We start from the raw sequence: 72,089 nt of genomic DNA, 5'->3' as shown, positions 1-72,089 counted from the left end.
TCCACAGGACCACAAAACGTTACCTTCTGCAGCAAGATCTAAACAAACAAAGCAGTGTGACCAGCTGAACAAATTACTGGTAAGTTACTGGTTGGTCACTGGTTGTTTGATGTCTCTGAATGGTCATTTTGGTCACAAAGACCAGTTTGCTGGTCACAGGGGCACAGCAGGAGTGGAGAACAGCTCATCAGGAAGGCCAGCAGGGCAGACTCTATAGCTTAGCTGGCCTGGCTGGTGGACTTGGGTCTTCAGAAAGCCCAGTCCCACTGCCCTGTGCCCTCCTCCAAATCACTCACCACGAGACATCACACACACACAACCACAGAGACATGATCCCCCCGACGGTGAAGACAACCAGGGACAACTACAGGTACGTTGAGCAGGGCTAGACCAGGGCAGCAGCCCACCGTCGGAGGCATGCCTACGTGGCCCTCCCCCCAGGCAACAGGACCAGACTGCAGGTCTGACCCATACAGAGGAAGAAGTGAGAATTCTATTTCTGATTTCTACCTTTTCCTTCCTGGTCTAGCTCAAGCCATAGGCATCAGATATTGATCTATAAGAAAAGAAGATTCGACTTTAGATCTTGGTGGCCCTTTTCCCACTCTGACATGCTAATCTTTTCTGGGATCAGTTTCTTCCAAAGTTCATGGGCCATTTTAACTATACCAAAGAGAGAGATTTTTTGTTTCCTAGTTCATAAGTAATCATTTAAACTATGTCCTCATGTGTATACCATCGGATTGTGGCACAGATGTCTCTGTCTCTGTCTCTGTCTCTCTCTTTCTCCCTCTGTCTCTCTCTCTCTCTCTCTCTCTCTCTCTCACACACACACACACACACACACACACACACAGGCTGTGAGAGCCACACCACAACCCCAATTCTACTCACACAGTTCAATCCCTGGGGAGACCCTCCAATCGACCAGTCTCTTCCATGTTGCTCTTGCTTTCCTTTAAGTGGATGATATATTTTTAAACTTACATTTTTCTGTTTATAAAGTTATCACAAGGTGATTACAGAAAATTGGGAAAATACAAAAAAGTATAAATAAAGAAATAAAATCACTCTTACCCACACCATTTATCAATAGCCACTGCCAACATTCTGTTGTATTTCCTTCCAGTCTTTTAATAGTCTACTTAGATTTTTATATAGTTAATATCATAATGTATATCCAGTTTTATATCAATTTTATACTTAATATCATAATCATGAACCATTTCTCATATCATTACAATTTTTATAAATATTATTTATTCTTTTATCTTCTATGTTTTTCTGAGCTGATTAACGAATCCATAGTTTGTTTTTTTTTTTTTGCGGTATGCAGGCCTCTCACTGTTGTGGCCTCTCCCGTTGTGGAGCATAGGCCCGGGACGCGCAGGCTCAGAGGCCATGGCTCACGGGCCCAGCCACTCCGCGGCATGTGGGATCTTCCCAGACCGGGGCACGAACCCATGTCCCCTGCATCGGCAGGCAGACTCTCAACCACTGCGCCACCAGGGAAGCCCCGAATCCATAGTTATTAACTGAGCTTCCACTTTGTACAAGGCAGGTATGGTGGAGCATTCAAAGGCATGTGACTACAGCAATGTCTCTGTCCATGAGGGGATGAAGGACATAGATGTGCAAAGCTTTCAGACAGGGCTAGGGAGGAGTGAAAGAGACCACTGTGAGGATGGGTGATTGTGAGGACCATTATCTTCTGAGCTAAAAACTGGTCCACAGGATCTGACCAAGGTGACCTTGGACAAGTCATTTAATTTCTCTGTGCTTCAGTTTCCTCACCTGTAAATTGGGGATGATAATAGTACCTGTCTCAAAACTGTCCTGGAAAATAGCACTATGCAAGTGTTTCTGTTTTTATTATTTTGGGACACAGAAGTATTTCAGAAGCTGTTGCTTGGTTGTGAAAACATTTGTATTCGTAGCACATTCTAACGTAGGGATTGTGGGGCAAAATATTTGAAATCTGAACTGTCCTGGGGGGTACAGAGTAAAGACTACCCTTGGAGGAAGGGGGTGGGGAAGGGAGAGAGATAGAGAGACAGAGAAACATAAAAAGAGACAGAAACAGAGAAAAAGAAAGAGAGAGAGAGACATTCTAGCTAACGTTTAGTGAAGAATACACAGAGGAGGAAAGTTTTGAAATGGGCTTCAGAATCTTCCTTAAAAGTCATAATCCTTTGATTTAAAAGTTCAAATACCGAGGCAGAGGAACCACACCTGACACACAGCCTCACCAGACTTGAACTCATTCACAGAGCCTGCCTACCGCGCAGCGCACGGCTGGGCAGAGAAGGCACTCAGTTCAGCTCTGCAGAGCTGGAAGGGACAAAAGAGAAAGAGAAGACAAATACAACTTCTAAATCAATTATTTCCCTCTTTATTTTTACCCAGGAACCAAACGCTGAGCTGGGACTTTTGCTCTAGTGCAAACATTCTCTCCATCAATTTTTCAGCACAACGTAATCTGACACGGAAATATCAGTAGAGGTCCAAATAGAACATACTTTAAACAGCATTTGATTTTTGGCTCACAATAACAGATCATCTCTCCCAGAAACTATTCTCTTCATCCTTCACGTGAATTGACAGTGAGCAGCCTTCTCATTAAAAAACAAAATTTTTTTTTTTAACTTGAGCAGTATTTTTTAAAGAAAAGGCTGATGGAGGCCAGCCCCGGACTCTGTGCCTGTTGTTGAGATAGCACTGTTGGTGGGATGAGCCCTGACTGGAGTCACACCACCTGGCTTTAATGCTGGACACCTTAATGAGGAGCCGGGACCCTCTCTAAGGTGAAGGTGGTGGAAGCAAGGAAGCCCAGGGAAATCTGCAGATTAAGAAGGGTTTATGGAAAGACCAGGATTCATACCTACAAAATGATTTACAGGTTACAAAACACTTTTGCATGTATTTTATCATTTGGTCCTCACAACATCTGGTGAAGTAGCTCTTTTTATGATTTACACAGAAGGAACTGAACCCAAGGAGGTTAAGTCACTGGTCCAGTGTAATGACAAACCCAGGGCTTTTATGCCAAGTTATTCCCTGCTGAAGTGTAAATTCCTTAAGGACAAGAACTTTGCCATATTCATTTTCAGATCCCCATCAGTGTCAACACAGGATCCAGCTCAGAGCAGATACTCAATAAATGTTTGCTTAGTGAAAGAATGTGTATGACCTCGGACAATCCCTTCACCTCTCCACACCTAAGAGTGCTATGAAGATGGCCTTAACAGTCCTTCCCCACTTGGAAAAATCAATGGCAACACCTCTCTGAATTCTCCTCACATCCGTGTGTACTGCATGTCAATGGGACAATAGTCAGAGCATCCATTGCATTATGTGCCACTTATTTCACTCAACACTAGTGTATTCACTTCCTATTGCTGCTGTACCAAATTACAACAAATTTAGTGGCTTAAAGCAACATACATTTATTCTCTTACAGCTTTGTAAGTCAGAAATCAGCTTCCCCTGGCTAAAATTAAGATATCATCAGGACTGGTTCCTTCTGGAGGCTCTGAAGGGAGCCTTTTCCTTGCCTTTCTTAGCTTCTAGAAGCCACCTGCATTCCTTGGTTTGTGGCCCCTTCCTTCATCTTCAGATTACATCACTCCAGGTTCTGCTTCCATTATTACATCACCACCTTTTCCTCTGGGGTCAAATCTCCCTCTGCCTCTCTCTTCTAAGGACACCTCTGATTACATTTAGGGTCCACCTGGATAAGCAATACTCACAGGGATTAGGATTCGGATATCTTTAGGAGGCATTATTCAGCCTACTGACTATCATTACACTTACAATTTACCTTTTCATTGTATATTTGCCTGTCTCTCTAGTAGACTGTGAGCAACTTGAGAGCAAGGATTCTACCTTATTTACCTCTGTTCCTAATATGGTGCTTCACAGACAGTAGGTGCTTAATAAATAATTATACAAATAAATAACCCCGTATCTATGGATTGCTTCCACCTTAAGGACCATCACAGAACAACATTTCAATGAAATCTAAATCTAACTTCAAAGAAGCCTTAAAAGATGAATCAGTCTTTAGTAAAATTCTCTTGGAGACATAGAGGAGGAGGACGTTACACAGCAAAGCTTCCTAAAAATGCCCTGGAGACATTGCTCCGTCTCCTCCAGGCCCCTTCACTCAGTCTCTCCACTTGCCTGCCCATCCACTGCCCCAGGCTGCCAAACTTGTAATTGTTCCCAGGGAAAACACATGAGCATCAGGATTTAATTTTGACAGTACTTGCTCTCAACCAATGGTTAGGCTATCAAGGGGGGGAAAAAAAAAAGCACTATCCACTTCCTAAATTCTTGGGCGTGTTCCTAGATCTGTCTGCCACACAGTGAGGTCTGAGTCCCCAGTGGTCCCATTTGGACATATTTAGGACCAGCCCTCTGTCACAAGAAGAAATTCTAGGGGAACTGCTCTCCAGCCAGGGCCCCGAGGCTGACTCCAAGGAGGAGAAACCTGCCTGACAGCCCATCTGGCCCAAACCCTCGGGGACGTCCCACCTCCCCAAGCCAGCACAGCATCTCCAATGTGGGCACCTTGAAGGTCTTCCTTCTTCCTCCTCCCAAACTAATGTCATCAACAAAAAAAAATGAGTCTGGGTAAAATCTCACGTGGTTCGGTAACTCCCAGCTATAAATTCCTTATGCTCTGACATGATCCAGCCCTTTCTGATTCTCCAAGCTGTACTCACAGTCACTTTGTTGTTTAAGCAAGTCACCCCAAGTGCATAAAAATGGACAAGAGTTCCAGCATAGGAGCTTTACCTGTTTTGTTGCATCTAATCCTCATGGCGACTCTATGAGGTAGGTATTATTGTTATCCCACATTTTCCCCAGAGGGAAACCGAGCCACAGAGAACTTAAGTGACTTGCTCAGGGTCACTCAATAAGTGGTGGAGTCAGAATTCAAATCCAGGCAGTCCGGCACCATTAGGCAAACACCTCATCTTCCTGATTACCTGGATTGTGAGTTGGACAAATAAACATCAGCTGTTCTCCACCTTGCCATGTCTTCTGTCTAGGGCTTTCAGGGATCCTGCCTCATATACAGAGGGCTCCGGGTCCACACGGAATTCCTTAATGTTGGACCCTTCCTCTGGCATTTTCCCACCCTCAGACCTGCCACCCCTGGAGCTTCTGAGGGCAGCTCCCAGGCCCAGGGCTCCCTGTGAGGTCCTCTAGTTTCCAGGAGCCTCTGAGATGGTTTACTTCTTCCTCCTCAGTGGGTGCTCAGCCTCTGAACAGTACGGTCCTGCCTATTTGGCCATTCCTCCTCCCTTCCACTTACTGCAGGGCAGGTGTGTCCCTGAGACCGAGTTAATAGCACCCAAGAGGCTAAGTTAAATCCTGACTTCCAGCCTCAAGCCTCACCAAGGAGTTCCTTAGACTTTTCATTCTGAAGAGTTAGCATAATGCTGTGTAAGGTAGTCCTTCATTTGATACGATCGTTCTTGGATGCATTGCCCCAAAGATTAGAATTCTGATCCCAAAGGTGACCTCTACTTGATTACAGAAAGATCACACCTTAAGTTCAACGTTTAGGATGGTAATTATGCTGTGTTGACATTCACATTCCCAAGTGTTTAAAAAAAGTCCCCACAGGGCTTCCTTGATGGCGCAGTGGTTGAGAATCTGCCTGCCGATGCAGGGGACACGGGTTCGTGCCCCGGTCTGGGAAGATCCCACATGCCGCGGAGCGGCTGGGCCCGTGAGCCATGGCCGCTGAGCCTGCGCGTCCGGAGCCTATGCTCCGCAATGGGAGAGGCCACAACAGTGAGAGGCCCGCGTACCGCAAAAAAAAAAAAAAAAAAAGTCCCCACATTGTCAGTTGTAATGGTCCAACGTGTTATTATAAGAAAGTTTGCTTAGAAATTCCTTTACTCTTTGGCACTTGGGCCATTTCCAATTTTTCGCTTTTCTACACAGTATAAAAACAGATTACTTTTTTTTTTTGTTTGCTTAATTTGTGGTTTATTTACTTCCTTGTAGCTAAGTTTCCTAAAATGGAATAGTCTGGAAGATATGAATATTTTTATAGCTTTTGATACATATCATTTGATTGTTTGTTTAAGGAATTACACAAACTCATGTTGTCACCAGCAACAAATCAGTACCTATTTCCCCACAGTTCTGTTAACAAGCAGTTTATCATTTTTATTTGCTTTAATAGTTTAATAGGGGCTTCCCTGGTGGCTCAGTGGTTAAGAATCTGCCTGCCAATGCAGGCGGAAAAGGGTTCGATCCCTGGTCTGGGAAGATCCCACATGCCGCGGAGCAACTAAGCCCTTGTGCCACAACTACTGAGCCTGTGCTCTAGATCCCACGAGCCACAACTACTGAGCCTGCGTGCCACAACTACTGAAGCCCGCACACCTAGAGACCCTGCTCCGCAACAAGAGAAGCCACCGCAGTGAGAAGCCCATGCTCACCGCAACTAGAGAAAGCCCATGTGCAGTAACAAAGACCCAACGCAGCCAAAAATAAAATTAATTAATTAATTAATTTTTTAAAAAAGTAGTTTAATAGTTCTAGAATGATATCTTTTTTTTTTTTGGAATGATATCTTTAAGTTGTTTAGATATATATTTTTTTTACCACTTTCAAGGCTGTATATTTTTCTATGTGATATTTGTTCTTCCTTTTTATTTGGGAATAAACTCTTCATCTTCTTTGGCTACTTACAGAGTGGAATCTAGACATGAACTATATATTTGTATCAGTTCTTTCCTTTTTTGGAATAAGCTGCTAGTAACTATATTTTTCACATATCTTTTCTTTCTATAGCCTTGTTTTATATGTATCTACCATAAAATTTAGAATAATCTTTACATATTCATATTTCTGAATCTTGTGCTTAATAACATTTTTCATTTCTTCAACAGTCAGACATTTATCACTTCTTCAAACATGAGATAGCCATGTAATTTTTTCCCATTCTTAAAAATACTAGTGTATGTTTTACTCTAATGCATCTGAAATTTATTATTTATGATGTGATGTATTACTCTAAAGTAAATAACTTCCTTATTATTCCACTACCCAAACAATTAGTAAGCAATGAAGCAATGAAGTCTTTCTGCATTGTTGTATTGTCTCTCCTTTGTTGTAAATTAAGTTTCTAAAGTAGGACATCTGTGCTACAAGAATTTCTGTTTTGTTTCATTCACTCAGCAAATATTTATTGAGCACCTACTATGTTCCAGGCACTGTTCTAGGTGCTAAGGATACAGGTATGAACAAAACAAACATCCCAGCCCTCATGGAGCTAACATTCTGGTGGAGGAATGGGGGGAAAGAGACAAACTTTTAAAAGAGTTGATAGATGGATAAATAACAAGTTAGGTAGGAAAGAATAATAGGGAGGCTGGCACGGGGGGTGAAAAGTTGAATTTTTCAATGGGGAACTTAAAGACGTCACTGAGAAGATGACCTCTGAGCAAAGACCTGAAGAAAGGGAGGGAATAGGCATGCAAATAGCTGGGAGAAAGAAGGTTCCAGTCGAGAGAACAGAGTTGTAAAAGAACGTCAAGTTCCTTGAGGAGAAATATACCTGGTATGCTCTGGCTGCAGTGCTGAGACAGACCGTAGGAGAGCAGCAGAGATGGCAGATGTGTTAGGAGGTCCCTGACAGTGGTACAGGAAAGAGGCCATGATGGTTTCAGTCAGGTTGATGGAGGTGAGGCAGTGAATAGTGGTCAATTCTGGACCTGTTTTTGACCTCTTAGATGTGGTGGGTGGTAAAAAGGAAGGTCAAGGATGACTCCACATATTTCGGCCAGAACATTGGAAGGGTGGTTTTGCCATTTACTGAGATGAAGCAGACTCAGTTTGGGATTTGGAGGAATATTTTGGACTTCGGAGTTGGTCCTGTTTTAAGCTTAAGATGCTATACCAAGTAGAGATGTTCCACTGATTTATTTTTTCTCTTTGGGGACCTATAGTTTTGATAAATATTTTTTATAACGCATTTTAAATCTTGTGAGAGAGTCCTTATTTTTTTCCCATTATTCTCTAAGGTTCATATCAATTACTCAGCTACTATAAGTATTTTATAAGGCCTTTAACTACTATTGCATTAAATCTATTAACACTGTCACATTTACTAGATTTTGTTTTTTCATTAACTATCTGGTGTATCTCTCCATTTGTTCACATCCTCCTTTTCTTTTCCTGTTATGGTTCAAGTATTTTCTTGGAATAAATCTGGTGGCTCGAAGAAAATCCTCAAATTCATTTTTGGTTTGTGGTTATAAATGGAATCTTTCTCCCTTTTCTAGTTTATGTTTTAATTAATATGCAGCTGTATTTCACTGACAGATGGAAATGCAATTGTTCTATGTGGGTTTCTTTTGGCTATATCTTTGCTGCATTCATTTATTATTTCTAGTAATTTAGGGTTTGCTTTTCTTGGAACTTTCAGGTATATAATCATGTCAAATATAAAAAGCAGTATTCTTTTATCCCTAAATTTTTATATCCTTCCCAAATAGCTATTATCAGCATTTCCAATACCGTGCTGAAAAGAATGGCACTGGGTGAACCTTCTGTTCCTGCTTTCAAGGAGAGGAACTCTTATATCTCCAGTGAAGTGTGACATTGGCTTTTCAAATTAAGTACATGATTTTTCTCATCAAAGAATAAAAATCTCCACACCTTATTTCAAAGCTTTAAAAAGGAATAAATGTTAAACTTTATTGACAGTCTTTCCAACAACTATTAAAAATATGATTATATGCTTAAAAATTGCTTTTCTTTTTCATACATGATTTAATTTTCTCCATTTTCTCTCTTTTAAAGTGAAAATTAACTAGTTAATGAAGTGCCACGGAATCCAAATGCAATTGTTTTTTATTTTTCTCTTTAATTTTTACCAGCTTTTTACATGTCTTTATTATTACATTATTTAAGACCAAACACGTGAGAATTGTTAGGCACTCCTTGCTCAGTTTGGGTTATCACCCTTAATATTTGTGATTAAAATCTAATTTATTTGACATCATGTTTTTTACACATTCTTAAGAGAACTTAGAATACTCCCATCATTTTAGTCCTTTTAAAATAAGTCTTGGACTTCCTGATGGTGCAGTGGTTAAGAATCCACCTGCCAATGCAGGGGACATGGGTTCGATCCCTGGTCCAGGAAGATCCCACATGCCATGGAGCAACTAAGCCCATGCTCCACAACTACCGAAGCCTGTGCACCCTAGGGCCTGCGAGCTGCAACCACTGAGCCCACGTGCTGCAACTACTGAAGCCTGCACACCTAGAGCTTGTGCTCTGCAACAAGAGAAGCCACCACAATGAGAAGCCCGTGCACTGCAACGAAGAGCAGCCCCCACTCACCGCAACTAGAGAAAGCCCATGCGCAGCAACAAAGACCTAACGCAGCCCAAAATAAAAATAAATAAATAAATAAAGTCTTTTGGCTTTAATTATTTTTCTTATAGGTAATGAATAGTTATATTTATTTTATAACCCAGTCTTCAAACTTATTTTCTCCTCATAGGGAAGTCTATCTCATTGACATGTAATATAAATGATATACTTGTATGATCTTTTATTGTCACTTATATTTATTTTTATTGCACCATTTTTTACTTTCCTGTTTTCTTTTTTTATATAAATTTATTTATTTATTTATGGGCTGTGTTGGGTCTTCGTTGCTGCGGGCAAACTTTCTCCAGTTGCAGCAAGCAGGGGCTACTCTTCGTTGTGATGCACGGGCTTCTCATTGGGGTGTCTTCTCTTGCTGCGGAGCACGGGCTCTAGATACGCGGGCTTCAATAGTTGTGGCACACGGGCTCAGTAGTTGTGGCTCGCGGGCTTAAGAAGTTGTGGCTCGCGGGCTCTAGAGCACAGGCTCAGTAGTTGTGGTGCATGGGCTTAGTTGCTCCGCGGCATGTGGGCTCTTCCCAGACCAGGGATCAAACCCGTGTCCCCTGCATTGGCAGGCGGATTCTTAACCACTGTGCCACCAGAGAAGTCCCTTTCCTGTTTTCTTTCACTTGTCTCTGTGGAGAAACAGAAGCACCAACCTCTGTGGTAATATTTTGACAGTCTTGGATCCTTTTTGAAATTCTAGTGTTTTAGGTAGGACTTGGCAGATGTTTGAATGTGGGCATTTTTTTTGTTTTGTTTTGGCCGACAGTGTCTCATTGACATGTGGTAACAAATCTGGGAAGTAGATATTATCCTCATTTTGCAGGCTTTGAGGCTCAGGGAGGTTAAGTGACAATGTTTTACATCTAGAAGTTGTAGAACCATAATTTAAATTGTATTAAACATTACATTACCAGTTGGTTTTACTTTGATTCATTAGCCTTGCCTTTCAGCAATGTCCTAGTGGATTACTTTGTCCTAAGAGTTTTTCTGCTTTGTAGAATTTTTTGTCCCTGGCTGTGGTCTTTGCCTCTGTGGGGCTCTGCTGATAAGTATCCAGACTCTCCTTTGGTCTTCAAGAAGAGAAGTTGGAATCAATCAGTCTCACTTGCTTATTGGCAAAGGGGAGGCTCAGATCCAAGTGTGTCCCTCTCCAAAGTCATAAAGTAACCTCCATGACAGTGTTTCTGTAGATATGGCCTGGGGACCCTGCCTTAGACACATCTGAAAAATTAACTGCCAACCAGCAAAACAAATTCCTAGGCCCCATCCCAGTCTTACTGAGTCAGAAACTCTGAGGATGGGTCCCAGGAATCCTAACTTAATCTCAATAGCCCCCCCTCCAGGTGATTCTTGTGCACACGCAAACCTGAGAGCTGTGCCAAGTTTGGCACAGTATGTTTCCTGTGATGAACACATGTACCGTGTCCCCCAGTGACTCATGTCCTTGTTTAACCTTCTCCCTTAAGTACAGGCAGAGTACGTGACCTGCACCTAACCAGTAGAAAATGGCATAGGTGATGGGATAGATACTCCTGTGATTCTATTACGTTATATAAAACCATCTCAGAGGAAAGAGATTCTCCTACTTGAAGAGGTAAGCTGCAATGCTGAGAGAGGAAATGTGGGTGACCTCTAGATGCTAAAGAACGGGCCTCAGATGACAGCCGGCAAGAAAACAGGGACCTCAGTGCTACAATCACAGGAGCTGAATTCTGCCAACAGCTATGTGAGCTGAAAGAGAACTCCAAGCTCCACCAAAGAAGGAAGCCTGGGCTCAAACCTTGATTGCAGCCATGTGAGACCCTGAGCAAAAGACCCAACAAAGCCACACCCAGACTCCTGACCCACAGAAACTACGAGATAATAAATGCAGATTGTGTTTTGCTGCATAGCAATAGAAAACTAACACCCCTCCTAAAAATTTCAACAACTAACTTTCTTATTATCATATTATTTACAGACTTGGGGGGGAAATGCTATAAGTAAATACCAACTTATTTATTTTTACTCTTAAGTGTATCTTTTAAATTAGGTAATACACCATTATATACTCATTACAAAATTTAAAAGACCAACACCAAGTATTAGCAGGATGTAGAGCAACTGGAATTCTCACACACTGCTGGTGGGAATGGAAAATGGTCCAATCATTTTGCAAAACTGGCATTTCTTCAGATGTTAACATACATATACCATACAATCCAGGCTTTCCACTTCTAGGTATTTACTCAAAAGAAATGAAAACATAGTTCCATTCAAAGACTTGTACACAAAGGCTCACAGCAGCATTATTCACATAGCCCAAATCTGTAAACAGCCCAAATGTTCACCAACAGTTGGCTGGATAAACAAAATGTGGTATAACCATATGATAGAATACTATTCAGTAATGAGCTATCAATACACATAACAATATCAATGAATCTTGAAATCATTATGCAGTGTGCAAAAGCCAGATACAAGAGTGCATACTATACGATTCCATTTATATGGAATGCAAACTAACTACTAATGACAGAGGGCAGTTCAGTGGTTGTGAGGGACCAGGGAAGAGAGAGAGATGAAGAGCAAAGGGGCATGGGGAGTCTTTGGGGATGATATAAATGTTCTGTATCTTGATGGTCGTGGTGGTTTCACAAGTGTATACAATTTTCAAAACTCATTGCATTGTGCTTTTTAAATGGATATAGTTTAACTGTACATAAATTATTCCTCAATAAACCTGATAAGGAAAAAATAGATACATGTGGTACAAAATTCAGAAGGTACAAAAGGTGCAAAGTAAGACTGCCCACCCCAGAGGCACTATTACCAGTTTCCTGTGTATCTTTCTAGAGATATTTTTACTTAGTATAAACTGAAGATCTTTACATATCAGTACTTTTTTTTTTAAACCTCTTCTTTTTTTTTAATAGCTGCATAGTTGTCCCTTTACGGTTGTACCATAATTTACTGAACCAGTTTCTAATTATTTCCAATCCTTTTACAAAGAAAACAACAATGAGCTTAAATTGCTGGGCTAAAGAGTATGCAAATTTTTTATTTTAAAGATATTGCTAAATTACCCTCCTTAGAGGTTATATAGATACATACTTCCACCAGCAATGAGAGTGCCTATTTTCCCTATACCTTGCTCACACAGTATGTTATCAGACTGTTCAATTTGACAGCTGAAAAATACACATCATTATAACTTTACTTTGTCTTTCTCTTATGAGTGAGATTAATCATCTTTTCATATTTTTAAAGTTATTTATAGTTGCTTTTAGAGTAACTTTTTTGTGAACTATTTTTTCATACCTGCCTACCTTTCTGTAGGGCTGTTGGTCTTTTTCATACTGTCTTCTAGCAGTTCTTTATACATGGTCTTGACTCAGATTCCCTAGGAAACAGGCTGAGAGGAAGTTCACATGCTCATGCTTTACTGGGGGAGTGCAATCCCAGGATAGCAAGAGTGAAGGGGGAAATGGAAGTGAGGCCAAAAAGGAGGGGCAGCAAATACAAGGTGGTACAGTATGGAGCTGGCCACAGCTTCATGAGGAAACACAATTGCTCAGTTACATAAATGTCGAGGTGGAGGGATGGCGGAAATGGGGAGGAGAATTTTATCGTCAGTTCCCCACCCCCACCCCCATCTGTAGTCTCTCATAGGTCAACATTTGCCCCACAGGGCATCAACTGCCCTGCACTTCTGGGTTACATCACCCAGCGCAGCTGGTGGGGAAGCCAGGTCCCATGTCCTATGGCATGATGTTTAATCTGAGTTCAAATGAGGGGAGAATTATATCTTCCAGATCTGGGCATCAATGCAACTGTGGTTCTAGCCCAGGCTTCAGCCTGGTGGAGGACAAGCTAGGCAGTGTGTTGGGGACAAGGCAACAAGGGCAGTGGCCAAACACTTCACTGAGCAAACAACTGAGGTCCTGGGGGGGCAGGTAGATCTGAACAATTCTGGAGGGAACTTGAGGAAAAAAAAAAAAATATATATATATATATATATATATGTATAATAATTTTGTGTATATATGTAATTCCCTCCAGAATTGCTTAGATCTATCTGCAGTATCCAAAAATAATAATTTGTATATAATCATACCTGCATTATATATTAATAACATAATTATATGTTACTATATTAAAAGGATAATATATATTGTCCTTTTTTGCAGTTATTAAGTTTCAGATATTCCCCCCAACCCCACTTTGTTATTTCACTTTGACTATTTATGGTGATTATTTTTCTTTTTTTTGCCATGCAGAAATGTTTGATTTTCATGTGACTGAATTTATCAACACTTTCTGTTATAGATTTAGCCCTTTCGTACTCAAGGATTATGAAAAGGAAAACAAAAACTCACTCATGTTTTCTTCTGGTGCTTCTGAAATTTCATTTTTCAAAGATTAAATATCTTTGATTCATCTTGATTTTATTTTGGTGTAAAGGCATAGAGTATGGAAAAATTAGAGTATATCAAATTAAATTTTTCCAAATGGCCAACAGTTGTCCTTGATACAAAGGACACTTTTATCATATATTAAATTTCCTTATTTTTGAATACTTATTATTAAATCTTTTACCTACAGGGTCTGAGGTTCAGTAGGTCTAAAAAATGATTCATGAAAGGAGAATCATGCAATTGGACAGCTAGACTTTGTCCTGCACTGTAATGCACTCTAGAAATGACAACAGTAGACAAATAACAGGCAGTTAAAACATAATTAAAGCTGCATTTTGTAATACAGTGGTCAAAGGTTCGTCTCCTTCATTTTACCAAGATGTTGCTGGTTATGGAGACATTGTCCCATCTTGACATATTGTGGTTTGAATTGTAGCTTCTTCCCCTAGAGAGTATCGTAAAATATAAATGTAGTTTGGGATGGCTATTTTTACTTGGCATGGTCTGTGGAATATCCTCAAAGGTGTTTAAAGTGCCAGAAGACTGGGATAAATAGGAAAGAGAAAAAAACACGTTTAAAAGAAACTGGACCTCTGAAACAACCCTTGGCCTACAGCATCAACCATTCCTTGTGCATCCCAACACAATTTTAATGATGTTGAGTTATTTACAATCCATCTTTCCTGGCTAGACTGTAAGTTTCTTTGGGGCATATACTGGATGGAGACTGCCTGTGTTTAATCCCAGGGCTTAGCCTAAAGCCTGAAACACAGTAGTTGCTTAAAATATGTTTCAGGAATGAATGAAATAAAGAGCAGGATAATGAATCAACTCAAATCACCTCCTTTGAAAGCTTTATCTGACACCATCACTGCTCCCTTCAACCTTACCTGGATTCTGGGGTCCCACTGTGCCCTTTTATTTAATCATTGATTTCCCATCCATTTGTCTGTCTTCTCCATGAGAGGGTGAAGTCTTTATTTTTTTTTAATTGAAGTATAGGTGATTTATTTACAATATTGTGTTAGTTTCAGGTGTACAGCAAAGTGATTCAGTTATATGTATATATATATATATATATATATATATATATATATATACTTCTTTAGATTCATTTATAGGTTATTACAAGGTATTGAATATAGTTCCCTATGCTATACAGTCAGTCCTTGTCATTTATCTAGTTTATATATAGTAGTGTGTATCTGTTAAACCCAAACTCCGAGTTTATCCCTCCTCCCTCTTCCCCTTTGGTAACCGTGTGTTTTCTGTCTTGAGTCTGCTGCTGTTTTGTAAGTAAGTTCATTTGTATCATTTTTTTACGTTCCACATATAAGTGATATCATATAATATTTGTCTTTGTCTGACTTACTTCACTTAGCATGATAATCTCTGGGTCCATCCATGTTTCTGGAGAGTGTGAACTCTTTAAAGACATGGACTGTCTTATTCAATTTTATATCCCTAGCACCTAGTGAACACTCCCTAAACATTTGTGAAATGAATGAATGAATGAACTGCAGTTACAGAGGCAAATTATTAGAAAAGATCTGAAAGTTATTAAGGCGTAGCTAGTGTCTCTGATCCTCATGTCCAGAAAAGGGATGTCGTCCCAGTAGAGAAAATATGGTTGATTAGAAAGAGCATATGCTTCAGAGAAAGAAGACTTGAGTTCTGATTCCAACTCTGCCACTTTGGACAAGGCACTTCTTTGCCCTGAGCTTCAGTTTCCTGCACTGTAAACTGGAAATAATTAGGATTGAAGATAAAATTTAGAAAGTCCCACCACAGGGCATGGCATGCAGTAGGCCCACTATTATAGCTGGGCTGTTGCTATTGTTATTAATATCTACTATTATTGTTACTAGGAGGTGTAAAGGAAATACAGAGGAAGCTGTTAAATTTAGAGTTCAGGTAGCTTTGGAGGAGAGAGTTTGGGCATAGAATGGAGTATGGTAGAGGGGCCTCCAGTAACCATCAAAGATTGAGCACCTACTCTTTCAGGCACTCCACACATGTCATTCCATTAAATCCTTACAACAAACCTTAACATCAGTGGTATCATCCCAATGGGCAAAATGAGGAAACTGAATCATAGAGCATTTCTCTGAGTTTCAAAGTCACAGAGCTAGTAAGTGATTGAACTTAACTCTTATCCTATTCTGAATAATCCAGGAGCTGAGAATGTTCTGGGAATAAAACCTAGATTAGAGACCTCGAGAACCTAGATATTGAGTTAAGCTGGGCTAAGGTCTTGAGTAAAATTACAAGGCTACACATGCTCATTTTTTTCATTAACCTGAAGCTTATCACTCCTAGTGTGATTAAAGATACCTTAGCATTTTAAATAACTGAGCTTGTGCTGAACCAAATGGACTGCATTTGGTGTGGGAAGCTGGTCCTCGGAAAAAATCTCCACCTGTATCCATGCCTTTAGCAGCAGAAAGTTACCAGTGGTTTTAGGAAAGCTGCCTTTTAAGGAACTGCCCTGAGCCTGGCTTATCACATGAAGAGAGAAGTTCATCGGTTTGCATTTCCCCAGCACACTTCAGATGTTTGCTTTAGCATACCATACATTCTCAAAGCATGCAGGATGTGGAAACTCACCCCAGGCATGGCTGTCGCAAAGCATCATCTGGCTGCAGCCTCTTTGACCCCTTCTCTAGTGTAAAGGCTCATCCTGGTCAGATACTTCTCTTTGGCATCACAGAATTTAGATCCTGATTCTCAGCTCCCATGCACTGTCTGCCATTGTTGCATAAGCCTTCTCTCCACCAACCAGATGGTCTTAAATGTGCTCTGACCCCCACAGTTCCCAATATGTTGCAGAGCACTTGGTAGGTATTCCAAAAATATGCTCTGAACTGAGAGGTTCACTGAACAAGAGGACATGAGCAATATCTCCTCTTGGCATCAGTTTTATGTGGCATTAATATTCAGGAGGGGTGGAGAGGGCTGTGGAGCAGGGGTGACTTCTTTAAAACCTCTCTATTTGTATATATGTCTTCCCTACAGAGAGTCCTGCTGAAAATAAACATAAGCTCCCTTGTGTGTCTCCAGCACAGGAGGGTCATAAGGCATGGATAAGAACTGGCTTCTCGGGAGGAGCTTTTCCAAAGGATAGCATCTATTTACTCAGTAAATATTTGCTGAGCAAAATGGGAGGAGGAAGGGCATTCCAGGGAGAGGGAACAGTTTGAACAAAACTAAAGAGGAGGGAAAACCAGGAGTATGTACGGGGTCCAGTGAGTAGAGAAATTCAGACCATAAAATCTGAAAGGCAGGAGGGAACCAATCAAGGAGGGCTTTGAATGCTTGGCAAAGGAGTTTGGGCTTATTTTAACAGGCAAGAAGGAGTCAAAGAAAGATTCTGAGCAAGAGATGGACAGAATCAAAGCTGCTCATTAGGAAAATCAATTTGACAGTAGTGGCTAAGATGGATATATAAAGCAGTCAGCAATGATAGAGTACTTACTATACACCCAGTACCATGCCAAGCCCTTTGTAAACATTGTCTCATTCAGTAAATGTAATAGACAGTGCATTTAAGATTCAGTGCCTGGCACATGGTGTTTTCCAATCCTCATAATCACCTTGGGAGTTGAATATTACTACCTCAATTTTACAAATGATGCTTGACCTCAAAGCAAGGATGTTAAGAATATTACATTCAAGATCAAAAACAGAGATAGTGGCAAAGCTAGAATTTAAACTCAGGTCAGTCTGAATTCAAAGCTGACTCTTTTTTTTTTTTTTGACTGAGCTGCACGGCATGAGAGGATCTCAGTTTCCTGACCGGGGATCAAACCCGTGCCCCCTGCAGTGGAAGCGTGGAGTCTTAACCACTGGACCGCCAGGGAAGTCCCCCAAAGCTGATTCTTAAGGGAGGGAGATGTTAGGAAACAATTCCAAAAGTCCTAACAAGTGGTGATGAACTGGAGGAGGGGCAGGAGGTAAGGAAAAGAGAAAATGGATGTACAACTGAATTCTGAATACATAATAGACATGACATGGCAACTGATAGACTATTGGAGAGAAAGAGTGGTCAAAGATGGCCCAAGGTTTGGAGCGTGGGTAACCAACAGAAAGGTGGCACTATAATGAAAATCAAAAACATAGGAGGCAAAGTAAGTTACAAGGATTTAAAATATGTTGAATTGATATATTGATGGCATTATCAAGTACAGATATCCTTCAAGGATTTGGAAAAATCACCTTATTCCTTACACTGTTCCTCATTTATAATTTCTTATTCTTTTCTTTTTAAAAAAGTTTATCATTTAAAATATACATAACATAAAAGTTACATTTTAACCATTTTAAGAGTCCTTTCTTTTTAAAATTAACAAAGTTGACTTATGGTTTCTGGTCCAGCATGTAAGGAGCTTGGAAGTCATCACTCTATCCTGACACCAAGTAAAAAGATGGACAAACTGGAAAATCAACAACTCTTCTTAGATCCTTCAGAGAAGCAAGGTCACAGGGCAAATTGCTGCTTCCCAAATGGGAGAGACAGACAGGTAGATACAGAGCATCGCTACCTACCCGAGCAGGAACTTCCGTGAAAACCAGTATTGGGGTAGGACAACCTACACTATAACTAACGAATTGCTAGAGGCTCAGTATAGACAAGCCTGAGAGTTTAAGGCTCCAGGGGGACCAATCAGGGGTGATCCCCACCCTTTTGTGAGTTTTAGCTATAGAAGCTCTACCAGGTTCTCATAGAGAATGTCAGAGAAAAATCCCCTCATGATTCTGTCAGGGGAAGAGGAAAAGTGACCATTTTGAAATATGCCAGCAAATTCTTTCTGTTCTTCTTAACAAGGCCTGATCTCAAGAGAAACTATTTTACCAGAGCCTAACTTATTGGGGTTTTATCAGAGCTTAATCAACCTGGGGGAAGGGAAATACCCAACTCCAGCCCACTCTAGACATTCTATTCTACCTAAAGGGAGAGAAAACTGAGACTCACATATGAAATTCATAGCCCAGGAGCACAGACTCACGAAAAGACCAAGGCCTAATCATAGGACTACAGAATGCTTACCCTCCCCCCACACCTTACACCACAATACTAAAAGCCTATTTACCAGTTTCTTTTATCCGGTACGTCATGTCAGGCTTTCAACCAAAATTTTTTAAAGTTGCAAGGCATACTGAAAGGCAAAAAACACACAGCATGAAGAGACAGAGCAAGCATCAAAACCAGATTCAGATATGGCAGGAAAGCTGGAATTATCAGACTGGAAATTTAAAACAACTATGATTGATATGCTCAATGGGAAAAGTAGACAGCATGCAATAACAGATGGATAATGCAAGCAGAGAGATGGGAAGTCTAAGAAAGAATCAAAAAGAAATGTTAGAGATAAAAAATACAGTAACAGAAATAAAGAATGGCTTTGATGGATTCGTTAGTAGACTGGATATGGCTGAGGAAAACAATCTCCGAGTTTGAGGATATGCCAATAGCAGCTCCCAAACTGAAAAACAAAGAGAAAAAATACCGAAAAAAAAAAATGGAACAGAATATCTAAGAACTGTGAGACAAGTACAAAAGGAGTAACATTTGTACAATGGGAATACTAGAAGAAGAAAAAGAGAAAAGAACAGATGAAATATTTGAAGTAATTATGGCTGAGAATGTCCCCCAAATTAATGACAGACACCAAACCATAGATCCAGGATGCTCAAAGAACACCGAACAGGATAAATACCAATAAAAACTACATCTAAATATATTCAAACTGCATAAAATCAAAAATTAAGGAAAAAATCTTGAAAGAAGCCAGAGGAAAAAACCACCGTACCTATAGTGGAACAAAGATAAAAATTAATTTGACTTTTCAGAAACCAGGCAAGCAAGAAGACAGCAGAGTGAAATATTTAAAGTGTTGAGTGGAAAAAACCATCAACCTAGAATTCTGTACCTTGTGCAATTATCCTTCAAAAATGAAGGAAAAATAAAGCCTTTCTCAGACAAACAAAAATGGAAGAAATTTGTTGCTGGTAGACCTGACTTGCAAGAAATGTTAAGTTCTTCAGAGAGAAGTAAAATTACATAGGTCAGAAACTCAGATATACATAAAGAAAGAAGAAATGAATGGAGGTAAAATTAAAACTTTTATTTTTACTATTCTTAATTGATCTAATAGATAACAGTTTGTTCAGAGGGAGAAATTAGGAATACTTTGTTATTAGAAGATACAGCACTATTCCTGTAGTGGTATAGTGTTATTTGAAAATGGAATTTGATTAGCTGTAAATGTATATTGCAAACCCTAGGGCACACTAAAAAAAAAGGCTAAAAAGAAGTATAATTGGTATGCTAAGAGAGAAAAATGGAATTATAAAAAATACTCAAAACTATGAAAGCCAGAAAAAGAGTAAAAGACAAAAATAGGAACAAAAAACAAAGATAATGAATAGAAAATAGTAACAAATATGATAGATATTAGTCCAACTATATCAATAATCACTTTAAATGTCAATGATCTACATGTTACATGTTGTCTACAAGAAACCCACTTTAAACATAATATAGATTCTATATAAATATGATTAAAACTAAAGGGATGGGGAAAGATATATCATGCTAACAATAATCAAAAGAGAGCAGGAGGGTCTTCTTTCACTCAGCATAATGCCTCAGAGATTCATCAAGATTGTTTCATATATCAATAGTTTCTTCCTTTTTAGTCCATTGTATGGACGAACCACAGTTTTTAAGATCCATTTACTTATTGAAGGACATTTGGATTGTTCCAATTTTTGGCAATTATGAATAGAGATGCTATAAATATTCCTGTACAGGTTTTCATAGGAAAATAAGTTTTCAGTTCTCTAGGGTAACCACATATTAGTGCAATTGCTGGGTCATATGGTCATTTGCCTTTCATTTTATAATTTGTCCAATTGTCTTCCAGTATGGCTACACCATTTTGCATTCCCACCAACAATGTACTGAAACAATGTTCCATTATATGAGAGCACCCTCATCAGCACTTGGTATTGTCAGTATTTTTATTTTAGCCATTCTAACATGTGACGTGTTAACTCACGGAGGTTTTAATATGTACTTTCCCAATGATTAATGATGCTGAACATCATCTCATGTGCTTATTTGCTTTGCCATCTTCTTTAATAAAATGTTTAAGTCTTTTACTCATTTTTATTGGATTATTTGCCTTCTTACTGTCAAGTAAGAAACTTTTGAGAGTTCTTTAGATATTCTATACATCTTTTGTTGGACATATGATTTGCAAATATTTTCTCCCAGTCTGTAACATGTCTCTTCATTTTTCTTAATTGTTTCTTTTACAGCAAAAGTTTTTAACTTTGATGAAGTCCAGTGTATCCATATTTTTCTTTTTGGATCATGCTTTTCTTGTTAAGTCTTAGAGCTCTTTGCCTAACCTCAGGTCATGAAGATTTTCTCCTACTTTTTTTTCTAAAAGTTTTGTAGTTTTATGTTTACATTTAAATTCATGATCCATTCTGAGCTAATTTTTATATAAGGTATGAGGTTTGCTTTTCCTCATATGGATGTCCAACTGCTACAACACAATTTGTTGAAAAAAAACTATCCTTTCTGCAATGAATTGCCTCTGCACCTTTGTAAAATATCAATTGACCATATCTGTGTGTTTACTTCCTAGAGTCTCTATGCTGTTTCACTGATCTATGTGTCTCTCCTGTTGCCAATACCACACTCTTCTGATTACTGTAGCTGTAAAGTAAGTCTTAAAATCAGGCAGTGTGATTCCTCCAAATTTGTTGTTCTTTCAAAACTGTTTTAGCTATTCTGACTCCTTTATCTTTCTGTATAAATTTTAGAATCAGCTTGTGTGTCTATCTACCAAAAATCCACTGAAGTTTTGATTAGAATTGAGTTAAATCTACTTATCAGTTTGGAGAGAATTAAATCTATACTTTATATTGAGTCTTCTAATCCCTGAATATGGTATGTCTCTCCACTATTTAGGTCTTCTTTGATTTCTTTCATCAGCGTTTTATTGTTTTCAGCACATAGATCCTGTATATGTTTTAGGAGATTTATATTTAGATATCTCATTTTTTAGCTATTGTAAATGGTGTTACTTTTAACATTTTTTATTTCCAATTTTTATTGCTAGTGTATAGAAATATGACTGATTTTTATGTATCAATCTTACAATCTTGCTAAACTCACTTATTAGTTCTAGGTGATTTTTTTGTATGTGTATGAGAATTCTTTGGTCTTCTCTGTGAATAGGGACAGTAATATTTCTTCCTTTGTAATCCACATTCCTTTTATATCTTTTCTAAAATCATAAACGGATGTTGAATTCTGTCAAATGCTTTGTATGCATCAATTGCTATAATCATATTGTTTTTTTCTTTAAATGGTAAATATGGAAATTACACTGATTGATTTTCAGATATTAAACAAGCCCTTCATTCTCTGGATAAGCCTCACATGGGCTGGTATATTATTCTTTTTTATTATATTGTTGGATTTTAGTTTCTAATATTCTGTGCAGGATTTTTGCGTCTATGTTCATGAGAGATATTTGTAATTTTTTTCCTTGTGATGTCTTTTTCTGGCTTGAGTATAATGACATCCTATTAATGAGCCATTTCTTTATTTTAAAAAGGATAGCACCTAAGAAATGACAAAGATTTGGTAAACATCCCATAAAAGATACTTCCTGGGTTCTGAGACAGTCGTATTTGCTGGCCTGTGAATTGGATATAATTTCTCCTATGTTTTGCTCCTGAATCCAAAATACAGATGGTAGACGTGCTGGCTGCAGTGATAACTGACTTTTGTAATCTCACTATCTTATTGCCAATTATTAAAACTGGTCTCCCCTGCTGATGTGTTTTCAGTGATTGATGAAAACAAATGTTTAATGTGCAACAAATGTTTACATTTTCCTACAGCTGCACTGTCAACCTGATCTCTGTTTTTCTTCCTCTGTTTTGCAGTCACACCTGGACAAAATCTACAACCAGGTGAGCCAAGGTCGCTGTGCAGTTCACAACTATGTAGATTTCCAGGGGGCTTAGGGAATTTCAGCTTCCTTCTCCTCCAGAAGGGTGTAAATAGTTCCGATAAGCCTAGGCCTCTAGGTAAACATGGCATTTGGCTGAATAGATTGCCCATCTGAGGCCCATGGTCATTCAGGTAAATGCCAGCCCAGGTCATCAATGTGAAAGCAACAAAGGGGGAACTTTCCACCAGGCAGCCCATCTCCAAGTGATGGGAGGAACAGATGAGAAGTCAGCTATTTATTTGTTTCAGTTTTCAAAAAAATAATTTTTAATTTTTCCTAAGTATTAAATTGATATAGTCCTAATATAAAGTGACGTCTATGAAGTGGAATGGGAAATTAAATAATAAATACACTAAAATTCTTAAAATTCATGTAGTGCTTTTTATATGCCAGGTTCTGCTCTAAGCGCTTTACATATATTAACTCAGTTGTGATAAAACCCCCAGTAAGATAGGTAGCATTGTTATCTCAGTTTTACTAGGAAACTGTTGTAGAGGAATATGGATAGTCTGATTTGTGCAATGTTCTTAATGCATGTATGAAAATACAAAAAATAGCACATGGAGTGAGGTTCCTCATTCTAAGCCTGGAGTGTGGAAGTGAACAGGGAAGAGGACTTGCACTTGTGTCGCACATACATCTGTTTCTTTAGGTTTTTTTATGAGTATGCATTACTTTTATCATTTAAAATTAATGTTTTCTTCAAATTACTCACCCAGAAAAGGCAATACACACTCATTGTAGAATTTTTAGAAAATAAAAACAAGCTAAAATGAGAAAATAAAAATGACCTGTAATCTCACAACACAGAGGAAATAAGCATTTTGGTGTTTACCTTTTCAGTTCTTTTTCCTTTGTATAAACACATAATTTTATGTTTATCAAAAAACTGGTTCAAACTGTAATGCTATCTTAAAAGCTGCTTTTTTCTGCTGTCAGTTCTATTGTGAATACCTTTCCATGTTATTAAACAGTCTCCATGTTGTACAGTATGACCTTTACCATATTTTTGGTCACCTGCTGCTGAACTCTTCTTTGCTATTAGTGGTGGGACAGGGTGATTAATTGAACATTTAATGTGGCAGCATAACCTGATTGAGAAATCAGTCGTATCTGATTTTCTTGGCTGCGGACTCTTCCAAAAAGAATGTGAAGTATTTTTCCCACATCCTCCGAGGAGGGCAGCTGGGACTTCCAGTCCTGGAGGTCACAGAAGATTGGGGCTGGTTTTCCAACTGAGGAATGGGAGTGGGCTTACCTGTGGGGCAGTGATTTCCAGTACCTGAGCAGAGGGTGGGGGATCATGAACGTCCACAAGTGGGAGAAGTTGAGAGCCACTTGGAACACACACAGTCTCCCACCTCTCAGGATGGCAAAAACTGGTATGAAGATGGCCGTAAAGAGAAGGCAGGAAGAAAGACCACTAAGTGGCCAGCTGTTGGGAGAGGCCGCTGTGAGTGGGTGGCTTAGCAGCCTGCCTGGAGAAGCAGTGCCCACAGACAGAAAGGACTGGCATTCAACACAGGGCACAAGGAGCAATGACACTGTGGCCATCTCCACTGAACAAGGACCAGCTGCCCCAACTCTACAAGACCAGGCTCTTTGTTTGCTTGTCTGGGGAATTTTGTTTTTTGTTTTTTGTAAAACCCGATGAGCCGAGGGATGAAGCCCTAATAGTGATCCTAAAATTCTCACCAACTGTGATGGGGCTTGGGACCAGATTAAATAAACTAGGAAAAATAAAGAATATTGGCCTTTCTTTCCCATCAAGTGTCGTGGGGCTATTCATTCCACGCTTATATGCAACACCATGAGGGACACACATGTGGCTAAATCTTTGTGTTCATCGTTGATGCGTGGCTGTTCATTTCAAACGTCTTCTTGACCTCCTAAGGGGTCAGTCAGCTCATGGATTAAGCTCCTTGGACTAGGGGACCTGAACTGAGCCAAGACAGAGAAGGGTAGGGGAACCTGGTCCTCACTCTATCACTAATGTGCTGTATAGCTCCAAGCAAGTTTCATCAACCTCTCTGTGCCTCCATTTTCTGGCCTGCACAGTTCTAGGAGCCAATAGGTCTTTGCCCCTTTGGAGCCTTCGGCCTGCAAGGCAGCTAGACAAACTCACTGGTAAATTAAATGACACATGCATGGAAACTGTAAACCGTTCAATATTTCCCCTTGTGCTCCAGTCAAACCAGACTTCGGGCCATGTTCCAGAACATACTGTAAGTTTCACACCTCCATAGGTTTGCTCTTGCTGTTCCTTCCATCCAGAATCAGTGCCCCTCATTTCTGCCAGTTGAAATCGTACTCATTCTTTGAGATTCCACATAAACAACTCTCCTCCACAAGTCTGCTCCCATTCCTTCCACAGAAAGCCATCTTTCTTTCTTCTCCCACAGACGTCTTATGCCTTTGACTACAGTCACAGGGTATGTTTTACAAGCTCCCTGAAGGCAGAGGCTGGGCCTCATTCATCTCTACATCCCCTACAGGACCCAGCCCAGGATTCTGCAAGCTATGGTGCGGCCAAATGTTTGTGGAACTAAAACTGGGACCTAGGCCTAGGCTTGGATGAAGTTTCAGGCTATTTCAGGCCCTGGAACGGGTGGGGTAGTGAGGGGAGTGCTGAGGCTGGGAGATGAAAGTCCTGAGCAGGAATGTAGTCTGGGCCTTACTGACTGGAAGGGCCTCTCTGCACTCCTCCTGTCCCCACTCTACCCACCATGCCTCCTCTCCCAGCCCCTACAGGAGCAGGGAAACACTGTGTACTTGGGACTCTCCTCCATCACACCCTTGGGCCCCTTAGGACCGTCGGTCCACCCACACATTCCCTGGTCCCCGTAAAGAGGGCAAAGGCCCGAGCAGGTCTGTAGGAAATGGCTAGAGTTGCTGTGGAGCAAGGCCAATGTCCAAGCTCCTAGATGCTGTCTTGAGCGCCACTCTTCCTCTTGGTCTAAAACATTGTGTTGACCCTTTGTCCGACGCTGTTTGGAGTGTGGAAGTGGCATGAGCTCATGACAGAGGCTGACGAATCATTCCTCACTGCTGCAGAATGGGACAAATGCTTAGGGTGGGGATGAGGGAGGTTAACTCCTTTCCTGGGGAAGAGGCCAGGCGTGCACTGGGTAAGGTGGAAACTTCAACCCTCAAAAGGCTGCCCTCAAAAGGCAGAACATCCGCGCATCGTGAAGCAGAACAGGGGTTTTTAAGGCCTGGACAGACAGGCATGAGGGGCAGCCTGGGGAATCCAGATCTGCTATAGGAAGGCCTAGGAGGATGAAATGGTTAACGGTTTTTTGAAAAACAGGGAGAGTCCCTCCTCCAGGGGCCCAGCTGGCTGCAAAGCCGGAGCAGAGGCTCCAAGGGTGATGCAATAGGGCCCGCCCTGCACACCAGAAAGGGTGAGGAAGGCGGGTTCCCACCCAGCAGCAGGCCTCCACACAGCCAACAGCTGACCACTCTCTCTCCTCCAGCTCCAACAAACCAGCCACAGGGCAGGGCCTTTGGGGTGAAGGGGGCAAGACCCTGGCCACCTGGGATTTGGGAAGTTGCTGCTTCCGCCTGTCCCACTCCATCCAGTCCCAGTGCCTTTCCAATCAAGGCAAACGCCTCTACTAGCCCCCAACAGGGTATCTAATCGCCTGGCAAGGAGCAAGTGGCAGGCAGGGGTTGGAGAGGCGGTACCTGTGACAGGCACAGATAGGCACTGGAGCGCCTGATCTCGGCAAACCGGCAGCTCCACCTTGCCAGCCCACTCTCCATTGTCTTGGGAAAGGATATCTGCCAGGGAGACAGTATTTCAGAAGCTTCTTAAAGACTCAGGGTGACTCCAAGGGTTGGTAAGTCTATCTGAACTCTGGGGACGGACTGCTGTCCTTCTCCCCACCCTGGGGCCCGGCACCGTCTCAGAGGCAGGGAGAGGATGACTTTTACTTCTAGGAAGGACTCTGCAGGGTAGGGCACATGGAGAGAGTAAGGAGGTGGGCTCCTCTCTGAGAAGGTATTGGGGGACCCAGATTTTGTGACAAAGGCCTGCTATTGGCTCTAAGCCCAATGAAGACAGGAACTGTGCCTGTCTTGTTGACTTTGGGCTCCCTGGCACCTAGCAGAGCCGGTGTTCAGTAAATAACTGACTGGCAGAGACATGGGCAGAGGCTGAAAGCCAAGGCCAGTTTCACAATTTCTGGAGTCCTTTTTTGGTAAGCTCCTCACCACAAACACATACACATGCACACACACACACACGGACACACACACACACACTGTCAAAAGTACACAAAGTTGCACAAAGAATCATCAGAACAGATTCCTTGAACATTGTTTACAATTACTGGATGCCTTCTCAGCCTTGACTTTTATGGGCTGCAGCTTTGGAAACTAAAGAAAGATACATCAGGCTCTCTGGTCCAACCCCCCAAAGAAAGCATCTGAGGAAGTTTTGAGGGGCTGCTAGACACACAGTAGCCATACCCAGGGGCCAGGTTGGGCCAGTGAAGTAACATCTGCTTATGGTTGGGGCAGGTCCAGCCTTCCTTTTCAAGGAAGTACAATCCCAGTGTAAACAAGTACTCAGGACCAGCAATGACAATCCTTTTCTGCGGCAGTCAGGTTTCTGCTTATTCTTGTCATTCTGGGAAGCAAGGCACAAATTCTCGACAATAACTCCTTTCCCCTCCAGATGTTTAGCTTGGATCCACATGTTAATAACTTACATTTGCACAATACTTGCAGGCTGTTCAGAGCTCTTTTATATGTATTATTTTGTTGGACTGGATCATCACAAGCCTCAGATGGAGAGCTATCACCCTGTTTTGCATGAGGAAGCAGAGGCCCAGAAAACTCAGGATCCCAGTGGCCAAGTTAGTAGCAGAGTCAAGACTTGAGGCCACACTTCCATCTGCCCAGCTTCCCTCCATACCATGCAGCCTCCCCATGAATCAGCCATCATGAGGTCCAGGCAATGGACCTCACATGCCCTTATGGCAAAAATGTGCCTTCCCCCAGGCCCTGTTTACAGCTAGGACAATTGACCCCAGTGCTTAACATTTTTGCTCCTTCTCTCTGGAAGGATCTGATGCTGCAACCCTAGCTTGTCCGTTTTGCTTGAAAGCCATTCCCACTCTGACTCCTACCCCGACACACACTCTGTTTATATTTCACTGAGTTGGAAACGACTCAAACAACAATTGGAAAACAATTAGGCAAGCTCCTATGGCAATATGATGGCACCCTTGGGAAGCACTGACAATGATAAGTATGTAAACAATCTCTGTATGTGGTAAAATGTTTTTGAAATACTGTAATTTGACCAAAGCAGAACGCAAAATGACTTGTACCTACCGATCACAGGTACGCAAAAGTGAGCTTCTGCAAACTGAGAAGAACCAGAAGTGAACTTAAGGAGACCTAAAGAGATTTTTATCTTCACAGGTTTTTCTTTCCTCTAAAGATTATGTTCAAAGTAATAATAAATAGTAAAATAAATAATACATATGATCATAACAAGCAGAGGAGGAGACAGAGAAGGAGTCGTCTTTCTCAGCCCTTGGCCCTCTGGAGCCTCTTCCCAACAGGGCTGGGATTGCAGAGGGGAGGGAAGGAGGCTGGAAGTAGGGAACCAGGAGCTGTGGGAAGTAGGAGCCTGGCACCCCTGGGGAGCCAGAGCCCAGAGCCACAGAGGTGCAGCTGGGAATCTTGCCCCTGGGCATCCCCTCAGGGCCAGCAGGGCAGATTAGCAATCTGGAGTCACATTTCGGGGCACCCTTCACATCAATTACTGTGTCTACGGTGCCTCCCAGGGTTGTGCAACGAGGGGGCTCCCGGACAGAAAGAAAATGACTAGACTGGGGCTCAGACCCCAGGAGGTGAATGGGCTCTAGGGAGAGCACGGCCTTGCTCTAGAAGGGTGCCAGGCCAGCAGGGAGCAGCCACCATAGGCTCCCCTGGGCCTCTGGGACAGTGCACTGCACACACATATCAAACTCATCATGTCTCAAGCTCACTCCTGATCTTAGCAGCCCCTCCATCTGACCTGCTTCTCTTCCTCCTTGTGTTCACCAACCCCGGGGGACGTCACCACCAGCCACCCACAGCTCACCAGGCTCCGTGGGATCTGGCTCCGGCTGCAGCTCTCGCTCCACCCTGCTTTGCACCCTATGCCCCACCCACACTGAAATCTTTATAGTTCCTGTAATATGCCAGGCTGTGTCACTGCCCTGCCTTTTCTCAGGCTATTCCCTCAGCCTGGAATCCCTTTCCTGCCTTGTCCAGCTGCTTATATGTCAAGAATCAGCTGGGGCAGCATCTTCTCTGCAAAGCTTTTCCTGCTCACCCTCCCATACCCCATCCCACCAGCACTCCCAGGTAGGGCTCAGCGCTTCACTTGTCTCTGTCGTCCCAACATCTAGCGTTGCTCGCAGCACATCTTCAGCGTTCAGGGTATATCTTATGAATTAAATAGAAATGAATGCACGTGGAGGGTAATGTTGGGGGTAGACAGAAGAGTGAATTTGATTAACCAGCCCCAGCCCACATACTGTACCTCCTGCTACCATATTTCTGGTAACAGCATCTCCCAGTTCACCTCTCTCCTCAGGCTACTCCCTTCTAGAGCAGGGTCCCTCTGGGCTCTAGACCCTTTGGAGACTTCCCCCCACCACACACAACAGGTGTACCTGTCCTTGGGTCCCTGCTCTTCTCAAACCTTGGCTCCTTGTAGCCACATCTGTCATCGGGATGGTGCCGTTCAGGGCAGTGAGCCCTGACTCACCCACCTGACCTAGCACGGAGGCTCAGCTCAGACAGGTGGGTGAGTAGGCTGGTAGCTAGACTTGGGGCCAGGTTGGGTGGGAAGGTCACTTCTTCCATCCATGAGCAGTCATGCCCGTAGCTGGGCCATGTGGGGTCATCTGGTGGGGGGCGGGGAGCATGCGGTTGTTCTCACCGATGTTATGTCGTCACACCCTCCGACTGGGTGAGCTCTTTGATCTCCAGCCCACACATAGCAGTGGGGATGGCAACCATCCGTGTCCTCCACAGCGTGCTTGTTTCCAGGAATGCCCTTGGCTCTAGCCTGACATGAACCACCTAGGCCTGCTGCCTTTCCACCAGGACAGGGAGTGCTGGCCCTCCCGCTTTCAATGTAAGCACCGACTCCTCTAGGTCAGCCTCCCCAGCCTCTACTTGGGCCAGGCACTCATGTAAGTGGAGTCACACCTGCTGATCTCCTTTTGCCTCAGACTGCAAAGGTACTGCTTCCTGTAGACCTGGCCCTGTCGTCACCATCAGCAGCAGCAGCAGGCAATTCTGTGAGCCTAGTGTAAGGGAAAACCTGTTACTTTGGTTCAGGGGGCATAAAAGAGAGGCTGAACTCCAGTCCCTAGCCATCTTGCAGTCTGAATGCCAACATGCACGGCAGAGCTGGGGGACTGACACACAAAGCTCTCAGACAACGGGAGTTTTAAAAATCAAACCCAAAAGACAAAAACACCTATGTTTTTTTTCAAATAAGCTAACCTAAGTCACATGTTTTCCTATTCAAGGGATGTGGAGTTTTCACCTCTGTTCCAGCTGGCCCTGACTCTGTTCTCTAAGCAGGCAGCTCTGATCCCTGGACTCTGACAACAGTTTGGGCAAACCCACAGGATGAAAGTTATTTCTGGCCATATATCCAAAGAGTCCTGGGTAAGCAGGCATAGCTCCTGGCCCCAGCTGGGGAATAAGAAGAAAAGTGCCAGTCTGGCACCCTTATGGAGCAATCTCGCATTCTGCTCCCCCATCTCTTTGTCCCTTCTGCTACAGGAATACTTCTGAGAGGGAAGTCAAGTGGCTTGAAAGAATGGGCAGAAGAGAGAATCCTAACAGTGAAAGATGAAGATCTGCAGAAGTGCATCCTTCCAGGCACTTCCACAGACTACTTCAAACAGACAGCCTCATGGGGCTGGGTGGTTGGAACATGGGATTCTCTAAGAGTTCTGGGACCCCAGAAGCAAGTATTTCACACTCTTCCTAACCTTGAATGTAAACCAGTGGGGAAAACGTTTCTTCAGATCACAACTTCTTTCTTGAAAGAGCTGACCCTGCCAGAGACCTGCTGGGTTTCTGGATATAAGAAGGTGGGATGGGAGGAATTTAAGAAAAGGGCCCTGGGAAGACTGGAACACTCAGCAGAGTAGAGAGGAATCTGGCTTCCCAAAGTCAATCAAGGAGGGGAAGGTGAGGTGGAGGGATGGGAAGGGAGGAGCAGGAGGAAGGGAGATGAAACGACCATGGGCCAGGGAGCTTTGTGGGGCGGTGTGGCTAATGAGAAGTCCCGGGTGACGAGATAGCCAAAATAACTTTTCAGAACATTTCAGAAATGTGACTTCAAGTTGTTTGTGTGTGATGTAACCTCTCCCCTGTGGCCCAAAAACCTTCATTAGAAGTTCTGCTACATGTTATGGCATTATTTTTGTGGTTGTTTCGGAATAGGGGTGCGGGTTGAAAGGAGAAGGGACTGTTTTCCATATTTGAATTGACAGCAGGAACTAAAGAAACAGCCACAAGACCAGGAGAGTGACTAAAACTTCAGATGAGGCAGAAAACTAGAGCGAGAGGTAACCTTGAAAGATCTAAGTCCCCCCAGTAATTCACAGAAATCAGGGGAGAGGGGGAGCATTGGACTTTCCACAGGACGTGGGAATTTCAGCCAATGTCATTTGAATGTCAAAGGACAAGCAACCTTAGCTGACATTGCCTTGCCAGCTGGACTAAGGTTTAACGAAACATAAAATGTATTACACACATCTGTACTATCCAGGGCCTTAGCACAGGGGTAGCACATAGTAGAGCCCAGTAATAGCACGTGAATAGTCCATGAATGCCCTGGTGCGGCCCTGGAAGCTGTCAGAGTATAATGCTTGATCCGGAGCGGGTGGGGGGGACACAACGACTTCTCTCCCCCTCCTTCTCCATCCTCTGACCCATCATTAGCCCTATCCCATCAGCTCTGCGGCACGAAGGTCCTGTAAACAAGCAAGGCCCAGCGGAGACGGTGGTGGAGGAGGTCACAAAGAGTTGTGCAGAAACCACACTGCTCTGGGTCTGTTCTACCCACCCTTATGGTGTCAAAGAGGCAAACGCTGCCTCTTAGGAAGGGGCTTCTGTTTCAAAGGGTCTGGGGAGGGGGCAGTGAGTGAGTGGGCTATCTTGGGCCCCGGAAGCTTCCTAGGACTGGGTGTAGGCTGTGTCGTGTGGGGCTCTGGTCTGCTCACAAGCATCCCTACGCCCTACGCCTTCTGAGACCATTCCTGGAACCCCGCAGTCCAAAGGCCCTCCAGTTCCGCGGCAACCTTGCAGGAACCACGCGCCGCTCACAAGGCTAATGGCGCCACCTGGCGGTACAAAGGGCCCGGCTCACCCCTGGAGCTTCTTCCCGAGCGAGCTAGGAAAAGGGGTGGCTTCGGCGGCCCAGTCCAGAGTGGTGACGTCATGACAGAGCGCCGTTTCTCCCCGCCTCTCCCCTGCCCTCCGGGAGCTGCCAGTACTCGACGTGGCGTCACCGCCCTCTACCCTTACTTTGCGTGCGTGTTTGCGTGCGGCGGAGGTGGTGGCGCGGGCCGGTCGGAGCTCCGTGTTGCTTGCTTCTGGTGCTCCTGTCGCTGCCGTCGCTGTCCGGCTGTCTTGGACGGCCGAGCGGACGAGGCGCCGGCCCCAGCACCTCAGCACCGGACGCGGCTCGGCGCGGGGCCCCGCCTGGAGGGTGGGCGAGCGCGTGTCGGAGGGTGCCGCGCGGGTAGGCGGGCGGGCGCCCGTAAGGGAAAGAGGCGGGGGCGGCGGGTCAGCCGCGGCCCGGGCCGGCCGGGGGATGTCGATGCCTGACGCGATGCCGCTGCCCGGTGTCGGGGAGGAGCTGAAGCAGGCCAAGGAGATTGAGGACGCCGAGAAGTACTCCTTCATGGCCACCGTCACCAAGGCGCCCAAGAAGGTGCGGGGGGCTCTGGGTGGCGGCAGGGGTCCGGGCTGGGGCCTCGCGGAAGGGGCGCGAGCGAGCTCCGGGCCCGGGTCCAGCTAGTTCGGGACTTAAGGGGCAAGGTTTGAGGGACCCGGGACGACGGAGGTTGTGTGAGGGGTGGAGGGTGAGCGGCCCCAGGCCTATCCCGAGCTGGAAAGGCAGACCCTGACCTCACTTTCCTTTGTCCCTCGGCCCAAGTCCTCCGGGATCTTTTCGAAACCCGACAGGGCCGGGCCTTAAATTTGCGACTGACTTTTCCTGGATGAAGGGCCTGGAAGACGGGAGTGGGAGGGGGTGAACGAAGTGACCCCAGTGTCCAGTCTCGGTATGAGGGTGTACGGGAAGTCTCCTCTCAGGTGAGTGTGAAAATCTGATAGTGCTTCTTTGGGAGCAGTGGCCGGCTTATCCAACAACTGCGTGCGATCTTGGAGGCAAGATGAAAAAAATGCGTGGAGCTAGCTCTTTTATGCAGGTGAAAACGATGAGGGCAGCATGAAATTGAAAAGAAAACTGATTTTCACCTTCTGTGGTCGTCTAGTTTAGACATATTTAAGAAATTAACCTTTGGAGGTTGGTGACAGCAGATACTGTCATGGATACAGGTTGATCGTAGAGTCATGTGAATAGATCAGTTAGGCATCCCTTGAGAAAGGAGCTTGGGTGGGTTGGAGGGGTGGGTGGGAAGGAACGATTGCTCATTCTTTACTGCACTTAGTGAGGCAGAACAAGTTTAGTCTGTTGTGCTGTGGGTTGAACTCAAAGGACATCCTTCTAATTCTCTTATTGTGGAAGATTAAATGACAGCCTTTGGAGGTTTTAATCTAACCAGCTCTCTGAGTGGTGGAATTGGGATCCCTAGTGCTTTCTGAGCATTTTCTGCCAAACACATCTTGATTTTCCACATAACTGGTACCCAGTTAACAGTAGACCAGAGAACCTTTGCAGAGAGGTGACCTTTCTGAAACCAGTTAAGAACCTGGATAAATATTTCCCTCCTATATAAAGACAGAGAGTTTCAAGGCTATCTCTTCCTGCAGTGTTTGATGGGATGCACTGCTTGTATAAGCTGCACAAAGCAAGGTTTGCAGGAATAGTTACAGTCGTTCAGGCTGAACTAGGTAAGCTGTCATAAGTGGGAGAGATGATTTTTTTTTTTCTTTTAAGGAAATTAACCTACCAGTCCAGAAATCAAATGCAGGGTTGAAAAGACAGGTCACCATTGTGTGCTTTAGCTCTGTCTTCCCACAAAATTTAGATCTTACCAATAGAATGCCTAAAAACACTTTGTAGATGATCCCTTGATTCTAAGAAGTCTGACTGACCTTATTTTTAGTGCTCTCAGTTCAGCTGACTGCTTTGTTGGAGCAGTAAACCTTTGTAATCTGCACTATGTGGAGACAAAGTCACAGTCTTTATAAGCTAATGGAATATGGATAGTACCTGTGATGAGTTAGGGGAAAGAATGGGAAATCCCTGGTAACCTAATTCCCTGAACTCTTCCTCTCCCCATTAGCCTATTGTTTGTCTAGTTCTTCAGGGATTAGGTATCTTTTTTTTACTTGCCTTCATTTTAGTAAGGCTTTGTTTCTGCAGGTGCCACTATTAATAAGACAAAGTTTGTATTGTAGATTGTAGACTCCATAAAGGCAGAGACTTGTGTTCACCATTGTATCTGTCGTGCCTAGCTCTGTACCTAGCATATAGTAGGTACTCAAATAGTAATTGTCCATCTGGCTAACTAGTAATTGAGATGTCTTTATGGCTGCCTACCAGGAATAAATTTTCTTCTTTTCTTACAAGGAGAAATGTTGCTAATGTGAACTATTGTCAGGCCAAGTGCTAATGATCTTAGAGACTCATATTCCATTAGCTGAAAGGAGTGGTCCCTGCCAGGAATGTGGGAAGACCCTGTTGTAAGTTCCATTTGCTGGTAAATGTACCCCTGTGTTTCTTATTAATTTTGCTCTTTCTGAGCTTTGTTGTTTAGTATTTACACAGCACTTTGTATTAAAGTGCTTTATGATGACTAATACCCTTCCCCTAGTGATGATGAAAGGCATTTATCTAGTTAATGAGTTGATCGAGGACTAGTCAAGGTCACATTGCAAGTCCTAAGTAATCTGTTTTTTCATAACTTCAGCTGAATCAGACATAACGACTTAAGTCACTTTTGTACCTCTGCCATGTGTTGATAATGTGAGAAAGCATGAGCAAAGTAAGAGGAAAAAATTTTATCTTGGCATGTATTGAATGGTGTGAGAAAAGGCCTCTTCAAATAGTGCTGTCCTTTGCCTGTGAGGATTCCAGCGTGGCTCTAGACCAAGTAATCCTTGGATCATTCTAAGCCCTGAGGCCCCTCAGGAAATGAGGACATTTCTGGTGCCAGTCGGAGGCTATAGGTTACTTCAGGGTGACCTTGATGGTCTTCAGTCAGAACAGATTCCATTGTAACTAGTGAAGTTTTATTCACTTTAGGATAGACTAGATGTCGTTTAACTAAAAGCATAGATAGCAAGATTCTTCAGCTATAATCACAACTTACTCATTTTTGTATGCCCCGGGATCTACCACAGTAGTGTGTAGATAATGGGACTTGTTTTGGTTTGATTCAGAGCTTGATCTGAGTGTCAAAAAGCCAACTAAATGGGTACCACCTTGAGCAAGTGAGCTTCTGTGCCTCAGTTTCCTCATCTGCCAAATAAGTGCTTTTTGTTTGGAACAAGTGCAGATAGGTGTGTGTTGGGAGCTAAGATAGCAAAAGTGGTTTTTAAAAAGAAGTCCATTAGCATACTTACACTCCCTGTCTTTAATGAGCATTTGAGGTGGCTTATAACACAGGACACACACAATACAGATGGGAAGTCCAAACTATAGAAAAAAGGAAAAAAACATTGTTAACCCTGAGGGCTAAGACAGTGGACGAGGCTGATCATCACATGCAACTCTAAGCTTCCTAGGAGCCAGAGGATAAAAGGAATCAGAATTATAGTCTCATTAGCAGACATGGGAAATGATACACACCACTTCCTCAGGGAGACAACTTCTGCTGGTAGTAAGTTCTAAAGGAAATTTTCACAGGACAGTATTAATAGTTATAGTATTGATTCCCGTGTTAAGGCTTGTTCATGACTGTCACTGGTGCTTTCAGATGGAATTACCAGGAAAATTTGGGAGAGAAAAGGAGTCCTTGAGTTGTAAGGGCGGTGTACATTGTACCACAGCTGAAGAGAATCCTTATTTAATGTTGGCAGTTATCAGTCAAACCAAACAAGTCAGCTAGTTCCCCATCATAACTGGGTATTTATCCCTCTTTTTCTGCTACTTCGTGTTACAGCTGTGATATTTGTCCTTGGGCCTTTGGAAATTGACATTGTGTCAAGGTTTTTTTTTTTTTCCATAGAATAAACCCAAGCTTGTTGATGAAAACCTTGTAAGATAGACACGTTTCTCTGGAAGGTCTATCAGAGCATCTGTACGAACATTTGGGGTGACTTTCTAGAGTGATACCTTAGGCATTTGACCTAGGATCTATACAGTCAGACCTTTACCACCAGCACAATAGGGGAAAGGAGAAAAAGAACACCACAGAACAATCTTGCTTGTAGGATATATTTGAATAAAGCATATATAGCACTAATTCGTCAGAAGGGTCAGCTGGGACTTAGGAAGCATACCAGGTAGAGACCCAGTGGTAATGCTTAGATGTTTAGGATGATCCACTTCTTATCAGGATTATGTTATGGCTAATTCTTGGTGCGGTTTTGGGTTTTTTTTGTTTTTTTTTTTTTTTTTTGCAGTACGTGGGCCTCTCACTGTTGTGGCCTCTCCCTCTCACTGTTGTGGCCTCTCCCGTTGCGGAGCACAGGCTCCGGACGTGCAAGTTCAGTGGCCATGGCTCACGGGCCCAGCTGCTCCGCGGCATGTGGGATCTTCCCGGACCGGGACACGAACCCGTGTCCCCCGCAAAAGCAGGCGGACTCTCAACCACTGCGCCACCAGGGAAGCCCTTGATGGAGTTTTATAGAATTTACACCTGTACTTCTTAGATTCACTGAGAAGTGATTTGATAGGTTGACATTTCCTATCTTCTCCACATCATTAGTATCTCTTACTTCTCTTTAGAATGACTACTGTTTTAGTGCCAGTCTTTGAACAGGAGTCAGAGGTGTAAGAAGATCCTATCTCTTTTAGATTTCTCCCCCAGATATTGATTACCTCTCTTTTTCTTGTTTGATTCTGTTTAGTTCGTTAGGCACAGTTTCCATATTACTTTGTTGTAAATTCCTTTAGATTTTTAACTTGTAACAGAAATCTGTTCATTGTCTAGATACTTTGCTGGCAGGATTATAAATGTGTACCTTTTTTTTCATCAGGAAGGTATCATTTGGATCCAGTGTGTGTTACCCAATGTAATATTCTTGTAAAGTTGTTTATAAAAGATATTTTGATACATAGAATCATGTAGATCTTTAGTTGCCTGTGACTCCTAAAAGTTTACTCTGTCACCTCAAGTAGTTACAATCTGTAAATAAGCACCTTAATGCTCTCTTGGGGCTGTTATTTAAAGGAACTGGCCAATAAAGGAGAATCATTTATACCTATCTGTTTCTCAAGTTTGGAAATTTGAATATTAAATTTTATAAAGAAGGGCCAGCCTTATACTGGGTATAATAATTCAGAATACATCACATTGAGGTGGCTCAGAGGCACCCCCCTCACGTTTGAAGAACAGTACATTTGCATAGACCAGAGTTTTTTTCCTGAAATCCGAGAATCCAAGGTTAAAGACAGATTCTTACCACAGATTTTCCTTCCAGCTCTTGTCAGCACTATCAGTGCCTTGCATATGGTAAGTAGTTAAAAATTCACATTGAGTTGTGAATTCTATCCTGATTCCGCATTTCCCTTTGACTCATTCAGGTAGTTCTCTTGCTATCCCACTGTTGTTTGGCTGTTACCTGAGACCTCTAACTTCCCCCTTTTTATTCTTAAAACTGTGAGGAGGAGGAGGAGGAGTATGATGTAAGTTAAGCACTTGATTTTTGGAGTGAGGTTTACCTTCAGCCTCTACCATCTCAAAGTTGTGTGACCTTTGGACAAGCTGGGTGACTTAACCTGTTTGAGCCTCCATTTTTTTTACCTGTGGAATGAGGAATAATGATAGTCCTACAAGATTGTTGAAGAGACTAGCATTTAGTAAATACTAATTAGTGTACCTATTCCTTTATAACTAGAGTGACCATATGTCCTGGTTTACCTGGTACAATTCAGGTTTATGCCTGTTATCCCAGCATGCTAGTCAGTGAGTGCCTTCTTACACTCTGAAAAGTACCCTGCTTTATATGGAATTTCAAAATATTCTCAAAGAGCCAAAACAAAGATGTTTCTATTGGAATATCTTTTCAACAGGAAATTTCCCTGACAAAAATGTTCTTTTATGTAGAGCTTACTCTGGTTGAACACTAGACTATTTGTTGAGTTCCAGGAAGTACATAGACAGTGGGAGAGTTTAGAGCTTGTGATGGAAATGAGATAGGTTCTACCTGACCACTCCCCCACCTCATTCCCCATAATGACAGTGTACCCATAGAATGAGGGCGTTTGTCAGACATTGGCCTGAGTCCAGGAGTTTATTTCCTCAACCTGTAATAGTTTGGGAGTCTTTCCAAACTAGAATCTTTGAATCACATGAAACAATTCCACAGGCTCATCTGAGCTGTGACCTTATGTTTGTATATGGTCACCTTCAGATCCCAGGCCTGTGTACTCCAACTCCCTCACACCCACTCAGGTACTATTTCTCTCTGCTCTAAACAGCCTGCTCTTAATTACATGTAACTGATTTTCTCTTGCAGAAATGTGTGGCCTTTGCTCCATAGCAGTTACAGATCTAGGGTGGAGCACCCTTTGCCTTTGTTAACACTCATACTGGTTTCATTTTTGTTCCTATCTCTGTTCAGTTTTTCTAAAGGCTTCAGTCAGGTGCCTTAATCTCAGAATGTATATAATGATTGGTACTGCTTAGCAATATACAGTGGGGCTTAATCATTTACTACCCAAACAGGACACAGAATAAAACAGTGTAATGAACTACTGATGAAAGGTATTATTTGGAATGCAGGGGAGAGATTGGGAAAGTACTTTGACAGAACCGCCAGTCTAGGACGGCAAAGCATGTTCCTGCTTTCTTGTCTTGAAAGCCCCAATGCCTCAGCTAATGTGCCTCTGTACTTAACTTCTAGGGCTTAATGGGCTTAAAGTGTTTTCCTTTACCAGCCCAAACCAGTTCAGTTCTTTTAAAATGGACACTCTGTACTTAGTTGTGTGCTAGCAGTGAGGCTTTAACGGGAGGGGTTTGGGACTGCTCACTGTTCCATGCTGTTCATCTTGGACCTGCCTCAGGTTTAGTTCTTTACAATCTGAAGAACTGCTCAGCTAGAGCAAGCCCTGTTGTTTATGTATTTTTCTCTCCTTTCCTGAGCCTGTGTGTGTACAATGGCATCAGTGGAATCCCGCTGCGCCTATGTGCTCAAGGTGCCAAGGAAAATGCTAATGTGCTGATCTGCGGTGTGCGCAGCTCTCTGAGCTGGATGGTGAACTGGTGAGTAGCAGAATGAAGGGGCTGAAGGCCTGGAGCAGATGAGTATAACCATGTTCCATTCATTTTGGCCTCCTGAATGAAGCTGTTCATACCACTGTGTTTTGAGCAGTGTCAGGAGTTTGGAAGTTCTGTTTTTAATAAATGGCTCCTACTCTTCTAGTACTTATTAATTGTATTAAGGTGAACCTTTGAAGGACAGATTTCCATGGGTATTATAATGGGAATTACTTTTTCCCTTTACCCCAGGACTGGCTTGACTGCAAGTCAAAGTTTCTGGGCTATGACCTATTCCAGTTATGGTTTTAGGATCCTGAAATCAAAAAGGAGACCTGTCAGGAAAGTCAATAGGATAGATTCTGCTCTGCCCTCTTTGACCACCCCCACATTGTATCCTTACTCAAAGGCTTTAAGGGAAACCTTTTTGGGCTCTCATGACAGTTAGCTTTATTTTGGAGATGTAGAAAAGAGCTACTCGCTTTGAATTCTCAAACTGCACACCCTCCCCCCCCCCGTTGTTAACTTCAGAAGGGAGGTCAATAAGTAGACAAATACGTGTGAAAGGTAGATAAATAGGTTTCTCTTTTGCCCGTTTGAGGGAATGCTCCTGAGATATTCACTGGATTAGAGACTCCAGAACAGTGGTTCCTAATCTTTTGAGTCACAGATCCCTTTTTAAAAGTCTTATAAAAATCACTGTTCTTTCCTTGGCAAAATTCAGGAGCACAGAAACTTATACTTTCAGAGGATTTAAGGGACTCCCTGAAGCTCATCTCTGGATCCTGGCTTTAAAAGCCCTGATTTAGAAGGCCAGGCCTCTAAGCCATAGTATCTCTCTCCCTTACAGATCAAGAAACAGCTGAGATTAACTTTCCAGCTTGCAGCTTGTCCTTGGAACAAAGCTGAGGTTGTTGGTGTTCTTTTCACCCCCCTCTTTGGGATGCTCCTCAGCTTCCCAAGAGACTCATTATCAATGCCTTGAGGGTTCAACTGAGGAACTTATGCACACTGAAACCAGCGTTTCAGCAACTTTTGGGAGTTTTTGTACTATCTCAGCCCCATTGCTCTCATAGGAACTGTTGGTACCCCTAAGTCTCCAGAGTTGATTCCATAGCAGTGTTTAGAATAGGGGACTCACTAGACTGCGTATCAAAACTAAACAAAATAATTTGCTCCTCTGTGTCTCTCAAAAATAGGTTTGATTTCAATGTAGTACTTCTCAGACTGTTTTCAAGACTGACGGTGATATCTGAATCTTACTTTTCATTTGATTTCTCTAGACCAACAGTATTAAGGACAAGGACCGTATCGCATACATATGTATAGTATGTAGGGCCTGGTACATAATACTGACCATAATTGTTTACTGAGTAAAGTATTTTGAGATGCTTGTCCCTAGGAGGAAGTGAGTTGGACTCACATGGTGGCTTTGCCTCACTTTCCCCTTCAGCTGGCCAGTGTTGTTTTTCTAACTTAGACCCCCTCCCACGTGAGTGATAACGGAGTACCAAGAACTGCAGGTGAGAAATTGATGAGAATTTCTAACAGCTTAGTAGATCCCTTTATAATGCCAGAAATAGGTAAGAGACTCTTCGGGCTAAGATTTGAGAATCTTAGTCCAGTAGCATGAGAACCACAAGGCAGTAGGCCAGAAGCTTAGAGGTGTCCTTATGACATAATGGGAAAGGTAATTTGAATTTCCCACCAAGTTTGAAACCCTTAGCATAGGGACACTGCCCACAGTTGAAAGCGGTATTCCGGTTTACTCTTGGTTTAAGCTTACTCTTAGGGTGTTTGAGATCTGGGGGCCAGTGGTGAGTTGAACAGTTTCATTTTGGAATCTGTGTTGGAATCATAAAAGTAATAAACAGCAGCTCTGCCTGTCAGTGCTGAGCAAACTTCTGATTCTTCTCGTTCTGCAACCCTGGCTGCCTCTTCTGCACCAAAGGCTGAGCTCAGCGCTCAGAAGCTATATGTGCCCTTGTCTTTGAAACACACCTTCAGAGTCACAGTTTTCAGGGAACTGGGCCAATGCTTGCCCTAATCAGGAGCTTGGGCTCTGGTTGGCACCGAGAATTCTGTGTAGGTTGTTTCCCCACAGCATGTAACCTAGGCAGGATTCAGGGGAATGGGGGACCTCCAGAATTTTGCTGTTTTGGAAGTAGAAGTCTGTGCTTTGTAGAAATGGCAAGTGTGTTCAGTTGTTCCGGTAACTAATTCAGTTTCCTGTGGGTGGCCAGGTGGCATCCAGCCTCTAATTCAGTACTTGAGTTTTTAGTGTCCAGAGCACCAGACTTCTTTGCAAGCAAGACATGAAGATTCCCAGTGTTCAGCTCTTACAGAGAATAGCCCAGCTGGCTTGTCATGCCGGACTAGATGAATTGTGAATGTTAATTGTACTGATCAATACAGTGGCCTTGGTAACAGGCTTGTAGCTGCTGTAGAATCTGTTTACTTCAGGTTTGTGACGGAGAAGAGGCCAGGCTGGTTGGGAACATGGTGTTCTAAGTGTAAGTCCAAGGAAAATGCACTGGACAGACCGACCCTGTGGCACCCCTTCCCCGGGACTGCCCAGAGGGAGCATTACTCTGGCGGTGGTGTCTGTTCTTATTTGCCAGCTGAGAATTAACTGAGCTTGGAAAAGCCTTGGTTTTTAATTTGGTGGAGTAAAGAATGTTTACAAATCAGAAAGGTTAAGAAGGAGAGCACGGGGCGGGGTGGGGGGGTAGGGGGGATGAATTGGGAGATTAGGATTGACATATATACACTAATATGTATAAAATAGATAATAAGAACCCTGCTGTATAAAAAATAAAATTCAAAAAAAATAAATTTTAAAAGAGCACCTATGTTGAGAAGGCACCTCATTTCTCTAGTTTGTAATTAGGAGTGGAGAGTTGATGGGATTAGTTTCAACCCTTGCATTCAGGAGAAGGAACCTCTCCTATTTGGGGAGTAGAGGGTTCAGAATTCTGCACATTCTTTTCTGACTTCACAGGGAGGGGATTAGCTGAGCACCGGGCATGTTTGGAATGAGAGCACCTTGCCAATTTTTACTGAATTTGGACCAACGCATTGTAAAAATACAGTCTCTCTTCCTCAGACAGGCTCTTTGTCATGCTCTCCTAAACCCTTGTGGATCCATCTGAATGATTGTCTGTAGCTGACAGATGGAGTTGGTATTAAAAGCAGATTTTCTACTTCCTTGGCCTTATTTGTTTTATTTCTGTACAAGACTAACTCATTTGTTCCCTGTGTTCCTTGAGTCACTTTATGAAGAGCCTGGTAAACTCCATGTGCTTGTGTTTGCTTTTTCAGATCCTGCTTAGATTGTCTCAGATCAGTCCTCCTCATGGAGTGGGAAGGAGTAAAAGCTAGGGAGCTAGCTAGGGAGTCACCTAGGGAGCTTTTTCAAAATATTGGTAACCGGGCCCCTAACCTAGACCTACTTAATCAGAATGGGGAGGGGTTGAGAGTAAGGGGCAGGTGGAAAATGGGATGGTATGTGCATTTTGGAACAGCTTTCTCAGCTAAACTTGAGAGATCCCAGATTTAGAACCACTCTTTTAGATTATCTAGCAAGGCTAGCCAAAATTGTTGTGAAATCTGCTATTTGGCTGGTAATGCAGCCACCACCTATCTCAGATGACTTTGGCCATGCGGGAAATCTTGTGCCCCATAAAAGAGGTCCTGAAAAATAGCCTATACTTACTCTTCTTTCCCAAGGTATACAGAGTAAGCCATAACCAGAAATCATGCATCCCTGTCAACTCAAGGTTGAGCATCTACTGTGTCCCTGGACCTGTGCTGGCTACTTAGGATACATCAGTGAACAAGACAAAGGTCCATATCTATCTTGTGGCATTTACATTCTTATGAGGTTATTATTTGGGTCATGTGAGTCTGGTGTAGTGGTCCCAACTGTGTGGAGTTTAGAGCCCTATCAGAGCTGTGCTTATCTTCCAGAAAAATTACATACATGTAACAATTTGCATATAAGGGGGAGTTGGCAGCCTGAAACCCATCCATGGATCCCAGGCTAAAAACCTAGACAGCTTGCTTGCCTAGAATTGATTAATGTCGTGATTGGGATAAAGCAAGGTCATGAGTTTGGGTGTATGGGCATTTTATCTCCTAGCAGGACTGGATTGTGGTTTCTTCATCTGTATAGCCAAGGTAGTTTGCCAAGAACTCAAGGGTGTCTCTAGAAAAAGTATAAGGAGTGGCTAGACCTCCACTAAACCAATAGCATTTCTTTAGTCTGTGTTCTCTTTGAAATGTCAAGAATGACTTTGACTCTGTCCTCATCTCCAGTTTCTGGTTGGCTGAGCTTCTTGGACTCAATAGATTAAAAATCAGGTCAGAATATGAGAATTTCCTTAACATAATAATTTATATTGTGAATTCCTGGATTAAGATAGTAAAATTATAAAGATCGTGAGAGGACTTTTTAGTGAAATTCTGGCTTCAAAACATAGAAAATCACAGAAGGAGTTGATTGAGGGACTGAGGAAATAGCCAAAGAGTAAAAGATCAGAGAAGGATGATAGGAAAAAACGGGCAGAGCTCAGAAAGACAATTAACTAAGCTGGTAAGCCAGGTAGCCAGGAGAGCAGTTTCCTCCTTAAGCCGAAGTGAATAGATTTGAGACCCAGACAAAAGATTCCCTTTTAGTCCTGAAGGGGTCTGTCACTATTGCTTTATTATCAAATAGACGTTAGGGTAAAAAGGGGAGGGTAGATAAGGCTTTGCTTTATTTATACCGATATTAGTATGTCTCTATCCCTAGAAAAGTTGGTGTTTGACTTGAATGAATGGCAGAACCATTCCTCAGAGTTGGTACAGTGTGTAACATGTGCTACAGAAATATGAATGAAATTTCATTTGGGGCAACAGGAGAAAGAATTATGTAGAAAAGACACAGCCAGATTTAGAGATTGGAGCACAACGAGCTTGCAGAGTTCTATGCCAGTTCTACCTTTACCTCCCTGAAATCTGGCCTTTAGTATAACCACAGGCCAAGACCTCTTCAGGTGGTCTTTACAGGGATATTCTTGTTTCTCTGCCTAAGTCTAAGGAGAACTTTCCAGACCCACATTGAGGGGTTGCTGAATAAGTGCTGTATTCAAGGCCTTCCAGGCCAAACTTCTATAAATTCAGAGCCCGTTAGAGAACAGTACTCACAGTCCTCCCCAGAGGAGCCGGGAGGCTCTAGATGGTTCCAGTTGTAACTGCTCTCCAGCATATGGAAAAACTATTTTGCTGTGAAACCTTACAACCTGCTATTTAATATAAAAGACATCTCATTGTTTGCTCAATGATGCATTAAAGTCAAAGCTACCTAATCTAGTAGAATATAATCATACCACCAACTATTTTCTATTTTTAAAGAAGCCCTTTAAAATGATCAAAGGAATTTCAGACCTCACCTCCTGGGTCTGTTTAGATTTATTTTGAGGTTCTGTTCAGCTTATGAAGCTATATAGTTAAAACCTACTATTGAGTTTTTGGGAAAATTCTACTGTTCTTAAAAACCACATAGCCAGGATTTTTTTCTTTGTTCATTAAATGAGTACTTTATGTAATGTCTACCGTGGATATGAAACCAAGATTCAGTAATCATATATTATGTCAGTTAAGTCCAGAATACTTCAATAAAATTAATAACCTTACAAGAACTTTTTTTTTTAGTTGTAGCAGAGTCAGTTAGAGAAGTGGTACCAGAAAGTGGGAAAGCATCAGTGACAAAATGTGTCTTTATCTAAAAATTTTACTGGGAGGTTCCCAAATTTACTTATAGCTCATTTTGAATTGGGAAAATCCAACCTCACTAGATCTTTCAGACATGTTATAAAGTGCAAGGGACTTGAAGTGGTTAGTGTTTGAGTGGTACACCACAGTTGAGAAAGGAACCTAGTAGAATGTTCTCAATTTAAGGGCATGTTCTCTAATTATACTAAGTGTTAGTGTGTGAAAGAAAAGTTCCCCCATCACTATAACGCACAGGGTAAATAAATGCTGATAAAAAGCACATTTAAAATATATTCTTTGCTGCATGTTTTAAAGCATCGTCGTATCTTATGAAGATAGCCAGCGGGTTTCCAAGATAACCAGAAAAAAAAATCATTGGTCAGTTTTAACCATACCAAATTGAAAACCTCTGTGTATAAGTAAATACAGGTGGAGTTTTTTTTTTAAGAAAACATTTTTACTCTTACAGTCCAGTACCTTGAAAAGTACAGTAGTCCAGCACAGCAGCTGGCATACAGGGGCTGGCATCGAGTGGACAGGCAAGAAGAGTTACTGACTGGAGGAGGGAGAGGAGGTGGGAGATGGGAGAGCTGAAGGAACATCAGCTATAGGAGACGGAGGGCAAGCTGCAATTTCACTCAAATGCCTGACGTCGATGGCACAGGTTCTGGTTCCTTGCTGGATACAATTCTATCTACCCTCTTGAAAAAACAGTCCAGTGATGTCTGGGTAGTAGCTCTTTTTTTTCTCATCATAGTTAACGCGGTAGCACTGGCTTGCATTCTGAACATTCTGAAGGCTGCTGCAACCTTTGTGTACCATTCTATGTTCGGGTCCTGTGCCTCAGAAACTAACAGTGTCTCGTCAAATAAAGAAAGTTCCCTTGCCATTTCCTGGGTTGTGAATCTCTTTGGTTCTTCAGTTACTTCTTCCTCTTGTCGCTCCGCTCTCAATTATTTTCACTTTTGTTTCCATCGTTATTGCTTGGCTCTTCTTAGCAGTACCAGCTACATCACTGCTGCTTTTACACTTGCTTCTGGACATCCAGGGCTTGAAATAAAGATACTGTACTACTGTACTTTATACAGTACTGTACAGTAAAGTACACAAAAACACAACCGCTGGTAGGGGATGCACAACGTATGCCAGACACGTGAACTAACTTGCATGATTGGACAGGCAAACACGTTCACATCTTTGAAAGTTGGCAACTTGAAGGTTTGTATGTAGGGGACTTACTATATTTTTTTAAGAGGCTCTGAAAGACTAGAGACACTAAGGATTGGAAGGTTTAAGAGTATCTAAAATTTAAATATTAAATCTTTCACACGAACTTCTCCTTACATGAAAGGTACTAAATAAATTACATTTAAATGTTCTACTTATATATTTTTTAAAAGATCAGATATTTCTCATTTAAAAGAAAGCAGAAATTATTTAAAATACGAGCAGTAGGGATTTCTCTGGTGGTCCAGCGTTTAAGACTCCGAGGTTACACTGCAGGGGGTGCGTGTTCGATCCCTGGTTGGGGAACTAAGATCCCGTAAGCCGTGAAGTGCGGCCAAAAAAAAAAAAGGGTAGAGGGGTAAAGGATAAACCCTATATCCAATCCAAATTACATTAAAACCCAAATATAAAGTATCAACAGAAGGGGCATTTTCCTAAAAAGAAGTAAATACTCACTATTGGGAGAAATCTACGTTGTAAGATATTTTCTTGCTTTGATACGGCTAAAAAAAGAAAAATAAATTTCATGTCTAAAATTTTAGGCTTATATAGTTATAAATATGTAATTCTACTTTATAGGTAGTTCAACTAGGAGAAATAAATTAGCACAATCATTTGAATTGGTTTATATATCAGGTGGAGTTTTTAAATTGCTTTTGATTCCAATGGGAAGCTCACGGGTCATTTCTTTCATCAGAAAGTGTCAGGATTAGATTGCTTGTACATTCTCCTCCTCCCCAATCCATCCCCAAAAGACAGTTGAAGCATATGCCAGAGTGGAGCTTTTTGCTTCCACAATGTTTGGGCTCTCCTATTCTCTCTTCACCCTTTCCAAGTCTAAGGAGCAGTATCTCTCAATGGGAATTCATTGGCAACTTAATATGACTTTTCTTTGCATCATTTCACTTCTCCCAAAACCAGTGTGGATTTTGGAACTGAGAGTTCTTTTCCCTCCCCAAAGCTCACCACGTTCAACTGATACTGTAAGTTCAGAAAGCTTTAGTGCAATAGTAGACTGTTCTGTAAACTGACCCCTTGAAAATAAAGGGGAACGCTGCTGTTTCCCCCAGCCTGTTACAAAAGAAGGATAATAGTACTGATTTTGTAGGGGGGTTTTTTGTTTTTGTTTTGTTTTTTACTTAACGGGTTTGTTGTTGTTAATGTTGCCTTGAGCAAGTCACTTAACTCCCACCCCTGTTCTGTTTTGTCATCTGTGAAGGGTAGATCCAGCAGTCAGAGGATTCCAGAATGTTTTGAAAATACAAATCCTCTATAAGAAAATCTTAGCCACAGCCACTAATGTTGAAGCAGGTGCTTAAACTAGAAAGTCATAGAAATCTAGGCATTCAGGACCTTGGTTTTCACCATGCTAACAAGTGTGGATTTCAAACTGCTAATCAGCTTTAAGTAAAAAGCCCTAATTGAGTGCCCTCAGGTGGTTTTACTTGTTCTTCATATGCCAAGATTTAAACAAAAATGGTTTGAAAAACATTTAGGTCAGTGATATTCTAGCAGTGTTACTGGTAACATTTGCTGAATAACTTTTCCTATACAAGAGTTGATTTTGGCTTTTGGTTTACTGTACAGCCAAAAGCGAGAGACCTTTATCCTTGCTTATCTGTCCACTTTACTCATTAGAATATGGCTAATCAGAAAGTCATAGGTCAGGAAAACCCAAACTTTTGTCTTCAGGTCTGGGAGGCAGCGAGAATAGGGGGATTGTACTGTATTCATTCTGGAACAACAGGTAGCTCTTATTTTTCAATAGCTCCAAAGATGTTTCGGCCTACAATTTCTTTCAACCAGCTTGTTTCTTTGTAGGCTATCTAAGGTCATTATTTTATACTGAGACTTACCTAAAATTGAACATAAACACCTCAAGTTAGAACGTCAAGAAGGATGGCAAATACTGCCTCTCTACAATGAAAAATACAATTATGTTTTATTTATTTATTTATTTATTTTTGGCTGTGTTGGGTCTTCGTTGCTGCGTGCAGGCTTTCTCTAGTTGTGGCAAATGGGAGCTACTCTTTGTTGTGGTGCGCGTGCTTCTCATTGTGGTGGCTTCTCTTGTTGCTGAGCACGGGCTCTAGGTACACGGGCTTTAGTAGTTGTGGCGCACAGGCTTAGTTGCTCCATGGCATGTGGGATCTTCCCGGAGCAGGGCTCAAACCCATGTCCCCTGCACGGGCAAGCGGATTCTTAACCACTGCACCACCAGGGAAGTCCCTACAATCATGTTTTTGTTGTTGTTGTTGTTGTTGTTGTTTTTTACGGTACGCGGGCCTCTCACTATTGTGGCCTCTCCCGTTGCGGAGCACAGGCTCCGGACGCGCAGGCTCAGCAGCCATGGCTCATGGGTCCATCCGCTCCGTGGCATGTGGGATCTTCCCGTACCGGGGCACGAACCCGTGTCCCCTGCATTGGCAGGCGGACTCTCAACCACTGCGCCACCAGGGAAGCCCTACAACCATGTTTTTGATGTGACTGATTATCTTTGATAGATTCTTGTCCATGTATTAGAAGCTTAATATTTTGTGTTTTGTTTTTAAGAGCTGTGGAAACTAAAGCTTGCTGCAGCTGATCTTTAAAGTGGTTTCACCTTGTCCTTTGAACTTGAAAATATCCAGTCTAACTACAGAATGGATTCTGAAGAGTCCCATTGACCCACTCATCTCTGGAAGCAATACCTGTTACTACATAGTATTTAACATTAGGTCTTTAAAGTCAGATAATGTTATTTAATATTGAGTTTTGGTGGTTTTTTCCTCCCTTGAGCCTGTACTTGATGGGAAGCAGTGGATGGTGACTAAAAAAAATACCTCATTAACCTTTGTTGAGTATTAGTCTAGGGTTCTGAATGCTGACCCTCATGGACTCAGCTGCGACTTATTGGGAGCTACTTGTATTTCTCCCGCCATATCACAGGTGGGATTCACTCACTCAAGTGAATATGTAAAGAGGGTTTAAATTTCTAAGATGTAATTGGCTTTCAAGTTTATTTAAGCTAGACTTCCAGATCAAGGAAGGAAGAATTGTTCTTATAACATCTCCAATCTTGTTCCAATTTGATAGGCTAAGAAATTACACAGATGGCATTTACTCAGTCTATGTGGCCACCTTCCAAAATGCCAGACTCCATCTTCCTTCTAGAGATATCCACCGATTACTTGCTTTCAGTGTTAACTTTTCTTCTCATAGCAATTTGTTTGAAGAATACAGATTTGCCTAATTTGTAAGCAGTTGTGTTTTCATCTTAAAGAATATCCCAGCATACTTTGCAGTAAGGTTTGCAAGTTTAACATCTTGTGAGCTTCACTTAAAATCAGTATTGGCTTTAAAGAGGACTGCGAATTAAGGCTAATGACTTTTTATTACAAACATGTAAGGTTTGTATATATGTGTAACCAGGCTTGGTCTTTCCTGACATTCAAGAATTGTTGATTCTTTTACTCTCTGAACCAATACAAAGTGATTTCCAAGTGAAAAAAAAAAAACAAAGTGCAGAATATTTTAGCATGCTACCTTTTGAGTAAGAAAGAGAGGGAAAATAAGAATATAAATACATATTTGCTTTTCCTACCTCAAAAAATGAACATAAGGCTAAACCAGAAATTAATGAAAATTGGGGAGAGTGGAACAGAGTTGGGGGGATAGGAATGGAAATGAGACTTCTCTGAGTATACCTTTAAAATTTTTGAGATGTGTTTTATATGTCAAAAAATAAAATTAAGAGAAGAAAAAGGAAATCTTAAAATTGCATATAAACAGAAACAAATGAACCTAACTACATATCAGGAAGATTACACAATCACCCAGAAAAAAGTACTTTGACTATGCATACTCTTTGTGAAATATATTCTAAGGAAAAAAAGAACTTCAGTGAAATATTGACACTTCACTGCATAGATTATTGTTAATAATATTAGCCTTGTAATTTTGAAATTATTTTATGTGTAGTATAGACTAAAGCAAATAAGTAAATATTGTGTTGCTGTTAGAGACCAAGATTGTCACCATAAAAAAAAAGATACAGATAGGAAAATTTTAAATTTAAAAAATGGTAATGTTAAATTTGAAAAAAAGTATCAATATGAACTCATGAGTAAAACAATAAAGATTAATTTCTCTCTCTACTGAAAGAACTTAGAAGCACTGACACCTCTCATAGCAATAGGCAGACATTATATCCAGATTTTAGTTTCTAAATACCTTTCCCCGCTGAAAGAAATCGGGGCTCCCTGGAGAAATGACTGATTCTAGGTCTGAAGCAGAGAAAGAACAAGATGAGCCTGGTATATCTTCTTATGTCGGAAAGAAAGGAATCATTTAAATGGGATCATGTCAAAAGAACAGAAGAGCCAGCTTAAAGGAGGCTCCCATTGGCCCAGTTTGGGACAATTGGAGCATTCAGTGCACTCATATAATTGAGTGTAACATATTGGATAAATAAAGTATGAATGACATGTAAAAAAAAAAAGAGTGAAAGAGAAAGAAGAAAAGCTTTTCTTTACATGCCAGCCTAATATATGTGGAAAGAATGATAGGAATCATGATTCTATAAACCCCCCTCCTCCCCAATATAATTGGCTCAGGCAAGGATTATGAACAGATGGTAAAGTCACTAGGGAACAGGACATTCACAGGCTGACAAGGATCACCCCACAAATTAACCTTCACTTGCAAAGGAGAAAATATTCCTTTCAAAGACTGATGTTCGTCACTTTAACCAAGGGTTTCAGGTTAGTGTCCCTAGTAGTGGAACAACCTGACTTTATGTGCCTCCTGATATGCTGCGAAGTAAAGTATACAACACCAACTATGAAATATTCTTGCCAAATTTTAACCTCTTTCTAATCAAACCCCAAAACTGAACATCCAGTTCACAGGAAGGAAACAGTCTGAAAAATTCAAAATATGGGAGAGGGCTTCCCTGGTGGCGCAGTGGTTGAGAGCCCACCTGCCGATGCAGGGGACACGGGTTCGTGCCCTGCTCCGGGAGGATCCCGCATGCCGTGGAGCGGCTGGGCCCGTGAGCCATGGCCGCTGAGCCTGCGCGTCCGGAGCCTGTGCTCTGCAGCGGGAGAGGCCGCGGCAGTGAGAGGCCCGCGTACCGCAAAAAAAAAAAAAAAAAAGGAGATTCTATAAGGCAACTGGCTTGGACTCTGGGAGGAAAAGTCAGTATCACAGAGCATGGTGGGGCAGGGAGTGGGGGCAGGTGGGAAGCAGGAGAACTCTTATAAATTAGCAGAAACTAAAAGAACCTAACAACCAAATGCATTTAGTGAACCTTGATTCCATCCTGGGCTGGAAGAGTCGGGTTTACAACTATGAAGGATATACTTGAGAAAAATTAAGTAAATTTGAATACAGACTGGATATTTGATGATATAGAATTGTTAATGTTCTTAAGTATTATAATGTTATAGGGGCTCTGTAGAAGATTATCTTTGTTAGAAGATGCATTCTGAAGAATTTATTATGAATTTTTATATTTGGAAGTTTTTTTTTGCAGGACTGTTTGAAAGTATGCATGTGTGTATATGTATAGAGATAGAGAAAGAAACCTAATATGGAAAATGGAAAGCTTCAATCTAGATGGAGGGTATACAAATGTTCATTATATTATGTTAATTTTTTTATGTTGAAAATGATCATAATAAAGTTGGAAAAATAAATAGAAAGTGCCAACTGGTGCTGGGGGGTGCGGTGGGGGGAACTTTGGTGTATCAGTAAAGTCATGGGTATGTTCCAAGAACCTAGATTTCTTCAGTCACCTGTACAAAAAACAGCAACGAAAAAAAAAAAACAGCCCTAGAATTAATGATAATTCAGTGTCAGGAGAAAAAGAAGAATGACTGGAATGTTTTCATATAATATTGGTAGACGGATCGAGGATGAGGAAAGTTGGGACTGGCCAGGCAATTGGACAGGTAGATAGCTAAATAGGCATTGAAACATAGTCCGGTTGCGTGTTATGTTCTGTTGTAATTTGTGGTTTTCAAAAGATAAGGAAGCCTTTCCTCTTACTTGTTGCTTTTTTTTTTTTTTTTTTGTGGTACATGGGCCTCTTACTGCTGTGGCCTCTCCCGTTGCGGAGCGCAGGCTCCGGATGCGCAGGCTCAGCAGCCATGGCTCACAGGCCCAGCCGCTCTGCGGCATGTGGGATCTTCCTGGACCCGGGCACGAACCCGTGTCTCCTGTGTCAGCAGGCGGACTCTCAACCACTGCGCCACCAGGGAAGCCCACTTGTTGCCATTTTTTAAACCTCTTAATTTTACCTCTAGTTGGCAGTTGGAGGCCTACATCACTCATTTTCACTAGAGCACTTTAGGAGATAATAGAAAGCCAATGAAGTGTGCTCTCTAATACCAAGAGAGGGGGAGTAGCTGATAAGGGTAAAACCACTCTTTGGCAGAGTTTTTCAAGCTTTATGTTCCTTCCTCACCATTTAAGTGACTCAGCAGTGTGGGCCCTGGTTTTGCCACACCCCTTGCTCCCACCAACATTGAAGAAAGATCAAGTTGAGTCCCATTTTGAAAGGAGTGTTTCTTCTGACAGTGGAATTGGATTCTAGCAGTGTGTGTGTGTGTTATATCCTGTTACTATTGAGACACAGCCCAGTGGAGTGGGGGAGGGAGATGTGTGCTGTGATTAGCTTGCCTACCCCCTCCCTCTAGAAACTCAGGCCCCATCTGGGGAAACTGAGAACTTAAGAAACTTGAGACAGGGAAGGAGGACAGTGAGCAGCCAAAACCTGCCGCGTCTCAGAAGACTGGTTTCTGCACCAGGGAATGGAAGAAGTGACTGGAGGTGGCTCTGGGTTCGACTCTGTGGCCTGAGATTGATTCCCTTGAGATAAGCTGTTTTCTGTTGGTGTACCTGCGGGCCACGAGTTGAGAAAGGGATGCCTTTCATTTGGGAAATTTCTTTTCCCTGATTGAAAGTCTGAAATAGTTCTTGTACCAAGAAGTTGGTGTTTATTGATAACTGTTTCTTTGGATTCATCTGAAATGGGAATCAGACTGATCAGTGGTAAGTATCAAGAAAAGGTCTTGGACTTTTTTTATGCTGACAGCCATACTCTCTTCATTTCCTCTGAAAAAAAAGCAGGTGAGAGTAGAATCTGTGGAAGAAAGAATAGATTAGCCAGAAGATGTGTGAAAAGGGGATTAGAAAAGATGTGGTAGGAGTCCTGGAAGGAGTCCATAGATCTTCCATAGATCTTTCCTGAAATAGCACTGAGTACTTAGTTGGTGCCTACTAGATGTATTGACTAAAGGAATGTAATACCCTGAATATTATCCTGATCACCCTCCACTGGCCATAGTGTCATAGCGGAATTCTGGTGGCTATTAATTCTCTGATTTAGGACCTAGAAGGCAAAATTGGGTGGGACCTGGGAAGGAAGTGTAATTAAGCTACTTAATCTGAGTAGATAGACCATGTGTTTGTGGAAGTAAACTTCTCAGCTTCTGATGGTAAAAAAAATCAATTTTGATCAACTAAACAAGTAGTATATGACAGTTTTTCTTCTCTGGAGTCTTATAGCTGTTATCGATTGCCTATGATTCCTTCTTCTTGCTAAGTTCTGTAGAGCAATTCTTTTAGCTCAGTCTGTCACTAGACTTACCACTAGGTGGTAGATGTACCATACACCAAATTGTTTCTTCAGTAGAGCTTTTCTTACCATTCTCAGTATCACATAGAAGAGTCAACCATTGTACCCACCAAGCTATTTTAAAAGGTGCTCTAAAATAGCACATAAAATTGGCCTGACATTTAATTGAGTCGCTAAGGCACAGCAAGTACACTTCTGTATTTGGATGTGCTATTTGCAGAATGGGTCAATCTGATATTCTAACCTTTCTCATATATGATTGATATTAGTTCAAGAATAGAACACTGGTGGGAATTCCCTGGCGGTCCAGTGGTTAGGACTCCGTGCTTTCACTGCCGTGGGCCTGGGTTCAATCCCTGGTCGAGGAAGTAAGATCCTGCAAACCATGTGGCCCGGCCAAAAAAATAGAACACTGGTGTGTTGTTGTGGGTAAGGCTGTTTATATGGGGTAGTGAGTACTGAAACAAAATAATTCTTTAACATAGGACTTTTTGAATTTCAGACATTTTTGGACTTCAACTATCTTCTTTTCCCTCCTCCTCATCCCCATCCTACATCATATTAGACCTGGCATTCCTTACAGGTCTAGATTTGAAGAAACATGAAAGCATACCAATTAAGACTTAATAATGATTGGAAGAAATCATGATAAATAGGAAGTAAACAGACGACTTTGTCGTCATTTTTTGTATTTTGTTTTCAACTAAATAACCATGTTTTGCTTAAATGCAGTGAGTCCAACCCAATTAGAAGGCTATTATTGAGATCTGGCTTCACTAGAGAGAAAACTTGTGATATCTGTAAATTGCTTTTGGCAACACTGTCTATTTACAATGTGAAGGTGAACAACACTCCAGGAGGTATTTCACCAAGGAGAAGACAGAGCTACTAGCTCTGAAGACAGCCAGTGGAGCTAGCAGGCCTGATGGAAACTAGCAGAGAAGCTGCATTTCACAGCAGCAGTTATTGATATAGGTTCTCTTCTGCAAGTAGTTTGGGGTGGGAGAGAAGACAAGGTTATCATATATCTTTGTGTAGCTGAATCATTTTATTTATAAGCATTGAGATTATCAGTATGCTGCAAGAATAGACAGTGACCCATTTATGTCATGGCCTGAGTTAACTCTCTGCCCACTTCAAATATGGACCATGTTCATTATCTGAGAGATGAGGCGCTGCCGTGATTAGTAAGCTGCTTGCAACAGTCTCATATTTTTAGATGGGAAAGATTTTGCTAAGCTTTAGGCTACTAAAGCCTAATCCCATTCTACAAGGTGGGATTATGACTGTTAGTTCTTAGGTTGCTAAAGAAATACATATCTGTCTTGACACAGCAGGCTGTCTATATTTTTTATTTAAAAAAACTGCAGATGTTATTGCATTTCCCTCCGCCACCCTTCCTACCCCCAGGTAGGTGGTGTCTGGGAATATACCCAGAACCTTTGGGGGAGAAAAAAAGATGAACAGGGAGGGAATCGTAACAGTCATTAGAGGAGAGCAACTTCCAAATAGGCTGCCTAGGCCAGGAGCAAGGAAGCTGATGGAGGAAGAGCTGCCTCTGGAGAGTGTTAAACGGTGTTGATGGTCTCTTGACTGTTTTTTCTGCCACCAAAATAACTGCATATTGGGTTGAAAGTCATTACCTTGGTCCTGGATTAATCCCTTCAGTAAATCTAGCTTTGCTGACTGCAGAAGTCATGTGAACATACAGTGGGAAATCCTATCTAGAAGGGTAGATGCTGACTTGTGGCCACTTCAATAAAATGGTTTTGGTTTGGTTTGGTTTGGGTTTGAAAGGCAGTTGTGTTTTTGACATTTAAGCTGATTAAAGTTTTAGCACCTAAACTAAAAAAGCTGCTTCTTCAGGTGTACGAAGATACTTGTTAATCAAGTTCAGGTGTAGTGTTTGTGGTTTAGCTTGAATATTATTTACTTATTTTTGAAATTTGATTGATTTGATCTTATAGAAGAAAGAAATTTGAAAGGCTCACTCATTCTACAAATAATTATTGAACGCTTCCTATGTGCAAGATCCTGGTCTAGATGCCAGAATATGTAGCTCGCTTTCCCTTCCATGCCTTTAGGATCTATCCTTAAACTTAAAAATACAGTCTGTGGACTCTGCCTCCTCTCTATTCACAAAGTAACCTAAAGAAAAACTGCCCAGCTGGATGTTAAGCCAAGGTGGATTTAAAATGAAAGTACACTGAAGTTTTTCTTTCAGGCCTGCTGCCCAGTAGTATTATCTATGACATCAGTATTCTCTGCTTTGATTCTTGGTGTAAAAACACAAGTCTGTGTTCCCTTGATTACTGCTTCATTACCTGTAGGATCCTACTAATTCAGTAATCGCCTTGCTCATATTAGCTGCCTGTGCCTAGGCTGCACAGTTATGCCTGATTCTTACACTGCCACCAGATGCTACCCTAGCTGGAGGGTACATATGACAGAGGGGAATGTTTAGCAGCTGTAACTAATGGGCGTTTTACTATTCCTGGCTTCAAAATGCCTATAACCAGGTTGCTAGCATTATGGAGAGAAGATTTTAATCTGTAATAGGTTACATTTCCAGATATTATTTGCTGAAAACTTAGCTTAATGAATTCTCCATGGGAACCTTTTCAGATTTAATCAGCTTGTGAGGAGAAGCTTGATTCAGATTCTCAAACCATTCTGTTTTTCAGAGGAGGTTGAGGTTTATTTTATATTTCAAAGAAAGGGTTTATCAGAATTTAAACAGGAGTTTAGGAGGAAGGTTTAAACCAGTTAATAGAAGTGTTTTCCTACACTTCAGAAACACTAATTAATTTAACTATAAATAATGTTAATTGTAAGCTATTGGCTATTTATTAAAGCCAGTCTTCCAAGTATCCTTCAAAAGTTATCTGTTTCTGCCTTATTTCATTTAAGAAAGTTTTTTTAACATTTTTATTGGAGTATAATTACTTTACAGTGTTGTGTTAGTTTCTGCTGTATAACAAAGTGAATCAGCTATATGCATACGTATACCTCCATATCCCCTCCCTCTTGCGTCTCCCTCCCACCCTCCTTATCCCACCCCTCTAGGTGGTCGCAAAGCACCAAGCTGATCTCCCTGTGCCATGCAGCTGCTTCCCACTAGCTATTTTACATTTGGTAGTGTATATATGTCAGTTCTACTCTTACTTCATCCCAGCTTACCCTTCCCCTTCCCCGTGTCCTCAAGTCCATTCTCTACGTCTGTGTCTTTATTCCTGTGCTGCCCCTAGGTTCATCAGAACCATTTTTTTTTAGATTCCATATATATGTGTTAGCATATGGTATTTGTTTTTCTCTTTCTGACTTTCTTCACTCTGTATGACAGACTCTAGGTCCATCCACCTCACTACAAATAACTCAATTTCGTTTCTTTTTAGGGCTGAGTAATATTCCACTGTATATATGTGCCATATTTCTTTATCCATTCATCTGTCGATGGACACTTAGGTTGCTTCCATGTCCTGGCTATTGTAAATAGTGCTGCAATGAACATCATGGTACATGACTCTTTTTGAATTATGGTTAAGTAAGTTTTTAATACAGAGTTTACCAAGTCATTATTCTCTCCTCCTTTCAAATTAGTCCTAATTTGGGCTTCCCTGGTGGCGCAGTGGTTGAGGGTCCACCTGCCGATGCAGGGGACACGGGTTCGTGCCCCAGTCCGGGAAGATCCCACATGCCGCGGAGCAGCTGGGCCCGTGAGCCATGGCCGCTGGGCCTGTGCGTCCAGAGCCTGTGCTCCGCAACGGGAGAGCCCACAGCAGTGAGAGGCCTGCGTACCGCAAAAAATATATATATATATTAGTCCTAATTAGTTGGAATTTACTATGGTATGTGTGTTTTTAAATTTTTATTAGAATATTCTGGTATTTTACTGTGTATAGAAGGTTCTGGCAATATTCCAGAACCAATTGGCTTTGTGAAGGATAGGTACATGATTGGACTCTGACTATTAGCACCCCAGTGCCCATCACCATTTAAGGCATCTCTTCATAATTCTTTCAAAAAAACAAGACCATTGCTAACTTCAGGATAAGAATATGCTACAAGAGAATATTCTGAAATAAAAATCAAGCAGAAGCCCTAAGAGATTATGCCTGCTTTTTGATAGAGTTGAGAGCAAGGGTAAAGAGTTTAATGTCTCAGGGTTATAAGAGAAGAGAAAAGAAAACTTTATGGAACGTGGGAAGGAAGACCTGTGAAATTAGACAAATGCTAAACGAAGTTGGGTCTTAAGCTCTCTCTCCTCCCCCTGTCCCCACAAAATTCTGCTGAAGCCATCAGGAAGAGATAGTAATTGGCATTTTGGGAGGAGTCAGAGAATAGCCTCCTCCACCCTCATTTCTGGTGGAAGAATTACTGGCTTAGTAGGAGCCACCTGATAATACTAGCTTTGAGGGGAGGCAATGTATGGCCTTTAAAAATGAAACATTTCATAGAATCCTTGTTGTAAGTTTCAACTTTTTGTCTTCCTCTTATAGCAAATCCAGTTTGCTGATGACATGCAGGAGTTCACCAAATTCCCCACCAAGACTGGTCGACGATCTTTGTCTCGCTCTATTTCTCAGTCCTCCACTGACAGCTACAGTTCAGGTAGGTGTGAACTTCCTGTTCTCTCTGATCTCTCCCCCCTATTCCAGAGTCTTGAGCTAGTACTCTACCCAGTTCTCTTCACTTATCTAGGATCTGAAAATACCTCATGTCAGGACTGCCTGTCTTTGTGCTGAAAGCTGAAAACTAGTGGTTGAGCAATGGGAATGTTCCCAGCCAGGGTTGTAGCTGGAGAAGCTTTCTGTGTGTGGTCTGTGGCCAGTTCCTGGTTGGTAGTACTGGGCCGGTTCCCATTCCCACGTTTATTCACTCACATTGAGAAGGGAGAAAATCAATGGTATTTTGGCTGCCAGAACGGGCCTTGAAGAAGAGGTGTACTTTGGAAGCATAATTTCTGATTTCTTTGTTAAAGATATACCCTGCCACCTATTTTTCTTTCTTGCCTTTAAGACTGCTTGAATTGTCAACAATAAAAATTAGTGGGCTTCCCTGGTGGCGCAGTGGTTGAGAGTCCGCCTGCTGATGCAGGGGACACGGGTTCGTGCCCTGGTCCGGGAGGATCCCACATGCCACGGAGCCGCTGGGCCCGTGAGCCATGGCCGCTGAGCCTGCGCGTCCGGAGCCTGTGCTCCGCAGTGGGAGAGGCCACGGCGGTGAGAGGCCCGCGTACCGCAAAGAAAAAATTAGTATTTAGCTCTTTTTATTTACTAGTTACCCTTTATGTTGAAATATCTTCCCCTGTTAACCTCTGGAGTGGGAAAGAGTCCAACTAATGTGGCTCCAGCTGTTTCTTTTTAGTTCTCCTCTCCTATCTTAACCCTATACAAGCAGTCTTTTTTTCTGCTTTGAACTGTGCCCTTCTCAACTTTAGAGGCGGGTATTAGAAAATTAACATGGAAAAGGATATAGAATCTTAGTTTGAGTACTGGAGGAAACGGGGCATCTAATCCAACCCCCTCATTGTTCAACTGAGGAAACATTGTTAAAAGATTAAAAGGCTTGCTCAAGGTCATAGATTGCTATGAATGTCAGCAAAGGAATTTGTACCAAAAGCCATTTATTTTCTTTTGCCATAATCTTGTTTGCATTGTATTACTAACATTAGGACTGGGCTTGAGGTATAAGGACTGTTTAAAAAAAAAAAGAAACGGATAGACAATTTTTAAAAACTTATTCTCTGCCCTGTGACACTGTTAACCCATTATGGACAAGATAGGCAGACAAGTACAAATGGTGGTATACAGGGTTAAGTACGGAAATAAATGAACATGCAGTCTCACTGTGAGCATGTGTACAAGAAAAGGTTCCAAAATATAATGGCTATCATAAGTGAAAAGGTGTCTTGGAGTGAGACAGATACAAAAAGTGATAGGTGGCAAGCAGGCTAATTATAGCTAAGAGAAAAAAATTTGAAAGATTGAGTTACGAGAGAAAAAGTTGGGATGAGTGATGGAAGCTTTAAGAAGTCTTTAAAGATCTTGATGGTCATGTTTTATGGGGACCTAGTAGAGCATTTTTAAAAGCTTAGTGATAGAGTTAAATTGTCCTAGTGGATAGATAACCTTTAGTAGTATTTGTGTTAGCTGGACAGAGGAGGATGTGTATGTAGAAGTCAGCGAGAGACCTGGTACACTGGCAGAGACGGTGATCAGGAAAATATTCAATGAGAGAAAAAAAATGATTTGAGAGGTAAGGAGTGATTGTTTTATATTCTCCTTGTTTTATATTCTCCCGCGTATCTATCTGCAAGGACATTTTTGGCTTTTTGTGAAGCTGCTTTTTAAAGTTGAACATCGTGAGTGATCTCAGGGCTGGCAACAGAATCAGTGCTGCTCATCTTTTGTGCCATTTCTGTGTTCCTTAGTGCAACCTAGTGTAAAATCTCTTTATAAGATTTTATAAGATAAGGTTATCTTACTGTTTTTATTCTTTTACATTAATGGTTCTCAAAGTATGATCCTCTAAACAGCAATATCAGCAGCACTTGGGGATTTGTTAGAAATGCTAATTCTTGGGTCCCATCTGAGACCTACTGAATGGGAGTTTCTGGCAGTGGGGCCCTAGCCATCTGTGTTTCAACAAACCTTCCATGTGATTCTGACAGATGCTTTAGATACTTAAGTTTGAGAACTAGTGATCTATAGAAATAACATTCCTTATATGGCCTAAATTATTCTTCCATTTTTGCCATGTCTGGTTCCAGTCCCGGTTGGGACCAAGTGCCCCTGTTTTGAGGGATTCTCTTGAGCTGGTGCAGGTTTGGGATCAATAGCTCCTTATCACAGGCACTAATGGCAAAGTCATCGGTGGGGGGGGGGGGCGGGTAAAAGGGCCACAATACCGAAAGATCTACAACAGTTTCATTCATACCATTTCTTAGACCCTGGAGGAGTAGAACGGAGAGAGACGTAAAAGGTGGCTCCAATTAAGAGTGTTCGCTTAACTTAAATGAGAGTCCCTTGGTGACTGCACTCTGTGGAGTTGGGGCCATTGAGGTTTTTCTTTCCTCATTTCTTTCTTTCCTGGTTCTAGCTGCGTCCTATACAGATAGCTCTGATGATGAGGTTTCCCCCCGAGAAAAGCAGCAAACCAACTCCAAGGGCAGCACCAATTTCTGTGTGAAGAACATCAAGCAGGCAGAATTTGGACGCCGGGAGATTGAGATTGCAGAGCAAGGTAAAGAAGGGGAGTGGGTAGGGGACCAGAAGCAGCCCACTTGCTAGTCATCAGGATGCACAAACAACTTAAGGCGTGCAAGCTAACTTGAAAGTCTCCTGGGAAACTCCAGTATCCTGGACTTTTATATAAACAAATCTATCTGTATGGAGCTTGAGCCTCAGGATTCTTGTTCTTGTTCTCCCTGCTGCTTCCTGTTCTCAGCGTGTGGTAATTACACAGAGTACTTTCCCTTTTCCTCCCGCATGATACCATATTCAAAGATCTGCTTGCAGAGTCAGCAAGTCCTGGATCAGTACATGGTGGTTAGTTCTGCGGGATCCTACCATAGCTGCCAATCTCAGAGACCCAGATTTCCCAGAAGCAGCAAATGTGGGAGGGTTTTCAGCTAAGGATGTGGTGACCTAGGGTCTCTTTTGGTCTTTGATCCTGAGCACCCTCTGCTGGAGCAAGAGTAAAAATGACTGACAATCAGTTAAATCTTGGTTTCTCTACCCAGCCCCACTCGCAATAATGTCTCTTTACTCTTGTTGTTTTCACATTGGAGGCATGTTCTATACTGGGCAGGAGTACAGAACTGAAACAAACTGATAGAATAGGATTAGACAGCGTAGAAGAACAGAAGCAAGTGGCTTCTGCTGATGTAAAGTCTTTCTTCCTGGTCTGATGATTGTAGTATATAGGAATCCATTAGCCAGTGCCATAACTACTTCCCTCTTCTCCCAGATGAATGGTGACACTCACCTTCCATTTCTATCACTTTTGAGAATTTGACTACATATAAGCCCTCTGTATATAAGGCTGAAACTGTAGAGGAAGAGAGAAATTCCAAGTGATTAGATGACAACTCACTGCTGTTGTTCTGCAGTTGAAGCTGCCAGACATCAAATAAATGTGCTTAGAGGGAATTCCCTGGCAGTCCAGTGGTTAGGACTCCATGCTCTCCCTGCCAAGGGCCCGGGTTCAATCCCTGGTCGGGGAACTAAAATCCCACAAGCCACGTGGCACGGCCAAAAATAAAATAAAAATTAAAAATGTGCTTAGAGTTTTTTCTTCCTTACCTCACCGTATCTCAACAGATCCAGACCAGCCCTAGATGTCGCTGGGGCAGGAATTAATGATATTGCTAGTGCAGACCTAGCTCAAATACTCTGTTCTTTCACAGACATGTCTGCTCTGATTTCACTCAGGAAACGTGCTCAGGGGGAGAAGCCCTTGGCTGGTGCTAAAATAGTGGGCTGTACACATATCACAGCCCAGACAGCGGTGAGTTTGTTGGGAGAAAAGTGATGGTCTTCTGATGGGAGTGGGGGTGGGGAGGGACACTTTTTCTTTTTTTTTTTTACTTGCTTTTCCTTCCCTATCTAACTTCCAAGTGCTAACTATTAAGTGGAACCTCCCAGTTACACAATAATGGGGTTTTCTACTTTGATTGTGTAGATATAACCTACTTTTAACCAACCTGACTTAGATCTCGATTTGCAAAAATGTGATTGTTATAAATATGTTATTAAGACGTTTGGGACCATTTTTGGGGGGTAAAGTTAGATTCCAGTGTACTGACTAGTGGATTACACACCCTTTTGTAACTTCCCAGTGTAGCACCTGTTGCTGCTGAGTTGCTGGGCATTGTTCTCTTAGTTTCCACTCAAGTCTGGCCCTCCTTCTTCTCACTCTGTCTTCCTATACATCTATATAGGTGTTGATTGAAACACTCTGTGCCCTGGGGGCTCAGTGCCGCTGGTCTGCCTGCAACATCTATTCCACTCAGAATGAAGTGGCTGCAGCACTGGCTGAGGCTGGTAAGTTCAGCTTTTTTCACCGACTTTGCTGCAAAATAATTATCTAAACATAATTTTTACATATCAGAATTATCTTTACAATGTCATGTATGTCTAGGTGCTGTAAAATGTGGAGGGTAATAGTGTCAACAGGAAGGAAATGGATAATAAAGGTCCATATGCATAATGGAATATTGTATAGTCATTTAAAATGATCTTTGTAAAGAATATAATATATGGGGAAATGCCAATTCTAATGTTAAATGAATGAGAAAGAACTTTAAACTGTGAGCTGTGTGAGTATGAGCTCAGCTGGTCTCCTTTCACAAAAGTCTCCTCACTTTTGAGAGAACACAAGTAAGAGGTACCATCTATTTGATAGTTCATTAGATAATTTGGTATTCAATATTGCATTGAAAATATATGAACTACTTATGAGTTCAGTTAAACATAAAGTAATTTTTATTGTTAAAATGTTCAAAGGAAAATCACTCTGAAGTTTCTTTAAGGTTCTCCCATCTTCCTGTGATCCTCAGAAAGCAACTGTATAGTACTTTTGTTTTTCTTGTTTACTCTTTTCTGATGTTTATTGCAGAAAATTTAAGAGGGTCCCCAAAAAAACTAAAATCCTGCTACACAGGGATAATATTTGACATATTTTTCCATTTTTCTGTTCACTTTTTACAGAGATGAAATAAGTCTTGGTATATATACAATTTTATAACGTAAATATAACATTTTCAGAAGTAGTTTCCATGTCACTGAAAACTTCGACAGCATCATTTATAATAGTCATATGGCCATGTGATTTTACTTCACTGTTTTCCTAATGTTGAACATTTAGTTTGTTTCAAGATATTTGCTAATATAAATAATGCTGTAGTGAACAGCTTTGTTTTGATTCCCACTTCATTTTATCTCCTTAGAATAAAGTTCCACGTATAAAATTGACCGAAGTGAATAACATTTTAAGGTTCTAAAATACTTTCAAAAACAAAAATCCCTTAAATTCTTAACTAATTTCTGAACTAAAGATGCTCTTTTGACTTCTTGCCCTCCGTAAGTTGTTTCCTTTCCAGCGTAATTTCTTTAGCCTTTTTCTCTTCACCTGGATCTCAGAGAGTGATGTTGGTATAGGACACTCCCCCAAAGAGGAATGAGCTGATTTGTTTCCGTCTCTACAGGAGTTGCAGTGTTTGCGTGGAAGGGCGAGTCAGAAGATGACTTCTGGTGGTGTATTGACCGCTGTGTGAACATGGATGGGTGGCAGGCCAACATGGTAATAATGCATATTCATCCTACACTTTTGACAATGGATTTCTTTCCTTTTTTCCCTCAAAGCATGGTTCCCTAAATATGTTTTGGATGTTTGGTCTTATGCACTTACTTTGTTGCCAAAATGGTTAGCTTGATACCTATTCAGGATGGGTCTGAGGACTGAATGGAAAGGCGGGGGAAGGGTAAGACCAACTGAACACATGTGGCTCATACACAGCAGAATGAAATAGAAGAAAATGATATGGTACCTCTTTGGAGTAAAATTCTGGTTTCTTTCCTTCCTGCCCCAGCTCTCCTTTTACGTTCCAAGGGGCTTTATATCAGGGCTCTAGACTAAAAAATGAGTCTGTGATTAGCCTACTACTCTTCACCATAGCCTAGAACAAACTTAGGAATCCTTTTAACCATTTTACACCAACAAATTTGACTGTGTTTCCACTGTCTAAACCTGCTCTAAGGAGCTCTGAGGAGTGCTCTCCAAAACATTCAGGGCTCTCTTACTAGTGCAGAAAGTGGGTTCAAAGTTCCCCCCAGCTCTAGCAGCCTGAATGCCCATAGAAGTCTTCTGGCTGTTCTATAGATCCTGGATGATGGGGGAGACTTAACCCACTGGGTTTATAAGAAGTATCCAAACGTGTTTAAGAAGATCCGAGGCATTGTGGAAGAGAGCGTGACTGGTGTTCACAGGTAACAGATTCTGGAGTAGCTGCCCCTTGTGTCCTTGCCTCAGCAGATTCTTCTGGTCTCTTTTAGGCTTTAGGGCTATGTTTCAGCCTTGTAACTAAATGGGAGTATCTTCATTAGATAAAACTTTTGAGTATATATACCTTTGGAAAAAATCAAGGAGACCCTAAAAGGAAGTTATTTCAGACTCTAGTTCAGAGATTTTCTCTCCCATTTATTCCACTGTGATTCTCAGTCATTGCTGGGAGGTAGGGAATGAATATATCTTGAAAAACTGTATTCAATTTTGGATTATAATTTTATATCTGAAATACGAAAAAAATCTATTGTAAAACTATATGTTATAAACATTACAAAAAATAAAACTGGGCAAAATATTATTTGCTTGTTGGAGTACCTGTAAAATATCTGAGAGAGTGTTTCTCCTTTGGGGGCACCTTGCACATGCTTAAACACACACACACACACACACACACACGGGACCATATCAGAATCATTGATAATCTTTATCAGAAGTAGGCATGGATTTTTTTTAAAGATTAAGAAAATGCTGGTCTAAGGAAATGTATCCCCTTTTATGAAAGAGAAGTAAATTTCTTCAATTGAAAGGTTTTTTTCCTTCCAAAAAAAGGCGGGGGGGGAGTTGGGAAAGAGAAAATGAAAAGAAGTTAGGAGGGATAACAAGGATTACCTTGTTTACTAATATTCTTGGGCAATAAATAAGACTGGGGAGGGCAGCACAGAGCTTGAAGAGAATTAGGCAGACTTTGCCAGCTACTGTGTTTTACCAGCTAACTTTGTTTTTGTTTTTGTGGCTTTCTTCTCCCTTTAGGCTGTATCAGCTCTCCAAAGCTGGGAAACTCTGTGTTCCAGCCATGAACGTCAACGATTCTGTTACCAAACAGAAATTTGATAACTTATACTGCTGCCGAGAATCCATTTTAGATGGGTAGGTTGAAACGTATAATTTTTCAAATTTATAGGGGGTAAATTTGGGTTGGGTTATAATGTTAGTCTGATATCCCTCCAGTTTCGCCCCCTGGTCTTCCTATGGCTTTAAAAGTTTGTTAGAGGCATTCTATCTCATACTGAGCCCAGCCAACTTCCAGTCGAAGTTCTTATGGGGCATTGCCCACACTTAAATTTTCAGAGGGACTGTATTTGATCTAATAATGTTTGAGTTGAGGCTTGTCTGTTTCCACAGCCTGAAGAGGACCACAGATGTAATGTTTGGTGGGAAACAAGTGGTGGTGTGTGGCTATGGTGAGGTAAGTAGCTGGGCCTCAGTGTCTGCCTTTTCACAGACTTGTTAGAAATTTTGAGTGAAGGAGACTTGTGCTGTCAGTGTAGAGTTACTGATGCAGGGTTTAAAATATGCTTTTAGATAAAGTGTCTCAAAATAGTAGCAAAAGTCCTTTATTCAGATTTATGAATAGAGACATATAGAACGAATTGAGTTTTCAGATTTCACCACTTTGTCTTATGGTATGGAATGTTGCCATCATTTCCACCCAGTTATAACAGTAACCTTTTCATTATGAGACTTAATTCAAGTAAATATGTAGCATTTTGGTCCCACAGGTGACTTAGTGGAGTGAAGGGTAAAATCTGAAGTGGCATATAGTTGATTATCTCTAAACTAGAATAGATGACAGGAGACTTTATTTATTGTCATAAACAATGACCCACAGAAGTTTCTGAGCTGCTAGGCTGTCCTTGAGTGAGATGCTTCTCAAGTGATAGTTATCAGGCTTTCCTGGAACAAGAATCTAGAGGTTACAGTTGATCTTCCTTGGTCTTGTTTCCTTGATGGTGATACTTTTATTTCCTTTATCTCTTTTACTATCCCAAGTTCCAGCCCTTGCTAAAGCCCTTGAAATGTCTGCTAAATCACTCCTCTAAGGGTCACAACATAATCAGGATCTGTTTCTCCTCTGCTTGGATTGGAGCATCTTTGCAAGGACTTGCTAGATGATTGGTGGTTTCACGGAGGCTAATTCCCATCTCCCAGAGAGCCTACCTGCCTAAATATCTGTGCCTGAATGGACCTGACTTCTTCCTTAATGCTCTGCAGGTGGGAAAGGGCTGCTGTGCTGCTCTCAAGGCCCTCGGAGCAATTGTCTATATCACAGAAATTGACCCCATCTGTGCTCTCCAGGCCTGGTAAGAACAGCGGTAATACCATTAGGTTCACTCCAGGGACTTTATGTTTCTAAGAGTTTGATTATTGTATTAACCATTCCTTGGAGAAATTTCTCAAAGAAGGAGAAGGCTAAGATTGCTTTATTCCCTGCATTGTAATCATAGGGCACTCATAGAGCTTCTTGGTGTTTTCCCTTCCTGGATGGAACCTTGGGGAGTCTGAAGCGCCCAGTGTGTATAGTTTAGCACAGCTTATTACTACCATTCCAGTGAGGTAGCCCTGGATTTAACTTCAGAGAGACATTTAATTGTCTCATTTTGTGACCAGCTTCTGTCCCACTGCCTCCTTGCTTTTGCTCATAGTGTTCCTTCCTTTTCTTCCAGCATGGATGGGTTCAGGGTGGTAAAGCTGAATGAAGTCATCCGGCAAGTTGATGTCGTAATAACTTGCACAGGTAAGTGTCAGTGCTTTGGTGTACATGGAGGAGTATTAACTCTGAGGTTAAATCTTGAAAATGATCTAATTAACTTTTATATAAAGTAGGTAAGACCTGTGTTGTGTTTAAAAGTCTGAGAACTAGAGTAAGCTATCAGAACCTTAACATATTTTCCTGAACAAAGAGCCTTTTTCCTTGATGGCTTTTTATCCTGTTTGATCTTAAAACCAAAAAACTGAGCCTAAAGAGCTGTTGGGCAACGCACACTTCTTTCCTCACAATGTATACATGCTCTTTAGTGCCAGCAAACCTCTGTCCCATGTTCTAACTGAAAGCTAGTCAGTACCTTTCCCCGCCAGGATCTGTTTCCTCAGCCACTGTCCTTTACTTTTAGGAAATAAGAACGTAGTGACACGGGAGCATTTGGATCGCATGAAAAACAGTTGTATCGTATGCAATATGGGCCACTCAAACACGGAAATTGATGTGGTAAGCCTTCTCTCATTGATTTGTTGCTAGGCCTTTTTTTTGCTTCCTTCCATTATAGCCAGTCAACTGCGCTCTCTTCCTTTCAGACCAGCCTCCGCACTCCGGAGCTGACATGGGAGCGAGTACGTTCTCAGGTGGATCATGTCATCTGGCCAGATGGCAAACGCGTCGTCCTTCTGGCAGAGGTGCACACACAGAAGGGTTCGGGCAGTACAGCGCAAACAATATGGTTAGAGCCATCTGGGGAGGGGTGGCAGGGTAAACATATTCGGCCTATGTTTCCCTGAATTCTGTCTTTGGGTAGAGGTATATTTCTCAAATAGTCTGGTCTCCAAATAGAATCACTCAAAAAATATCTACTTTTTACTAAGTAACATACTACTTCCTGACCACAGCTGATTCTTCAGTTTGTCAGACTCAGATGGACTTGCAGAAAATAAGATAAAACCTAGAGTCCTGATTTGGAACTGTAATTCTTCCTCTACTAACTGAGTCTAGAAGGAGTATAAAGTCCTTTCCAGCATTTGTGTGACTTGCATGACATGACAGAGGGATAACACAACTCATACCAGGGCTCTGTTTCAACTTTTTAGGGTCGTCTGCTCAATCTGAGCTGCTCCACAGTTCCCACCTTTGTTCTGTCCATCACAGCTACAACACAGGTATGTGACAAAAGGCCGGCTTAGCCTGCACTAAGATGAGTGGAACTGGGCGTAGATCAGAGTTCCAATGAGAGTGTGCCCTCCTGTGTTCTTATCAACCTGTTTTCTTCAGGTTACAAGTTGTCAAGATTTCGGCTTTCTCAAGTGTAGAAAATAATCATTAGTCAGGCAGAGTCAGTGTTTGTGTCCCTTTGGTTGGCTGTTTTAATTTAGAATATAGTGTTTCAGCTCAATTGTATTTAGTGTCTTCTTTTGTTAGGAACTAAACAAAAGCACCAGTAAATCCTCCCATGTTGTGTGCTGGTGTTTATTACAGTCCAAGTCCTGTGTGCTGTCACTGTGGTAGATCACTTAAATATTTACCCCAAGACCCTTTTTGTTTTTTAATGTCCCTAAGAAGTGTTTTTGTGTTTTTTGACCCTCTTTTCCCTTCTTAGGCTTTGGCACTGATAGAACTCTATAATGCACCTGAGGGACGATACAAACAAGATGTATACTTGCTTCCTAAGAAAATGGGTGAGTGATAACAGTAGAAACCTATATTGACCCCCAGACTGTTGCATGGTTTGGTAAAATGAATATCGTGAAAAGCATTAGATTTAGAGTCAGGATTCTAATCCCTATTCTAGCACTTAGTGGTTTTTGGACCTCGGGACAAGTTCTAATCTCCATGAGCCTCAGTTTCTTTATCAGTAAAGTGAGAATAATAGTAAATATATTGCAAAATTTTTGTAAGAATTACAGCTAATGAGTAAAGGTGCTTTAGCACAATGGTTTAGGGTAGATGCTCTTATCCTGAGTAGCTTTATGAAGTTTAGTAAACTTACTACCACTGATTACAGCCTGGGACCAAAATGAGAGAAACAAACAAATATAGTTTTTATTGTCCATCTTCTATGAGATATACAAAAAATCTGTCATTCCAGGGGTCAGCTGTGTTGTGTTCACGTGACATAATACATCATCTTTAGTTCTTTACCTTTCTGAGTATGGCGCCAACCTCCCCTCTCATTGGTCAGCCCAAAACCCTGTCCTCTTAAAGCTAAAAAACTTCTTGCTGTTGTCCCCTTCAGCAGCTTACCTCAGCTTACCTTTGGGTGTTGGCTTTTGGTTTTTAATTCATATTCATAAAGGCAAAAGCCCAAGGAGCTTATCTATGGAAAACTAATACATTTGTGCCGGCTGCCTTAGAAATCCATGATCCTAAGATTTGAGGCCTTTATGGATCTTATCGTAAGCAAATGTTGATGACTTAACTCTTTAGACCTTACTGGTGTCCACTTTGATTCATAATTTGACTATGATCCAGCTAAGGAAGTTGCTGCAGGAAAGTGAGAATAGTACATGGTATGTTGGCCATTGAGGTGAACCCAAAAGCTTTGCCAGAGAAGAATGGGGAGGAACAAGTCGGCCCATTTTGTCCCGCTGGCAGATGGTTTTCTAAGTGCACTCTGGATGTACTGAGAGAAATACCTTAAAGGCAACTTTGAGGGGTTTTTTAAATTAAGCAAATATTCCGAGTCAGATTCTTTCAGAGTTATTCCAAGCCTTGTCCTCTCTCTCAAAGAAGCTTCAGATGAAAATAGGGGGAAGCTATGCCCTGAGAGGCATATTTGAAATGGAGTCTGCCCCCCTGCCGCTTTGTTCTTCCTAGATGAGTACGTTGCCAGCTTGCACCTACCATCATTTGATGCCCACCTTACAGAGCTGACAGATGACCAAGCAAAATATCTGGGACTCAACAAAAACGGGCCATTCAAACCCAATTATTACAGGTAACTTGGGAGAAAGTAAATGAAAAGCTCTTCTCCCCAATATTAAGCCATACAGGCTAGCCAGCTTTTTTAAATAGTGTTATAGCTAATTTTGAAGAGTACAAGAACTCTGCCCCACACTAACAAGGTAAACAGAGAAATTGTATATCTAGTAGTAGATATAAAGAAGTCAGCATTTTCTAAGATTTTGGAGCTTGAGCCTCACCCCCAGAGATTCTAATAGAGTTAGTCTAGAATGGGGCCCCGGCTTATTTTGTAAAACTTCTTCAGATTATTCTAATGTATTGTCAGGGTTGAAAACCACTGATGTATAGTATTAGGGAGCAGGAGATACAGCTAGAGGTGGCATTGCTGGAAATCCTTTGGAAGCGCAGGGAGGAACAATCCCTGGGGAATTACTGCAGGCATCCCTGGCCTGGGCAGGGGAAGGACCCTGGAGAGTGTTCTCTGTTTTGGATTCTTTTCTTGGAACACTCATGTGGAAGACACAAATACTAAACAGTCAATCTCTTTCGTTACAGATACTAATGGACCGTATTACCAAGGACCAGTCCACATGAACCACACAACTCTAAAAGAAATATTTTTTAAGAAAACTTTTATTTTCTTCTTAATCCTTTCCTCTTGATTTTTTTCCCTGTAATTTCTTTCTTGTTTTTTCATCTCATTATCCAAGTTCTGCAGACCACACAGGAACTTGCTTCATGGCTCTTTAGATGAAACTGAGATTCAAGGTTTCTCACCCTAGTCACTAAAGAAGGATTTTACTCTCCCAGCCCAGAAAGGTGATTCTTTCTTTACCATTTCTGGGGACTTTATAGTCTTAATTGGGTACCTTATTAACAGGAAATGCTAAGGTACCTTCTATGTGGAACAATCTGCAATGTCTAAATTGCCTTAAAAGAGCCCATTTCTTAGCTGCTGAAATCAGTGCTCTTTCACTTCTTCAGAGGAGCAGGGATGGTACCTACCAGGCAGGTAGGTTATGTATAGGTGGTGCATGTTAATTTCCCCTAGATGTTCCAAGCCCTGTTTCCTGTGTAAAGGTGGTATGTTTGGTTCAGAGATGTGTACTAGTGAGTGTTGCTTGTTAAGATCTGGTAGGCCCACTTGGATTTAGTACAGCCCTTCCTCCTCTCCCACCAGACCCTCTCATTTTCCAGGTTTTTATCCAGACTGTACTCTATTAAGTTGAATTTTGTCCCCTAGCATTTATTTCTGGGTTTTTCTGTTTGTTTTTGTTTTGTTTGTTTTTTTGTTTTTTGTTTTTTTATTGTTTTTTTAAGTAAGAAAAATGTTTAGTCTTAATACTGAGGAGCCACTTGAGTGGTTGTTGTCAGTTTATCTTTTGAACCTTTGGAGCTAAAAGTGCAGAGTTGAGCCTAGAGAAATGCAGATCTCTAACTCTGATAATCCCTCTGTTTCTAGCCCATAGTTTATAGCTTCAGTGAACTGGGGCCATAACAGTAAATTTTATCAGCTCTGCCCCATCAGCTTGTGCTGAAAGCAAATTTCTTGAGCCATTACTCAGTATACAGCACTGAGCTCTGTCT

The 72,089-nt window shown here is 41.8% G+C and overlaps 1 protein-coding gene across 1 annotated transcript; it reads left to right on the top strand.

The window, feature by feature from the left end:
- Positions 1 to 32,421: 32,421 nt before the first annotated feature.
- Positions 32,422 to 70,540, top strand: AHCYL1 (adenosylhomocysteinase like 1). The gene is given in 16 exon segments (XM_089918382.1): positions 32,422 to 32,819; positions 58,543 to 58,654; positions 61,145 to 61,288; positions 62,454 to 62,554; positions 62,988 to 63,090; positions 64,254 to 64,348; positions 64,928 to 65,034; positions 65,864 to 65,980; positions 66,236 to 66,299; positions 67,106 to 67,194; positions 67,558 to 67,628; positions 68,005 to 68,124; positions 68,127 to 68,284; positions 68,693 to 68,761; positions 69,199 to 69,277; positions 70,416 to 70,540. Coding segments are annotated over 16 exon segments (1,674 nt in total). The 5' UTR covers positions 32,422 to 32,699.
- Positions 70,541 to 72,089: the final 1,549 nt, after the last annotated feature.

Source organism: Delphinapterus leucas, chromosome 1 (genome assembly GCF_059928025.1).
Source record: "Delphinapterus leucas isolate spDelLeu-1000000601 "Yukka" chromosome 1, BTC_Dleu_Yukka2, whole genome shotgun sequence".
Classification (NCBI taxonomy): Eukaryota; Metazoa; Chordata; class Mammalia; order Artiodactyla; family Monodontidae; genus Delphinapterus; species Delphinapterus leucas.
Note: the sequence above shows the minus strand (reverse complement) of the source record. Positions and strands in the feature narration are given on the sequence as shown.